Raw genomic sequence first — 72,089 nt, 5'->3', positions numbered from 1 at the left:
CACAGCTAAAATACTTGTAGGAGTTCATTAAAAAGCATCAAGGTAAGAAACAAATGGATTTAAGAAATGCATTTTGCCTGGCTAGAACTTAATCGTACCAGAAACATTCTTTTTATATTAATTTATAACAAAAACAAATTTTGTAATTTTCAGATTTTTTGTGGAATGGAACTTCCATTTCCCAACCACCTCTAAGTGCTTGTATTCAAATTAGGAGCTTACTAAAATGTGACTATAATTATTCATTTGCCCTGTTGTTCACATTGTGATATCTCCAAATTGGCTAATTCACTCAAACTCATTTCAGCCCTATTTATCATTCCTCTCTCTGTCTTTTTTGGCTATTAAACTGTATCTCAATAGTAATTCTTGTACTTTGTGTGAAAATACGCCCCATTAAAATTTGATGGGTCTGAGATTCGAGGCTGAATAGCTGTACTGTCCTGTAGCCAACCAGGCTCAGGTTCCCCAGAGACGAGGCTGCACCCAGAAGGCGAGTGCAATATTTGGTTTATTGAAAGCACGTGACACCCGCCACGGGAGCCCCGGAGACGCCGCAGTCACCCATGGGGGAAAACCCGACACGTCGGAGCTTCGCTCTGGGAGAGGCTCAGTAACAGGCCTCCTAACACTAGCTGATAAAACTGAATTCGTTAACATAAGATTGCCTAAAATTACCTATGCATTCCTTATCACTATTTTTAGCGGCCTACTGCCAGCGTAGCCTTGGAGTCTTGGCAAGCGCAGCTTGTTCTGCAGCTGTTCCCATGGCAGGGTTAGTTATTTTGCAGCTTTCACCTTGCACAGACTGGTCTGTTTAGATTCTCCGGAGGATTCACAGAGGGGTCGATCTGCTCTCATGAGACCGTTACAAACTCTTCTCGCACCTTACATGTCCTTTTCACCCCTGTACAAATATGTTAGCTGCTTTTGAGAGCCATGCAGTTGACTGAAACCTTTCGGTTTGTGAGCTAAGCAGATAACTATTTAGTACAGTGGTTCTGTCTTGCTATGATATTGAATAATCCCTTCTTGTCTTTCATTATCCAGAGGTAGTCAGAAAATAGAGGGGTTTTCAACAGAAAATTTGAAAATTAAAAAAAAATGCAAATTTTGATTTTTTTGTTTAGAAATTGAAAATTCCAAAGTTATTTTTGTTGCTTTGTTTTCAGCAACAGAAAAATAATTTTTGTCTTCTGAAAAAAATTAAAATTCAATGAAAACAGGGGATTCCTTAAATGTTTAATTTGGTCAAAACTCCAATTTCCATTGGAAAAAAAAATGGTGGCCCAATTATATATGCCTCCACTTATGGCCCAGACTATGTTAGACACTGAAGAACACACAGACTTATAATGCCTTCTCACAGACTGCCTAACCCCATCTTAGAGAAATTCCTATTTCACAAGCTATGCAAGCCTTCTGGTAGAAGATGCTTGTTTGAAACAATCATAATAATATAATGGTAAAGACTAATACCAATTATGAGGAAGTTTTTCCAAAACAACTAGTCCTGCAGAATGGCACTGTGCCTTATACTTTGAAATCCATTAGTTTTCAAATTTTTCCCCTGGTAAGGTGGCAGTGGGGCTCAGTGGATTACACTCTATACTAGACAGCTGGGTTCTATTCCAGACTTGGCCACAGATATGCTGCCTGACTTTGGGCAAATTGTTCTTTGTCTCAGTTTTCACAGCTGTAAAATGGTCCCCTCCTTTGACATCTACTAATGAAAAGGGCTATGTAAGAATATTATTTCTACATCTACAGCATTTGCTTTAACAATAGATATTTTTTAAAATGTTGCTTAAAGTATAATTAACAGAGTTCCTGTGGGAATTACAAAAGAAAAGTCACTTTAAAGATTATATTTTTACACCTGATGCTATAAAATTTGCACAATTTAAATAAAAAAATAAACTTTTTCAACTGTGTCAATCAAAGGGGTATGTAAGTACTAATGCTATGCCATAGGGAAGGTGAAAACAGCCTTTTATTCTGTACTGTCCATTAGAGTAATTTGTTTCAAATTGTACCATACACATTAAATTCATGCATTCCTTCCATTATGACATAGGCACCTTTTTGTTTTAGTAATAGTATCACCATATATTTCTTTGCAGGGTATAATTCAGGCTGCTAATTTAAAGGTTGCCACAAAATGCCCTTTTTTTTGTAGCACTTTTTTCAAAAATTACTGCGAACTAGCATACAGCACGCTCTTTGGTGTGTATTCAATCAATATAAAATAAGATGTTATAAGAAAAGATTCAGAACTACTCACTCGTTCTGATTACATTTTGGTTTAACTACAAAACACGTTCTCCACATTGTCCTTGGTGTCACTCAGACCCACAATATCAACTTTCAGATAAAGTTTAGGGATAGCAAGATGCTAGATGTGTGCCTGGGCATCATAGAGTTGAAACTGAAATATGTTCTTGCAGACAACTAGTCTGCTGTGCATGTGAGCTAAGGAAAGGTGCCTTCTGCAGATTCAAGAGGGAAGTTTCAATAGCACCTGAGGGCCAGAAATTTTAAGAGAAAAGTAGGTATTGATCATTCTGACACTTCAAAGTCCAAGAGTTGGAATTTTTAAAGGTGTCTGAAGACACAGGTAGATATCAACTAAGAGTTTTCAAAGTGCATATGCACTACAGGCTTACTAGCACTTTAAAAAATATATGTACCTAATTCTTCTCATCAGGGTAAATTGCAAGTGTGTACTGGAGAGCAATCTCCAGTTGATTTGGCAGGTCTTCACTAGCTGAGATCAGGCTTGGAGCATTGATCCCTGCTGTAGTGTAGATGTAGCTTAAGTGTCCGGCAGACGATTTGACCCTCTCTCTCTCTCTCCGTGATATAACAGAGCTAATTTAGACTCACCTGAGTGTCTTGTTACATGCTGCAGAGGTGAAATCACTAATATCCATGTCCAAGTGTTAGTCCTAGTTTTGGACAGCATTTATGATGCAAGAAAATTTCCCTTTGTGCATCAGCAGTGAGGTTCCTCCACTAACTGTTGTAAGCACTAGGGCCTGTGCTAGGCCCTAAAGTCATCTTGGAGAATGGCCAACTGAGCAGCTGCTGGAGACATGGGGCCAGCAGGGTGGCTGGCAGAGAGGTGTGGCCAGCAGGATGGCTGGTAGAGAGGGGATCAAGCAGTTGGAATGGAAACTCTAGATACTAAACCTGACCATTCATGCTGCCAGCTTTAACTGGTAGAAGTGTTTAAGAGGTATAAGCCGTGTCTACACGTGCACGCTACTTTGAAGTAGCGGCACTAACTTCGAAATAGCGCCCGTCACGGCTACACGTGTCGGGCGCTATTTCGAAGTGAACTTTGACGTTAGGCAGCGAGACGTCGAAGCTGCTATCCTCATCAGGAGATAGGAATAGCGCCTTACTTCGACGTTCAACGTCGAAGTAGGGACCGTGTAGTCGTTGCGCGTCCCACATCGTTGAAATTGCGGGGTCCTCCATGGTGGCCATCAGCTGAGGGGTTGAGAGACGCTCTCTCCAGTCCCTCAGCTCAATGGTGGCCGTGTGGAGCGGCCCCTTAAAGGTCCCCTCCCCCTCCGTTCCTGTGCAGGAAGCTGGGGGAACGTGCAGGTGGCAGCCTAGACACACGGCCAGCCTGCATGTCCCTCAGCCACCCAGAACAGGGCCAGCACCTGCCATGGCTGCCCGGCAGCCCCCCCAGCGCCCCCAGGGGAGCCTCCCCCAGGGGAGCCAGAGCAGCCAGGCCAGCCAGCCCAGCAGCCAGGCTGGGAAGCGGCAGCGGGGCCCCTTCTGGACGGAGGCCAAGCTGCGGGACCTGCTGGGGCTCTGGAGCGAGGAGGAGGTGCTCCAGGTAATGGGGGGCAAGAGGCGGAATGCAGATGCATTTGCTCGGCTGGCCGCGGGCCTGGCTGCCGGGGGTCACCCTGCCCGCACTCTTGACCATGTCAGGAGTAAGGTTAAGGAGCTGCAGCAGGGTTACGCCCGGGCCCGGGATGCGGCCAGCCGATCTGGGGCCGCCCCTGTCACTTGCCCCTTTTACAGGGAGCTCAGGGACATCCTGGGACCCCAGCACACCTCTTCCCCTCCAGCTACCCTTGATACCTCGGCCGACGAGCCCCAGCAAGCCCTGCAGCCGGAGTCCGTCCCGGAGGTAAGCCCCGCACCCCGGGCCCCCCCCCTGGAGCCCACCCCCGGGCCATCATGGCAGGAGGAGGAGGAGGAGGAGGAGGAGGGGGGCTCCTCCTCTGCAGAATCCGGGCTGCAGATCCTCCTCTCGCCCTCCCGGAGCAGCAGCCGGACGTCCGCCCCCTGGGGATCTCCGGACCATGGGAGTGGACCGACAGGTATGTACCCCCCTCTGGTGTACACCCCCGGGATTGAGGGGCGGGGGTAATAGATATGTGCCCAGGGCCCCCCACATGCCCACATGGCCATGGCCCCAAGGACAGCAGGGCCATGTCCCTCACAGCAATGCATCAGCCCCCCCCACGACAGTGCCATGGCCCATCCCTGGGGCAGGGGGAAGCGGAACCTCGAGGGTCCCCTGGGAGGAGGGGGTGGGACACCCCGCAGCAGCAGCATGTGATGGAGTGGGGGGGAGTGCAAAAGGGAGACTCAGGCTAGATATGAGCAACAAGCTGAATAGCTCCCAGGGGCAAAGGATGATCCTGGGGCTACAGCTGGCAGGTGACACCTCTGCCCTGAACAAAGAGGAGGGAGGAGCTGAGCTGGCTTTGAATCAGGGCGGGGGCCGCAGGTAGAGGCTAGGGGAAGGGAGAGCTGGAAGGCAGCCAGTCTGAGGAGGAGGAAAGCCACACCCCAGAGGGGCACCCCTTGGGGTCTTCTCTCCAGGATGGGTTGGAAGGACTGTCTCTGACTGCTGTGTGGTCACTCCTGAGAGAAACTGGGCATCTGTGGCCTAAGAAACCTCTCCTGTCAGACCCTGCTGAGTGAAGCGAGAGTCACTCCCGCAAGGGGACGGGGTGCAGTGCAGGGGAAACCCTGAACCCCATCCATCCCAGTAGCATCTCCCGGGGATGGGGATGGGGAACCTGCAGCACAGGGGTGGGGGGACAAGGGTCACGGCTCGGGGCCCACACTAACGCCTGTCTCCATTCTTCTTCCCCCCCTCCTCCTGTGTTCCGCAGCTGCACCATCGGAAGGACCGGAAGAGAGCACCGGCAAGGCATCAGTGGTCCCGGAATCCCCTCCGGGGCCATTGCTCCAGGCAAGCCCCTCCGCGGAGGACCGACCGGCCCCACGGCGGGCTAGACAGTGGATCCCGCAACAGCACCCGACGGTGATGGACCCCCAGCTGCTGGCCATCCATCGTTGGCAGCTGGAGGTGGCGGAGCAGCGCCTGCGGGTGGACCAAAGCCGCCTGGACCTGCAGGAGCGGGTGCTGGCCTGGCGCCAAGAGGCATGGGGGGCCTACATGGAGACATTCAACTGTCTGGTGGACTACCTGGCCCCCCATGCTGCGCTGGCCGCCACAGCGCCCGCCCTGCCTGCTCCACCCGCCGCACCACCTGCTGCTCCGCACGTCGCCGTCCCATCCGCCGTCGTCCCGCCACCCACCACCGAGGGCCGGACTGCCGAGGGACACCTGGGGCCAGCTGAGACTTGCCAGTCATATCTTCCGGTCCGCCCAGCCCCCAGCCAGCCCCGGACAGGGCTGCGGCCGAGGCGGGGCTCCCGGCCGCCCACCCCCAGTGCTGGACTATAGGGACGTGGGGCCCGGGACGTGCCCCCCCCTTGTATATAGTTTATAAGACTGTTGCGACATTTATTTGTGCCCCCCTTTGCCCCATCCCCCCCGCCCATGTAAATAGTTCTCCCCTTCCTTATAATCCCTGGTTTTTTTTTTATTGAAGAACATATCCATTCTATGCAATCTTTTTTATTATTGTTTTATTTGTACAGAATACTTTTGTTAGAAGAGGTCTTGTATATAGTTTGTTCTTGTTTTAATTATAGTTTAAAAAAAAAGTTCTAAAAGAAAAACCAATTTAAGTTCACCCACACGTGCGTGCTGTCATTTGTCCAGGAAAAGTGTGGAGGGGGACGGTTGGGTGCTCCGTGGTGTGGGCGTAGGGGCAGGGAGTGTTGTGGAGGAAGGGGTGGGCAGTGGGGGGCCTGGCAGAGTTCACCCCGTGACCTCATCATCGAAGTGGGCCCGCTGGGCCTCCCGGACCCGGGTCCCTTCGGGGTCCACCTGGCGACTGGGGGCAGCAGGTGGCTTCAGGTTGGCCCTGCCGGCCTCCACAGCCCAGCCCTGATAAAAGGTCTCCCCCTTGCTCTCCACCAAATTGTGCAGGGCGCAGCAGGCACCCACAGTCTGGGGCATGTTGTTGGGTCCCGCATCCAGGAGGGTCAGGAGACATCTCCAGCATCCTTTCAGGCAGCCAAATGAGTGCTCCACCACCTGGCGTGCATGGTTCAGGCACTGGTTGAAGTGCTCCTGGCTGGCGGAGAGATGGCCCGTGTACGGGTGCATGAGCCAGGGCCGGAGTGGGTACGCTGCATCTGCGATGATGCAGAGGGGCATGGTGGTGTCCCCCAGAGGGATCTCCCGCTGGGGGATGTAGGTCCCCACCTCCAGCCGGCGACACAGGCCCAAGTTCCGGAAAACCTGGGCGTCGTGGGTGCTGCCAGGCCAGCCCACATAAATGTCCTGGAAACGGCCCCGGCTGTCCACCAAGGCCTGGAGGACCACAGAATGGTAGCCCTTGCGACTGATGTAGCGTCCTCCACTGTGTTGGGGGGCGCGGATGGGGATGTGAGTCCCATCCAGAGCCCCGAAGCAACTGGGGAAGCCCAGTATGGCAAAGGCCGCGATGGTGGCATCTGGGTCCCCCAGCCTCACGAGCCTGTGCAGGAGCATGGCGTTGATGTCATGCACAACCTGCAGGGAAAGCACATGGGAGAGCACCAATGAGGGGTGAGCAGGGTGTGCGTGGCCGTGCCCTGCCCTGCCCTGCCCTCCTCTGCCCTGCCCTCCCCTACCCCGCCCTCCCCCACCCTGTCCTGCTCTCCCCTCCCCCACCCTGCCCCCGTGGGTCCTCTTACCTCCATGAGGACAGCCCCGACGGTGGCCTTGCCGACACCAAACTGCTGTCCCACGGATCAGTAGCTGTCTGGAGTGGCCAGCTTCCAGACAGCGATGCCGACCCGTTTCTCCACAGGGAGGGCACACCGCATGGCAGTGTCCTGGTGACTGAGTGCAGGGGTGAGCCACTGGCACAGCTCCATAAATGTCTGCCGGGTCATCCTGAAGTTCCTGAGCCAGCGGTCGTCGTCCCACTCTTCAAGCACCAGCTGCTCCCACCAGTCGGTGCTGGTGGGGTAGCTCCACAGGCGGCGGCGTGTGAGGCGGGGGGGGGCGGGGTGCTGCAGGGTTGGAGGTTGAGCCCTGCTGCCCTGGGGGCAGCTCCTCCTCCGGTGTAGCAAGGAGGTGCTCAGCTGCCTCCCACATGGCATGGATCAGGGCGAGCCCTGCTCCTGCCGGGAGGGCTGGGTTGACCTCTGGCTGCTGCTGCTGCTGCTGCTGCTGCTGCTGCTGGGGGTCCATGCCTGCGTTGCCCGGGGTCTGTGTGCCTATGGCTCCTCAGACCGCGTGCTGTGCAGGCTGAGTGTGTCTGGGAGGGGCCCTTTAAGGGAGCGGCTAGCTGTTGCCCCGGAAGCGCTAGTCCGCCCTGTGACCCTGTCTGCAGCTGTGCCTGGCATCCCTATTTTGATGTGTGCTACTTTGGCGTGTAGACGTTCCCTCACAGCGCCTATTTCGACGTGGTGCTGCGCAACGTCGATGTTGAACATCGATGTTGCCAGCCCTGGAGGACGTGTAGACGTTATTCATCGAAATAGCCTATTTCGATGTCGTTACATAGAAATAAGCTACTTCGATGTAGGCTTCACGTGTAGACGTAGCCATAGACTGTTCTACACTCATGTTATAGAAGACAGTGTTGAAGGAGTGCATCTTGTGGTTCAAGTGGAAGGTGATGAGGGTTTTTTTTTTGTGATTCGCTTCCTTCTACAGTCTCACACTGGCACTAATAATGCTGTCTCCATTCGCTGGGGCTTTACCCATATGATAGAAAGTTTTGTTGTGTTAGAGGACTAGAGCTGTCTATGATAGCCTTTGCCCAAAAGCTTTAGGTGACTATTGATCTATGCAATCCATTAAGTGCCTTAGCAACAGGGACTAAGGCCTTGAACTTGATTTGCTGTTGTATGAGAAACCAATGCAGAAAATGGAGAGCTGGTGTGGTTTGTGCATGATAATCCCTACTAGTGAGATGTGCTACAGCATTTTGTGTCCAGATGAAAGGTGACAAACATATGTGTAATTGAAGTGAGGCCAGAATCTTCAAGGATGGGATGGGATTTCCTAGTCAACTTGAGACAAGAGAAATTGTTAGTCATGGATATTTCTGCATGAGAACTTAGCCTCAGGAAGAAGTTTAAAAGCTCCCTTTAATTATGGGCTGAATTGACCAATGGTGGATATTTGCCTGCAGCCAAAGGCGCAGCTGTATGGCTACAAAATTTGCACTGGAATAGGCTTTCCTTTTCAATTTATACTCTTTTGTTTAGATTTTGTTTCTCTTTACTTCATGACTGGCTATGTCTACACTAGCCAAAAACTTCGAAATGGCCATGCAAATGGTCATTTCAAAGTTTACGAATGAAGCGCTGAAATACATATTCAGCGCCTCATGAGCATGCGGGCGGCCGTGGCACTTCGAAATTGACGCGGCTCATCCAGATGGGTCTCCTTTTCTAAAGGACCCCAGCTACTTCAAAGTCCCCTTATTCTTATGAGCAGATGGGAATAAGGGGACTTCAGACGGGGCTCCTTTTCAAAAGGACCCCGCCTACTTCAAACGAGCCACACGGCGGCAAGCTGCGTTAATTTTGAAGTGCCACAGCCACCCGCATGCTAATGAGGGTCTGAATATGTATTTCAGCACTTCATTCGTAAACTTTGAAATGGCCATTTGCATGGCCATTTTGAAGTTTTTGGCTAGTGTAGACATGACAACTATGAGCCATTTGGAGACAGTGAAGTACGCATTTGTGAGCAAAAATAAACTGAGCTGGTGCAGCATCCCTGATTTCATTGGTTATTCCTGATATGCATTTTAACACAAGAAGAATCAGGCCAATATTGCTGTTTTCAGTGATACATCCATGTATCTAAAGTCTTTATTTCTCAGAATAGTTTCGCTATATTGTTCCCAAGTAGCTAAAAATGTTACTGAAGTGCTTTCCGCAGCCTGTTGACATGTTCACCCTAAATTGGTATAAACCACAAAACATTGTGGCCTTCAGCATGTATATTTTGGGCAACTGCTAGTGTGGAACAGAGGCATTTTATATGGATATAGATGATGGGTTTCTTCCTTCGACGCTACCACATTTTTAAGTAGGTTCAGTAAATACAATAGAATCAAAGACAATTTACATCTCACACCTGGGCTAGAAAAACTTACCGTGCTCTGAAGAAGAAATCTTTTCTGGAAATAACCTTCCAACTTGCCACTTACAATATATCCCATGTGTTCTTCACATATAATCTGCTAAAAGATTAATAAGCCTTTGAAATGACAGTCTACTTCACCATGTCTTCAGAAGCATAACTATCTTCCTTGTGTCCAATCATCATTAGGAGTTCATTATCCTTTTTAAATGATGCTGCCTACATTTCAATCAGATACTGAAGGTGAAAAATAGTTCAGCAAAATAACAAGAGTAAAGTAAGCTTTTTTAGGGACCAACCTCAACGTTTCTCCCAAACGGTAGCCCAGAGACGCACATAGTAAGTAGCTACTGAAAAAAAAATCCCAACTTGGAGTGCAGGAGCATCCATGGAAGGATAATTTCTTTTGACATAGGCACTGTACACTCTCATTTTTTACCAATGAGCTCAGCTACAGACATGGTAGGAGTCACAGTAACTTACTACAGGTTAAACCTCTTTAGACCAACACCCTTGGGACCTGACTGGTGCCAAACAAGGGAACTGGCCAGACCACATCAGGTCAATATTGTCTAGCAGTATTACCAACAATTCCACTGCTTACTGAGAAGTTAGAAGACATTTACGGGTAAATTAGAGCTAAAAACAGAATACCTTTGAGCCAGGGCCGATGGCTGTAAACACACTTTATGGGACCACAGGAAATTTAGCCACACTCATGATCATTCATCCCAGCTTACAGATGTAGCTGGATGGGAGAGTGCCAGTTGAGAGAGGCTCAACCTGTACCAATCTATTCTTGCTATAGTTATAATTATGTTGGTAGACCAATGAAACACATTTCTTTTATTGAGTGATTTTTGTTAAAGATCTACAACTGTTGCATAAAATTAGAGTCCTTGCAAATATGAAATGGAAATACATGACTAACAAATGCATAAAAATAAACCAGCAAGTGTTCTGTGAGAAACAACTTGTAATGTAGCTGAACACAGAGAACTAAGCTGAAGAAGTGTTTTCTCTGACTTCTTTATTTCCGCTGGCTGTTATAGGGCTACCTACAGCAGGCATTTGATTCACATTCAGTTTCTTTGAATCATAATGGCAGACTATTGAACTAAAAGTGGCAATGACTTTCAAAGAGACCAGTTCAAAATACACTGGTAAACTTTAGCTGGGCATTGGCCATGGTGTAGCACATGAGAAGTTCCTGTGGTTATGTATAATTGGTTTTGTTCAGCATGCTATTTGTCCTGAATGCACTTGGACATAAAAATCTCTCAAATTTGGATTTTTACCCAGTTGGTAGTTTTTTGTAGGTTCCATATCTACTTAATGACCTGTGGTTCAAGCATGTTTTCATTGCTTGGTGGTAACTAAGGCTTTGCTAACGCCTGCTATGTATTTGTTTTTGATTCAAAGGCCTTCTTTGTGATTCGCCCTCCTATTCTGAATCATGTTCTACAGGGGGTATTTTAACAAAACTCTCCATATGCATTCAGGTGGGAGTTTATCTTGCAGTTGACTGAACCTTATTTCTTGAACACAAAATGTTTTTAGCCCATGGTTCCCTTTTTATTCCTCTTACATATTATTCTAATACCTCCATAATATAGATGGAAGTCATCTTGTGACAACTGCATAGTTTAAACGATCTGTTGCTCTTGGGACAATATTACCAATAATCTTATATAATCATTTTGGCTCTGGTTTACCAATGGGGTTTGTTCTTGTGCTAGTGGTGTTTTTGTGCAGTACAGTCTCTCTCTCTGTTATGACTTTCAAACATCTGCCTTCTGTTGTTTTCACAGCCAACGGTGCCTGAGTGCTATTTATAATTATCTACATTGGGTTACTGGCCTATCAAAAATAGGTATACATGAAATAAGAACAAAATCAGATGTGTAATTGGATTTTCAGATGTATCAACTTAGGAAAAATAACAAATAAAATGAGCAAAGTCAATGGGGGTTCAGAACCATAGAAAATCTTTGCATAAAACCAGAAACAGAGGTTTATTTACCTCATGAATGTTGCACTTTAAGATTGAATGACACATATAGGGTGGTCTGAATGTGGGTTGATATTTTTTTAATTGATTTTGATGGCATAGCGTCAGACCCTCATTTTTCTTCATGAAGAAAGGTGTTTTCAAAAGGGGGGCTTCCTTTTGAAGGAACCCCATCTACATGGCTATTTTGCATTTCTAAAACAGGGCTGCCAGAACAGTGAATGGCGTCCATTATGCAAATGAGGATCTGAATATACAAGTGCCTCATTTGCATATTCAATCAGCTATATTTGCATGCCCCTTTCAAAAGGGAAGGGCAGCATGGAAGTGGCCTGGATGTAATGGTGGAAAATGTGGTTGATTTAGCTTGGAGTGCCTGCTTCAAAAAACCAGAGTACCTGAATGTAGTGTGTTTTGTTTTAAAACAACATAAACATGCCAAGAACATTTTGATGGGCACATAACATAGTAAATAAACAGAAGTGGTTCATATGGGAAGAAATAAAGAAAACTTTCCCTAAAATAAAACCCAAGATATTATCTTGTGTGATTAAACACACAAATAATACCTCTAATTATTAATATCCATATCCCTGTGTATATTCTGGATTCAGCTGGGATCAGAGACAAACACCAAAATATCATAAAAATGCTATTTTCCTAATATTTCTAGTTTGATAAAATTCAAAGCAAGTACTCATATTTCCAATCTAGTTTCAGAAAGAAATTTTTCATTTACAAACAAACACTTTTCACCAGCATCCTAAGCTTTTCTATAGTGACACATTAACTCTATTTCACATATAGGGAAACTGTCAAAATGTGTTATTAAATGACTTTTCCAAGGGTACACTACAGGTCAGAGTCAGGAATTGAATTTAGGACTAGAATCTGCAGAACAAAATGTGTCCCTCTTTCTCTATTCCAAACAAAGAATAACCCCCTGCCCCAATATATTGTGACACTGTCCCTATCAGGCCTCTAGATGGGGGGCTTGTTGGTGGTCTTGTGTGTGCCTCAAACTCACACTAGCCCCTTAGCTGCCAAGGTCCTTCCAAAGGCAAGTGTTTCTGCTTACCAAGCCATTCTCCTAATAGGAAAGTACTATGTTCAGGGCAAGCAAACTCCCTTGAACAGTCCTTGTGCTGCTCTCTTCAGACTAGCAAGACAGCCCTCCAGGGGGAACAGTGGTGGGAGCCCAGACTCACCCACTCCTCTGGGTTCCAGCCCAGGGACCCGAGTAAAGAGGCAGCTAGAGGGGCTTTTGCCCCTGCCCCAACCTAGAAATCTTTCCTTGGGCCATTTCACTTACTGCTTCCCTCTGGAACTACCCCCTGTACCTTGCTGATGGTCTGGTCCTAAAGCTCTCAAACAACCTATCATTCTTCCACATGCATCGCTCACTCCTTCTGCCTGGGGAGAAGCCTTGTTTATGGTGAGCCATCAGACCTTTTGCTGGCAACAGGTGTCTAATGGGCCCTTCCCTACAGGCTGGGCCTTAATGAGTCACAGCTGCCTCAGCTGGCTGCTGGGCTGTACTCTGAGAACCCATCTGGGAAACAAGAAGGCTTAATCTGGTCCCCACAACACCTTCCTTCAACCAGGCTCTTGCAGCCCATCGGCTGTGGTCTGCCACAATATGTATTGTCAGCTTTGCATTGCTCTAACCGCACACATTGAAACGGTCTGAGTTCTTCTGAATGGATGATTCCCTGGGATGCATTAGTAACTAATTTTATATATGGTGACCTTCCATCCTGTTTTCACTGCCTGTATTTTAGGCAGGCATTCAGCCTCTTTTTTTAGAAAAAAGTTGATTGTTCCATATATTCACTGCCCTGTGAGCTGCATGTTCCCAAGTCAGGGCAGCAGCAGCTGCAGGTAAAATCAATCAGGAGCTGTCCAGACAGCAGAAACTGACAGCACAGTACAGGCAGCAGCAGCTCCATTCCCAGCACTGAGAGGATTGAGGTAGCTGGAAATGCTGCTGCTCAAGCAGGGCAGCAGCCCCCACAGGGCAGTGACCACTGGAGCCTAGGACTATCCCTGCAGCGTTCCTGGAGTCTGGCAGCATGAGGCAGCTAGAGAATCCATCCCCCTTTCCCAGGGGGCTCAGTGAAGTTCTCTCTTGGATGTTCGTAAGTGCCAACTTTATGGGGCAGAGTGTACGTGGGGATGGATTGGAGAACCCCCAAGGCAAACTAGAAATCAAGTGCTATGAAGGTTCTTCATATAGGCATGGTCAGTACAGAAAAGAAATTTGGTCAGGGCAAAAAGCCTGGCATATGCCATAGAAATCTCCTGTATCTCCATAATGTTGTGATGATAAAGAACCCTGAGCTTGGATGGTGCAGGCGCTTACCCAGTCAGGAGTCACCTCAGAAAGTAGCCACGGGGTTTTTACTTGTATTAGCTTGGAGGGAAATAACAAATAAAACAAGCTGCATCAGGATGAATTCAGAACAAGAAGACACTTAATAGTCCACAACACAGAACAGAAGCAAGTTTATTTGTCTTGTGAGCATTTCATTAAAAGAATGAATGACAATAAATATTAGGATTGTATCAGCGCATGAATGTGATGGCATGATATATACACTTACCTCATAGAGCTGGAAGGGGCTTTGAAAGATCAAGCCCATTCCCATGCACTCACAGCAAAATCCCTGACAAAGCTTTTTTTAAGTCTATTTACCCCAGACCACTGAATATCCCACTCAAGCATTGAGCTCATAACCCTGAATTTTAGCAGGCCAATGCTCTAACCACAGAGATATCCTTTCCCCATACAGGTTAAAAGACACACTGCTTTCCATTTTGGCTTATGGCCACAATTGTGAATTCCTTCTCTGCTTGCTGCTGGGAGCAGAAGGGAAATAACTTAATACAGGACTGCAGCACACCTGGAAATTATTCCTCACTCCACAGGCTCATCAACTCCAGCAAACCACAACCACACTCACTCCCTGGCTACTTGCTCCAGAGAAGGACTAAGGAGTTGAGTACCCTAGGTTACTAGTATAGGCTTGGATCCAGTTTCCAGGTAGCCCACATTAAGACAGAAAGGCCATTTTGACACATCACTTTCTCTGAAAGTGGCATGCTAATAAACAGCCTGAAAAATGCTAATGAGGTGCAGATGTAAATTTCCAGTGCCTCATTAGCATAGGGTCACATGATTTGGAGTCCAGAAGAAGCTCTTCCAGACCCCAAAACAGTGTGTAGAGGTGTGGCTCCTGGGGGATCTCCAGAAGGAAATCTTCCATCTGGAAGCCCCTTCCTTCTGAAAATAAGACATCATATTTGGTAGCTAGGTGTTACTTCCCTGGGATTCAGTTACAAAGTTACAGAGCACAAGGGTAATACATCAACCAGCCTAAACAGTCCCACACCAAACACAAAATAAACATAACCTGATGACATCTAAGTGAACATTTCCTTCCTGTTAGACTTTGGTTAGAAAATGAAAAACTAATATCCTTGTATTTTAAAAGTAATCTTTTAAGACTATTTACAACATGAACACTTAGGCTAGTGCTACACTCACCCCTAGTGCCAGCAGCTTGATGCAAATGAGTGGTCTTGAAAATGCAAAATGGCCATTCATTTGCATATTCACAGCAGAAAACAAGCAATGAAGATGTGGTTCTTCTGGCAAAAACTCCCTTTGTCGGCAGCAGCCCCTTATCCATTATGTTTTCCAGGGATAAGAAGCTGGCAACAGAGAGAAGTTTTGCTGGCAGAACCACATCTTCATTGCTTGTTTTCTGCAATGAATATGCAAAGAAGGAACTTAAATATGCAAATCAGTGGCCATTTTGCATTTTCAAGACTGCTCATTTGCATCAAGCTGCTGGCACTAGAGGTGAGTGTAGGACTAGCCTTAGTCTATAGTGTACCTATTCCTATTAATGGTATTCAACCTTTCCTAGAAAAACAAATGATGAATACATGTATCCTCAGTGCACATATCAATGCAAATACAGAAAAGAACACTAACAAATACTACTGCTGTAAGCGGACAATAATTTTATTTTCAGTTTTGACAGATTGATGTAGTTTACCAGAAATATGTCAAAGCGAACATTTTTCTATGATATGTGTTAGCGTTCCCTTAGGACAAAGCAGTAGGAGTTATAAAGCGAATAAAAACATAGCTATACATACTAGCTATGTCTACACTAGCAAGTTTTTTGAAAAAAGCCAAGACCCTTCTGAAATATTCTGCAGAGTGTCTACACACAAAAGCCGTTTCTACACAGGCCACTTTCTTCAAAAGTGGCATCATAATACTTGTCCCAAAATATGCTAATGAGGTGCAGATGCAAATTCCCCACACCTCAGTAGCATAAGGCCACGTGATTTGGAGTCCGGAAGACCGTTCTTCCAGACTCCAAAATGCCATTTAGAAGCATGGCTGCCAGGGGGTCTTCCGGAAGGAAGTCCTTCTTCCAGAGGCCCCTTCTTCCCAAAAATTTTTGGGAAGAAAGGGCCTCCGGAAGAAGGACTTCCTTCTGGAAGCTCCCTGGGGGCTGCGCTTCTACACTGCATTGTGGAGTCTGGAAGAAGGGTCTTCCGGACTCCAAATGATGTGACCATATGCTAATGAGGTGTGGGGAATTTGCATCCATGCCTAATTAGCATATTTCATGCCGTGTATTACCATGCCACTTTCAAAGAAAGTGGCCCGTGTAGAAACGGCCAAAAGCCATATCTACATTACAGTGATCTTTCGAAAGCTGATCTTCTGGAAGATCTTTATTCAAAAGAGCACGTCCACACACAAAAAAAGGATCAAAAGAACAATCTGTTCTTTTGAAAGAGAGTGTCCACACAGCCCCCACTTTTTCAAAAGAAGGGGACAGGGGATCAAAAAGTCCAGCACCATGAGAACCGCTCTTTTGAACAAAGGGCCCCTGGAGCTTCTACACTTGATTTTTATTGAGACAATCTTTTGGAAAAAGGCACTCTTCCTCATTTGGGAAAGGAAGAGGGCCTCTGGAAGAAGGACCAAGTTCTTTTGAAAGGAATTCAAAAGAGTGCATTTTGTGTGTGGACGCTCTGGTTGTTCTTTCGGAAGAGGGCCTGATTTTCCGAATGAACTTGCTAGTGTAGACACGGCCTTTAAAATGTGTTCTTTCAATATTAAATCAGAAGAGTGCAGCAATTTTTACAGAGACCCTAACCTCTGTCTTAACAGCATCTATTTCAAAATAGCAATTTCGAAATTGGCGCTATTCCTCAGAGAATGAGGTTTAGAATTTTGAAATAAGCCACCCACTGTTTCACAATTATTTCAAAAGAGTGGTTGAGTTGTAAAGACACAAAGAAAGTTGTTCCAAAATAATGGGTGTTTATTTCAAAATAACTTTGCTGTGTGGACCTACCTTTAAGCAGCTAGCCAAAGACACTGCCTAAATGTCCATGTTTTCAGCATAGGGAAGACATCCAGTGATGAGATATATGGTGTGATAAAGGACTTAAAAGGAGGTGCTGGATAAATGAACAGTATTGTGAGGGGGGCGGGGAGCAGGCGTTCTATGAGTAGTACAGCAGAAAGGCAAACCTACCTGTCTTGGAGGAGAAGATGATGACCAGGAACAGTTGGATTCGCCAAGGGCATATTTTGCTTCATACGTAGGAGCATTGCCACTGGATCGAGAGAAGTGACTATCTCATCTATTCGGCACTGGTGAGGCCACAGTTGGAGTAATGCCTCCAGTTTTGGGTGTCCTACTATAGAAAGGATGTGATTAAATTGGAGTGAGTTCAGCGTCTGTCAAAGAAAATGATTAGGGGCCTGGGGCATATGATTTAAGAGCAGAGGTGAGGGATTTGGGTGTATGTAGTCTTCAGAAGAGTGGGAGGGGATTTAAGGGCAGCCTTCAATTACTTGTGGTGGCAGATGACAGAATAAGGAGCAATGGTCTCATATTGCAGTGAGGGAGATCTAGGTTGGGTATTTCACTAGGAGGGTGGTGAAACACTGGAATGGGTTGCCTAAGGGGATGGTGGAATCTCCATCCTTACGGGTTTTAAGGCCAGGCTAGACAAAGCCCTGGATGGAATGATTTCGCTGGGGTTGGGCCTGCTTTGAGCAGGGGTTTGGACTAGATGACCTCCAGACATCTCTTCCAACCCTACTGATCCTATGAAGCTATTCCTGTGTCTGGGGAACACATCCGTGAAGCAAAGAACCATCTTTTGCTTTTATTCCTACTTGTCACATCTTTATTACAATACTCATTTTAACTATACATTATTATTTCTGGGACATGTGCCTTGACTTCTGTTTCAGAACACTTTTTTTTTTTAGTGCTATAAAATCCCTGTGCATGTCTATGTTGCAGCATTAATAATAATAATAGAGTAAATTCTGAAGTCAGTGGGAGTTTTAGCTGAGTAATGAATTCAGGATTTAGTATAACAATAATAATGATTAATATGTCATAAAAATGTCCATTAAAACCCATAAGTATTTTGAAACTATTAGTTATTTAATAATGGGGAAAACAAATAATAACTCCACATCATCAAAGTGTTGTTCCAAATAGCTTAGAGACCTAACAGCCAATTTGTTATGTACCTAGCTGTTTGTGTTACATGAAAGTTAAAATTAAACAAAAATCCACTCCAAAATGGCTAATTTGCTAGCTACAGGTTCTGAAGTAATATGTCTTTAAATAGATGAATGCTTAATTCACCAGCAATATAATTTTAATCTGGTCTATGTTGCACATCAATGGTTATACAGTGAAGACATGGTCTCAGTGTTGGTAATTGTAGCCAGCTCTTTAGATTGTTTTCTATAGGATAAATTTTGTAATAGTCAAAAGTACTGAGGCTAGGTCTACGCTACCAGAGAAAATCCAGCTGTCAGTTTGTTAGTCAAATTTCTGCGGCATCCCCACTACAGGTGGTTGATAGAAGAAACTCTCCCATCAACTTCCTTACTCCTCACAAGATGGTGGAGTACCTGGAGTTGAAGGGGTGCCATCAGCAGTTGATTTAGTCAGCCCTTACTAGACCATTAAATCAACCCTAGAAGACCAAACTCTCAAGCACTGATCTCCCTGTAAAAGAAGACAAGCCCTGAGACTGACTCATGGCTGAGCTTTTAGTTCTGAAGGATGGTTTCTTTTAGAGTTACCCAAGAAGATAATAAATTTTCATCAGAGAGAGCACAAATGAGAATTTGCCACCATTAAGACTTTGATGAAAATGACATTTGTAATTTGTTTCTAACTCTGAAAACATTCTTAATACCTCTAGGTTACGTCTACACAGCATGCTGCTGCTGGCAGGGTCATGCAAATGAGGGCACTCGACAATGCAAATGAGGCTCTCGATTTGTAAATGAGAGCTGTCTGGCAGAGGCTTCAGTTACCACTAAACAAGCTGTGTAGATGGGAGCCTGTAGACCAAAACCCCGCTTTTCGGTAGCCCCTTATCCCTGACAAAAATGAGGGACGAAGACTGCTTTTGAACTTGGGGTTCCTTTCAAGGGAAACCCTGCTACATAGCTGTTTGCATTTCAAAAGCAGCCTCTTTGGAAAGTGAGATCCAGTGGGAGCATGCTAATGAGATGCAAGATATTTAAATCTGCACCTCATTGTCCTTTCAAATGGCTGCATTTACATGCCCCTTCTGAAATGGCGGGGCAGTGTACCCACAGCCCTAGACTCTCCACGACGCAACTACTATTTCAAAATAAATTCAAAATAGCAGTTGACTTATTTTGAAATTGGAAAACTTCATTTCTGAGGAATAGCACCTGTTTGGAAATAGCTATTTCAAAATAGGGGTTGTTTAGACAGGGAATAGGGCTATTTTGAAATAAGCCATAGTGATACAATAGCTCTATTTTGAAATAGACTCTATGGCTGCATCTACACTATGAGATAAATTTGAATTTAAGGCAGTTAGCTCAATATTACCACATGACCTTCTTCACTTTAAATACCGTTAGTTTGATTCAGGGAGCACTAATATCGAGAATACAATATTGTCGCTACCTGCTGGGTATAGCATCAGGCTCAAATTGAGAAGTTTGATTAAAGGCTAGTGAGGAATCAAATTTATTACCCTCCAGAGGTGTCCCATGTATAACCCACAATGCCCCATAGTGCTCCACTCTGGCCACTGCTCTCCAGAGCTACGTCTACACGTGTATGCTACATCGAAATACCTTATTTCGATGTAGCAAAATCGAAATAAGCTATTTCGATGAATAGCGTCTACATGTCCTCCAGGGCTGGTGCTGTCGACGTTCAACTTCAACGTTGGGCAGCACCACATCGAAGTAGGCGCTGCAGGGGAGCGTCTACACACCAAAGCGGCCCACATCGAAATAAGGGTGCCAGGAACAGCTTCAGACAGGGTCACAGGGAGGACTAGCACTTCCCGGGCAACAGCAATCCGCTCCCTTAAAGGGCCCCTCCCAGACACACTTGCACTAAACAACACAAGATCCACAGAGCCGACAACTGGTTGAAGACCGTATGCCTGAAGCATGGATCCCCAGCTGCAGCAGCAGCAGCCAGAAGCCCTGGGCTAAGGGCTGCTGCACATGGTGACCATAGAGCCCCGCAGGGACTGGACAGAGCATCTCTCAACCCCTCAGCTGATGGCCGCCATGGCGGATCCCGCTATTTCGATGTTGCGTGACGTGGATCGGCTACATTTGCCCTACTTCGACGTTCAGCATTGAAGTAGGGCGCTATTCCCATCTCCTGATGGGGATAGCGACTTCGACATCTCGCCTCCTTACGTCGATTTCAACTTCGAAATAGCACTCGCCACATGTAGATGTGGCGGGCGCTATTTCGAAGTTGGCACGGCTACTTTGAAGTAGCTGGCACATGTAGACGCGGCTCAGGTGTGCAGGAATTAAGTAACAGGAAGACTGTGAATTTCAAATGGGGACCAGGAAGCCTGTGACTGTAGGGTCATGTTTATAGGAGAGCCTGAGAAATGTCTTTCTTTCTGTGCTATTAGATCTGTGAGTGCATCTACTCATTACAAATAGCCCCAGCATGGAGTCTGTACTTCTGTGTCTACACTTTTTTTTTTTCAGTCCTGTGCTGCCTGGTGCCAGCTGCTGCCCCACTACACCACAAGGCAGTAGGGCTGTTGTGGAGTTCATGCTTGCATAACAGGCCGTGAAACATTTGTGTGCACCCTTGCTCCCCCACCAGTGCCACACAGCCAGGGTTGTTCCCCAGCTCAGCCACATCACCTGGGTAGACCCCAGCCACTTGTCCGTGGTTAGGGCTACAAGGGTGGGAAAGAATTTCAAGGGCTTGCAGCTGCCAGGAGGAAGTCTCCCACAGTGGCTAAGATATTTAGGGGGATTACTTCAACTTGCCCCCCCACTGACCGCCCCCCACATCCCACATCCCAAGAAGGACCCAGGAGACTAGCCACGAGGGAGAAAAGACTGACCTAACACATATTAAGCCAGGAAATGACCAACGGTGGCTCACCCAGACTTTGAAAGGGACAGAGTCTTTCCATAGACTTCACTGGGTTTTAGTTCACACTTAAACAGCAGAAAGCCCTATTTCTCTTGACCACAGCCTCATCTTTTCCCCTCCATGTTGTACATCCTGGCTAGTCAGTGCATGCACGTAAGGGTACGTAGACAACAAATGCAATATTTCTTATTATCTGATGTATAGTAGAGCAATCTTTATTTTTAACATTGCCCCATGGTCTGTATTATCTGTTGCAGTGCCAGATGTTAGGCCATAAGGGTGTCATTTCTGGAAGTTCTGAGTACTTTCAGTTCCCATTGACTTCCACAGAAGTGGTGACTGCTCAGCACCTTAGAAAATCAGGATTTAAATGTTCTAGGTTTCTAGAAATCAGAGCAGGACAATAGATTTCTCTTAGGCTATGCTTACACTAGGTAAAGTTAGTCAACTGCAGATACATAATTCTAGCTACAGCAATTGCATAGCTAGAATCAACGTATTTGTGCTCAGCTTACTGGGCTGTCCCTACCGAAGAAGGTCAGTGGGAGAGTTTCTCTTGTCAACATCCCTTGCTCCTCACATCTCACAGGGTTGACTGTAACCTCTAAGAGGTCATTTTTGTGTGACCCTACCAGACTTATTAAATTAAATCCTGGAAGACTGACTCTACGCAAGTCAATGTGCCAGGCTAGTGTAGACTTAACTGTAGTGGTACTACCTTCATTCCTGTTCTCGTGTGTCAATAAGTAATGAGTAGACTAATTTAAAACATGCCCTGAGATGGACTAGCAACAAACCAACATCAAAAGATTAAGACCAACAAATGTCTCCCTTATTGGCCATCTTTCCTTTAACTGACCCCTCCAGACTAATTTCTGAAGGAAGAAATTGTTTACTGGTTGCTTGCCTCTTGCAGTAAGTGGACAGATTTTGTAAGTGGGATAAAACCTTCTAGACCATGAATTAATCTGGGGTTATCGCAGCAATGGATGAACTATTTGGTCTGCAATAATGACAGTACCAATTCCTTTGGCATTACATTGCCTTTCTTTTCTTTATGGAGATGAATAGCCTTTTAAGTACTGACAGGTATCTTTCCACATTGACCACATCAAAAAGTTCTCCTATTGCTCCCGGTTGTTCCAATCCAGGCTCAAGTACTAATCCATACTGTTAAAAAGGTACATATCATCATGTCAAACCTCCATCTGTAACAAACCCAACAGGAAATCAGTGCTCAAAGAATATGGTTTCTCTTAATTGCCCATTTCCTCCCATACCCCAGCAATGGCAGACTATATTTCCTGAAATAAGGTTAACACCCCCACTGGAGAACAAAATGAAAAAAAGAGTCTTTTTGGAACCCAGCACAGGTAGGCAATTAATTTTATCTCTTAGATTCTTAATGATTGTGTGGCCCTGGGAGGGATCTGAAAGACAACAGCTGGAGTCATTCTGCCATCTCATATTGGCAAGATATTAAATAGCAGAGAGTAGCAGCATAGAAGAGGAATAACATGCATGAATTGGGAACAGAGTATGATCTGGTGAAAGAGCCCCATCAATGGACAGAAAGGTACAGATTTTTAATTTTCTGAAATCAACTAAAAAAGAGGAAGAACATTTTCGGATAGTCTGGGCCTCCGCTTGACCGCAGCTTTGAAGGGCACATGCTAATCAGGGCAATGGGAGATTACGAATGAAGTGCTGTGGTGCATACGCAACACTTCATTAGGCTAATTCTTCCCCGCAGCAAATCCGAAGTGTCAAACTCTGGGGAGTAAAGGCACTTCGAAGTAGCGCAGGCACTTCAAAGTTGCCACAGGGAGAGAATTAGCCTTATGAAGTGCTGTGTATTCACTGCAGCACTTTGAATAGTAACAGAGAGGAAGCTGTGCTAGTCTATACACTATCAAAACAAAAAGCAGTCAAGTAGCACTTTAAAGACTAGCAAAATGGTTTATTAGGTGAGCTTTCGTGGGACAGACCCACTTCTTCAGACCATATCCAGACCAGAACAGACTCAATATTTAAGACAGAGAGAACCAAAAACAGTAAGCAAGGAGGACAAATCAGAAAAAGATAATCAAGGTGAGCAAATCAGAGAGTGGAGGGGTGGGGGGGAAGATCAAGAATTAGATTGAGTCAAGTATGCAGACGAGCCCCTATAGTGACTCAGAAAGTTCCCATCACGATTTAAACCATGTGTTAATGTGCCAAATTTGAATATAAATGTCAGCTCGTCCACTTCTCTTTCTAAAACGGAGTGATAATTTCTCTTCAGTAACACACATACCTTGAGGTCATTGACTGTATGCCCCATTCCATTAAAATGTTGACTAACTGGTTTGTGGATCTGGAGTGTTTTGATGTCTGTTTTGTGCCCGTTGACCCTTTGTCCAAGGGAGTTAGAAGTCTGTCCAATATACAAAGCATCTGGGCATTGTTGGCACATGACGGCATATATGATGTTAGTAGAGGAGCATGAGAAAGTGCCCGTGATTCTGTGAGTAACCTGGTTAGGTCCAGTGATGGTATTTCCAGAGAAGATACGTGGACAAAGCTGGCAGCGGGCTTTGTTGCAGGGAAAGGTTCCAGGACTGGTGTTCCTGGGGTATAGACTGTGGCTGTTAGTAAGGATCCTCATGAAGTTGGGAGGTTGTCTGTAGGACAGAACAGGCATGTCACCCAGGGCCTTCTGGAGTGTAGCATCCTGATTAAGAATAGGTTGTAGGTCTTTAATAATTTGTTGCAGTGGTCTGAGTTGGGGGCTGTAGGTGATGACCAGTGGTGTTCTGTTCTTGGCTTTTTTGGGCCGATCTTGGAGTAGCTGGTCTCTGGGTATGCGTCTGGCCCTGTCAATTTGTTTTTTTACTTCTCCTGGTGGGTAATTCAGGTTTATGAATATTTGGTAAAGTTCCTGTAGTTTTTGGTCTCTGTCAATGGGATCAGAGCAAATGCGATTGTACCTAAGAGCTTGACTGTAAACAATGGATCTAGTCACGTGTGCAGGATGGAGACTAGAAGGGTGTAGATAAGTATAGCGATCAGTAGGTTTTCGGTACAGTGTGGTACTGATCAGGCCATCCTTGATTAGTACTGTAGTGTCCAGGAAATGTATCTCTTGCATGTGTAATTGAGGCATAAGTTGATGGTGGGGTGTAGATTGTTAAAGTCTCTGTGGAATTCTTCTAGTGCCTCTGTACCACGGGTCCAAATCATAAAGATATCATCAATGTATCTTAAGCAGAGGAGGGCTAATAGGGGATGAGAGCTGAGGAATCGTTGTTCCAGGTCAGCCATAAATATATTAGCATATTGTGGGGCCATGCGGGTGCCCATAGCAGTTCCACTAATCTGGAGGTATAAATTGTCCCCAAAACGGAAATTATTGTGTGTGAGAACAAAGTTACAGAGGTCAGACACCAGATTGGCTGTGGTGGCATCAGGGATGGTGTTCCTGATTGCTTGTAATCTGTCTTTATGTGGAATATTAGTGTATAGAGCCTCTACATCCATTGTGGCAAGGATGGCGTTATCAGGAACTTTTCTGATGTTTTGTAATTTCCTCAGGAAGTCGGTGGTATCTCGGATATAGCTGGGAGTGTTGGTGGCATAAGGTTTGAAGAGGTAGTCCACGTAACGGGATAGTCCGGTGGTAAGGGTGCCAATACCTGAAATGATAGGGCGTCCAGGGTTTCCAGGTTTGTGGATTTTGGGAAGTAAATAGAATAATCCAGGCTGCGGCTCAGATGGTGTGTCTGAGTTAATGAGGTCCCGAGTAGCAGCAGGGAGTTCCTTCAGTAGTTGTAATTTCCTTTGGAATTCCAAAGTGGGATCAGTGGAGAGAGGTCTGTAAAATGTGGTGTTGGAGAGTTGTCTGGCTGCCTCCTGTTCATCATCTGACTTATTCAGGATGACAACAGCACCCCCTTTGTCAGCTGGTTTGATTATGATGTCTTGGTTATTTTTGAGACTCTGGACAGCAGTCTGTTCTGGTCTGGCTATGGTCTGAAGAAGTGGGTCTGTCCCACGAAAGCTCACCTAATAAACTATTTTGCTAGTCTTTAAAGTGCTACTTGACTGCTTTTTGTTTTGATACTGCAGTACTTTGTTAGTAATCTCCTATCGCCCTGATTAACATGCCCCCTTCGAAGATGGGGGCAAGCGTAGACAAGCCCATAGTGTTTTATGCTCCCTATTTCATTTCTTAAAAAGCAGTTGAACTGACCTCTCCCCAACACACAGACCCATAATGTGTTAAATACTGTTTGGCTTAATATTCCATTTACGGAAGGGAAAGTGGAATGAACATTACGTAGGGAGCTGTGTTAAAATCACTTTGGATATAATCACAATTGGAGGCATTTTTCTAGTTTCTTTAAAAAGGAAAACTTGAAAAGTTCAGTTTCCAACCATGCAACTTCATCATTTTTGCTATAAAAATGAAAATAAAACAATCACACCACAATGAAAGGGTTAAATAAAGATCAAGAGGTCAATGGGAGAAAGGATCATCCCATGGTTAAATCACTGGACTGGAACTCTGGTGGTTTGAGTTTCATTTCCACTCCTGAATTTTTGTCTGACCTTGGACAAATTCTTTTAGCTCCTGGCTTGGTGTATCTTGTCAAAGGTGAGAATATATATTGATTCTCACAGATCAGCTGCCTTTGAAACAACTGCCACTCAAGGTTTGTTGACTCTTCCTTATTCAAGAATGTTTCTGCCTGTGGGCAGAGCAACAAATACAGTATCCACACTCTTATTTCTCCCTAGGACCACACATAAAATACATCCTCACACTGCTGCAGATGAAGTACAGAGTTGGAGCACACATGGACACCATCAGACTTCATTGCCTCTGCTACTTGTCGGGCCTTATATTTGCACTTTCTGGAGAGATATTGCTGGAATAATATTTCAGAACATACAGTTCTGTTGAAAAAGAAATAGTTCAGGAAAGTATGTAGGTTTCATTTCAGAGAGAAGAAGGGGAAAAGAAAATTTTGACAGTGTCAAAACATATAATGAGCCTAACGTGAATAAGAATGAAATGTTTTTGTATTCCCTTTTGACATGACTTTTTATTTCAAATCTAATTCCAAATGAAACACTTCAATATTTTGAAGTGAGAATTATAGCTCTATCTGAACTTTTTTTCCATGTAGAATCATAAAATTTTGGGAGCTTCTTCTGAAATGGTATGTAAATAAATGTTGAAATTTTGAAATCCTCTCTGAAATGGAATTACTGTGCTCTCAGTTCTGTATTATATGGCTATTGGGGATTGATGGCAGACACACAGGAGACATTATTTTTCCCCTCTATATTTTTTAAGTACATATTTCACAGTTATAGGCTTAAAACTAACAAACGCACACCACCTAGGGCACTGAAGATAAATGCTTTTTATAAAATTTTGTTTTACAAAGGTGGCTTTCTAGAGGACACAAATACAAGTGATGCTTTTATAAAAATATTCCAACCTATTATTTTTTTTAAATACATGCTTAACATTCGCACATATTCCCCTGGAGGGTCGCAGTTTGGGTAAGATTACATCTGATGAAAATGAGCTCTCATGTTCACTATCTGGAGTTAGACTGGATAGGAGATCATTAATATTCCTGATTTCACATGAGTTTTTAATCTCGGTGTCAGTAAAACAGCAAGAACAGCCAGTTAGAAATTGGAATGTGAAGTGAAGAGTGACTCGGCTACCTCTCTGATACTGGTCTGCTTTCTACATAACTCTGCAGCTCATTCTAACCAGTGCACAACAAAAATATCAGCTGGCACAGTCTGGCAGTCATCCTTTTATGTTTTTAAACAGATAGGATCCAGCAGCTTTTTTTTTTTTCCTTCAGATTCCGTATCTAAATTTCTGGCTGGTATACGACAATGAGTAAAAAAGATGTACAACTTACAGAAAAAAGGTACTGTTATCAAAAGAACAATTCTCCCATGCACCCTCTTAATCCTCTTCTTAAAAGAGTTGTTGCAGAGTTCTGAAAATATGAACTTCCCCACAACCAAATGGAATGAGATTTTCTCATTCAGCATTTATCAAAATTGTTCTTGTAAATATTTCACAAGAGCTGACAGCTGGATGACATGGAACTGAGCACACTGTCAGCTTCCACATAAAAAGCTCACCAGTTTACCACACATGACGCAATTCTCTTTATCAGGTGAGCAACAGAGCAAATACAGTTGGCATTTTTCTCCCACACCAATAGAAACAAAATTAAAGCTGAAATAAAAGGGGTTGCACCACCGAAAATTGGCACTCTCTCATGTGGCAAGCCCTCACAGGCTCTTGGACCAGAGATCCCAGAAGCAGAAGGGCAGGCTGCCAGATACAATGAGGTGAGTAGCCCAGGGATCTTGAGGGAGCCAACAGCTGCAAGGGCCCAGAGCCAGAGCTCCCACAGTGGAAGTGTAGGCCTGGAGCTGGAGTTCCACAATGGCTAGGGAGGAGGCCAGAGCCTGCCAGAGGCTGAAGTTGAACCCTGGAGGATCCAGGAACCAAAGCTGTGAGATGCCTGAATATTAGCCCCACAGCAGCCAGGGGCTGGAGTCCTGCAGCAACTCAGAGGAGTCCAGTCCAGGGAGCATGGGACAAACTGGAGCCCTGGAAGCACAGGACAGACTGGAACATGGGGAACACAGTGCCAGGGCCGGAGTCCCATGCACAGGGTGGATCAGAACATGCTTTTAGTCTCACAGAGCCCCGGGCTGGGGCTGGGGCTGGGGCTGGAGCCCTGTGCATCAGGCATACCAGAGCCCCATGGCAGCAGTGCAGGGGCTGCGGCCAGTGCCAGGGCTGGTGTCCCATGCACAGGGTGGATGAGAACATGCTTTTAGTCTCACAGAGCTCTGGGCTGGGGCTGGGGCTGGAGCCCTGTGCATTGGGCGTACCAGAGCCCCATGGCAGCAGTGAAGGGGCTGGGGCCAGTGCCAGAACTGTGCAGAGCTTGGAGCAAAAGCCTCCCAGCATCACAAAGTCAGGGCCACCTGGCAGCCCTGTGGCAGTGTAGGCCAAAACAGCAGGGAGCCACACTGCAGGTGGGCAAGGGGGGAGGGGGTGTGCGGAGCCAAAGCAGGCCCTTGGAGGCCATGGCAGGGGATCTCACCTGGTCTGAAAAATTCTCTTATTCAAGACCGGAACAGGGAGGTGCAACCTGTATTTTAGCTCACCTTTTGTTTAACGTAGAGTAAGACAGATTGGATTTTAAAGGCCAATCCTGCAATCAGCTTCTGTGAGGCTCTGGATGAACAGCTGGCATCACTGGGATAGGCCAGCCATGACCCACAAAGTGCCTGGAGGTAGGAATAAGGTCAGGGGTTGGCAATGCACTGGAACCAGACACTGGGGCAGGAGCATTCTCCTGGCCACATGCATACAAGACTCTATTACACAGGGATGAATCCTGTTTGCCTGGGCCAAATTCAGAGTTGCCTTCAGCTGATAAGTTGCCACAGACTTTTAAAAAGCTTTGTTCATGCCGCTTACCTGTACTGGGGAATGTGAAGCTATTCAAGGCTTGCAGCAAATGAATGGAATAGATGTTTAAAGTCACTTCCAAACTGTTTGCCTGAGCAGGCTTATTAACAAAAGGACAGTAAGACTGTTCCATTTCACAGCCTGTGCCTAGGAGAAAGAGATGGCGACTGAGTGGGTCACTTGAAGAAGCTGATTTATATGGTCCCCATATGGCTGGCACATATTGTCTAATGACCCTAATCAGAGAAGACAACATAGTGTGACACTGCATTATCTTACCAAGGATGCCTCTAATCTTGGAAGTCCCTGAGCAGCTGCACCTGGGGATGGAACTCTGATGACGTAGTGTAGGACCTGATGGCCCCCAGATGGACTGTAGAAGCATATGTGTGTTACACTCCAGAGATTCACATAGATTCACCAGTTGTGACTGTGGCCTGTTTCATGATGAAGTGGGGAATATGAGGACAATCTTTGCCCTCCCCTGGCCTTCTTAATGAATGGGGTGGTATGTCGTATGGACATCTGCACATCGATTTCTTTCCCAAAACCCTTTCCAATGGGCTTTCTCATGGGAGAACCATGACGTGTCATTGAGATTTAATGGTCAAATTCTTCAGTCTGTAATGATGGCAGCTTTTCATGGGTAAAGTCTGCAAATTGGTCATAAATATCTACGTACTGGTTATCCACTTACTTTAATGAGAAACAGGACTAAGTTTACTGAAATCAATGGAAATCAGTGGAATTTAATGGCCAGTGGAAAATTGTGTAGGGAAGGGTATTTGATTCCTAGTTTTTCTTAAAGACTAGTAAATTGATTTGAACAAGGTTTTTATGGAATGGAGCCCTATTAAGCTTATGCCCAAATAAATGGGTTAGTCTTCTGGGTGCCACAGGACCCCTTTTTGTTTTTGCTGAAACAGACTAACATGGCACCTACCCCTCTGATACTAGGCTTTCTTGTATTCACATAGTTCACAATTGCCACAGCTGTTTGGGGATTGTGTGTGGGGGGGCTGGGGGGAAATAGTTTGCCTCAAGATCCCTATTTCAGAGGCCTCCAAAGATGTTGGAGAGGTCCTCAAATCAAATTTGAGGGACGCACATTATGAGCTAGTATACAGGGCTGCAGTGCCACTCAGGTTTGGCACTTGGCTTCAGTACTACTTGCCTGTCCCAGCCAGGCCCAGATCTGATCACTGTGCAACTTCTCATAAGGTGAGGGTGTGGCCCATTCTATTTTAGAAAGTTATGTAGCTCAATATCAGCTCCAGCTTGAAAATCCTTGAATTTATTTAACCCTTTTTCTTTCTTTCTTTCTTTCTCTTTAGCTGTGTCTACACTACACTTCCCTTTCGAAAGGGAAATGCAAATGAGGCAAATCAGAAATGCAAACGAAGCACTGATTTTCATATCTCACACTTAATTTCCATAATCACATTTTCAAAAGAGAGTCTTTCAAAAGAAAAACAGTAGTGTAGATGTGGTTCTTTTGAGCTAAAACCCCATTTTTGAAATCACTTGCTTCCTAATTTTTTTTCAGGAAGAAGAGGGCTTTTGAAAACAGGGGTTTATTTCAAAAGACCCCCATCTACACTGTTGTTTCTCTTTCAAAAGTTTCCTTTCAAAAAAGTGATTATGGAAATGAAGCATGTGATATGTAAATTGGTACTTTATTTGCATTTCTGATTTGCCTCATTTGCATTCGCCTTTCAAAAGAGGACTGTAGTGTAGATGCAGTCTCTCTCTTTCTCTTTCTCTTTCTAAGATAATGCTAAGTCCTTCTCCTGTGAGATGCGTATCTATACCCTTGACTTGAATCTTTGACTCTGAGGCTACGTCTACACTGCATTCAACTTTTGGAAGCAGAATGTAAATGAGTGAGATCAAAAATGCAAATGAAAAATGGATTTACTTATCATGTACCTCATTTGCATATTCTCATGTGATCATACTTCTGGAAGAAGCTTTTCTGGAAGCAAAAACAGCTGTGTAGATGGGGTTCTTTTGAAAACAAGCCTCGATTTCAAAAGAACCCTTCTTCCTAATTTGTTTCAAAAGGAAGGACTCTTTCAAAGAATGGGGTTTGTTTTCAAAGGAACTGCATCTACATGGCTGTTTTCACTTCTGGAGAAGCCCTTTCCAGAAGCGCTGTTGCAGGAGAATATATAAAAGGATGTGAGATATGTAAATCCATGCTTCATTTGCATTTTCGCTCTCTTTCATTTGTGTTCTGCTTCCTAAAGTGGAATGCAGTGTAGACATAGCCTGATTGTGTATAATATCTTAACCCACTTTCAAAGTAATGTTAAAGCTCTACAAATATTTACTGCATATCCTCCACTAAATACTAACTTAGGTCTTAATTCTACTATTTACTTACATTTCTCTCACACTTTACAGGTGGGCAACAAAGATCAAAGAACCCCTAAAGTCATGGTTTGATTTTAAGTAACACACTTGCTGACAATTTCACATGCAGTAAATCTCTACGCGCTATCTTCTGCATGCTCCTGGAAGGGAGTTCATTTTCAAAATGATGTCATGCTTCTCCAGTATGGTGCTTGCTTGTGTTCTGGCTGTGTTTGATTTTGGCTGCTTAGTTTTGCAGGGACATCTGCAGGGAGGAACCTGTATCTTTCTCCTTCTCTGAAGCTGGTGCTTATGAAATCCACCCTGGAGTCTATAGCAAAACTATTTAACTCAAGTAGGTGACCAGGTAGGTCTGTAGGAAAGACCCATCATTCTTCTAGCAGACAGTTGCTAAATTTTATCTGTTATATAAGTTCCTGTTTGCTGTGCATTCTGAGAACCCACATGCTAACTCCAGGACTCAAAGAGTTTGGATTCCAACAGTTACAGCAGTGCTGTCATATTGCTCCACATTCTTCTCTGAAGTCTTCTTTAAAAAAAAAAAAACCTCTCATTGCTTGAATTGGTGTTCATGTATTAGATTTTGGCTAAATATCTAATGTCCTTCAAGGATCTGTTATCTGACAAAGAGTCTGTTAGGATGAAAAACACTGATTTTAGTGCCTGTGTTGTTTTCTTTTTCTCTTAGATCATTTCAACGAGAGAGTGGTTGCATTGATTGCGTTAAAAATAGAACATTTAGAATAAGGGTAGGTAGGATCGGGCTTTAGTGAAATGCAGTAAAAATTTTGGAGACTTAAGATGTCATCATGTTAGTGGAAGTGGCTCAAATTCATGTTGCTGTTGTTTTAAATTGAACAAATGTTTGAAGAATGTTCTGAATTCAGACTTTGACTGTAATTCATTTAGGTGGCTTTTTCATTTACTCCATTTTGTGTCCATCCTCCAGCCCATAGTATCTTGTAATTCACAAATGCATAGTGGATTCAAGAACATTCATAATCCCTAAAATTCATGCAATAGTCTCCATTGCACATCTAAAAACTCATTTCATTATGACACTTTCCATCCTAATTTTGCATGACTACCAAAATTAACTTTGTTTCACATACAGGTGCAAAGGACAAAATACAGCACATTTTAATACAACAGATTGGACCCCTCTTGTCTGGCACCCTTGGGACCAGACTGGTCCCAAGTGAGGGAATTTGCTAGACAGGGGTGGTCCCCTGTTTCCAGCACCTCTGTGCTTCCTGCTGCAGCTGTCTGCCTGCCACTGGCCCCTACCAAGCTGCCCTAGCCCTGGCTCCCAGCCCTGCCATGGCTGCTATTCCTACTCATGCCTCTGCTAGAACAACACTCATTCGCATCTCATGAAAACCCATCCACTTATTTTCTTACCAGCTTTGCTTGTGGCTTGTATTTTGCACAGTGGCTCCTATTTTTACAGCCATTTTATTCCAAAAGGTATTTGACTGTTCTTTTATCCTGAATGAAGTGTGTCACCAGCTTCAATCATGTTCTTAGCCAATGCTACTATTTTCAGTGCAAATCAGGTGTTCACTTGTACATGTATTAGGCTACGTCTACACTAGCCCAAAACTTTGAAATGGCCACGCAAATGCATATTCTGTGCTTCATTAGCATGCGGGCGGCTGTGGCGCTTCGAAATTGACGTGACTCGCTGCCGCGTGGCTCGTCCCGAGGGGGCTCCTTTTTGAAAGGACCCCACCTACTTCAAAGTCCCCTTATTCCTATCTGCTCATAGGAATAATGGGAGTTCGAAGTAGGCGGGGTCCTTTTGAAAAGGAGCCCCATTGGGACGAGCCGCATGGCAGCGAGCCGTGTCAATTTCGAAGCGCTGCGGCCGCCCGCATGTTAATGAAGCGCTGAATATGCATTTCAGCGCTTCTTTAGTAAACTTCGAAATGGCCATTTGCGTGGCCATTTCGAAGTTTGGGGCTAGTGTAGACATGGCCGTAGTGAGTCAGCTGGGAAAATAGTAATGAACACCTTGCATGCATACCCAGTTGGTCCACACTCCTCTGGGATATCAGGCACTGCTTGCTTAGACCCAACCCAGAATCTGAATATAAAGAATATAAAAATAAGATCACTTAAAATTATATTTAAGTAACATTAAGGTTGAAGTTTATGAAAGCAAAAGGAATGCAACTCACAGGGAATAGTTGTATAAAAATATTGCATGTACTTGGGATGCCACTGTGGTATCAACTGTGTCTGAATATATTAGTACATTAAAAAACCCCAAGTTTTATCGTTTTTCTAATCTATGCTTTCATGTTTAATAGTTCCTTGATTTCAATGGTCTGTCTACTTACTCCCAGTTTCCTTGTGTATTTGTAAAATGAAAATGATTGTCTCAACATAGTCTCAACCCATGTACTTTTAACATGGAAGTGTAATGGGGAAGGGTTTTGACTTGTTGCTAAAGAACCAAAACTTGCTTTAATAATTTTCACTTTAATTTGCATATTTTTACATCTGTGTATGCACTTGTGCCAAGTTTATGCAATATATGATCTGAAATAACGAGGATCGTATTTTTCAGGTTGCCAGGGACTACATATAACAGAACACTGCAAAAAAAAAAAAGAAATAAAGAGGAACAGGCACAGCAATTGTAAATGCAGATGTCTGAAAACGATGAGGGAAGGGTATTAACTTATTTCACATACAGGGCATTGTTCTCTAATCTCAGTTTTATAATTCTGTATTTTGGATATAATATTTTACAATAATAAAAGCGAAAGAACGCCAGGTCTGAGAGAATGGAGATAACTTTGTGTCCCAAATGAGGGACTGTTGAGAGATATGACTCAGATAGTCAGCAGCTCTAAATAGGGTTTTATAATGAAAATCCTGACAGAATGTTTGCACTGGATACATGAACTGACACCATTGTAACAGCCCACAATCACAAAGCCTTGGTAACAATGAAGTAATTTGTTGATGATAAAAGCTTTTTGAAATGTAGCTTTAGTGCATGCCAGATTGCTGTTTGGCAAAGTGAAATAATCCATGTCAGCCACTACAAAATTCTCTTTTTTTTTTTAAATAAGCCACTTGGAAATAGTACATGCCCATGTTCGTACATATTCTCTTCTGTCACTTTTATGGAAAAACCCCATAGAACAGGGGCATCCAACCAGTAAGGGACAAAGAGCCACAGACAGAGTGCAAGGAGCTACATGGATAGAGTGCAAAGAGCCATGCAATGTCTATCTATCTATCTATCTAGGTTGATCAATCGATCGATCGATAAATAGATCAATGCAGAGCCAGGCATCTCCAGCCACTTCCCCCACTCTAACACAATGCCAGTGACTCACCAGAGCTTCTACCACCACTGCTGCCATCCCAGAGCTGCTGTCACTGCTGCTGCCGACATGCACTTCTCCCATCAGCCAGTGGAGCAGTGTGCAGAGTGGTCGGTGACACTTCAAGTCTCTGGATCTGAGGAGGAGACACATTTAATGGCTCAAAGAGCCACGGTTTGGCCATTCCTGCCACAGACTTTACCAGAAATGAAATCAGCAGTGTTCTCTAAAAGCATGATAAGATTGTCTATAAATGACTATGAAAACATCTACAGACCCTAAGATGAAAATCTTCCTGCATAGGTATCAATAGATTTAGCTTTCAAAAGTCCTATAAAATTCTGTGGTGGGATTGTGATTTTCCATGATAATCTATAGGATAATCCCAAAAGTGCAAATAATCTCAGTAGAGATTACTGGTCAATCACACTGTCAGTGTTGTCCCAGCTCCCTGCCACTCTCCTTCCCTCTCTTTCTTTGGACTAGTGCTCAGCCCCCATCCCTATGCCTTCTTATTGCCTTCATCATCTGCTAAACCACAGCCAGAAACAAAAGAGAAAGGAGCAAAAGATTTGAAGGGACTGAACCAGGCTCCAAAAGAGTTTAAAATAAAATTCTACTTTCCAAATTTAAATACTAAAAAGGTGTTATTGGGGGAAAAAGAAAGTATACTAAAAATTGCAGCATCAAAGCTCATCAACATAGCTCCTACTGGGATAATTATAGAATGTATCTTGGTCAGATTTGTATCAGGACGTACCTTGGCCTTTAAGTGCAGAACTAAAAAAACAGAATGCACATGCAAATTGAGTCCTTTCCTCTTTCATTTGACCTCTTAAACTTTTCATAAGTATTACATGGAGCTCACAGCACAGCTTGGAAGGGTGAAGGAGGGGCTTGAATGGAAAGTTTTCTTTGAGCCATCTTCTCTCTCCTTTGGTCCTCAGCCAGCTGCGTGTTGCTCAGCATTGGTCAGTGGAGTCTGAAGGCTGCTCTAACTTACACAAATAAGCAGCAGTCCAATGTCAACAGAACATTCCTTTATCACTGAAGTAAATGGATGTCCTGGCCACATCCCTTTTTAATCAATCACTTCTGATATGTGGGAAGATAATGTGGACTTACCTGACCAGTGCAGGACTGGGTTCTTTGACCTGTGGCTCCTCAAAGGCAAAGTCAACTTCAATTACATCCCTGAGTCACCAGTACTTCTGCCCTTCTTGTCATGTAAACTCATCATAGACTCCATAGTGGCTATGCACAACTTGTAGGCTATAAGGGAAATTGCAACCGTTACACGTTCCTCTTTCTTGCAAACTGCTGCCGTTATAACAGTATCTAATTTTTTATTGATTCGGCTCAAAAAAGAACAGGCAACACTGGAGCCAATTTCCTTAAGTGACAGGTAATCTGCATTTTATAAAGAACATTATTCCAGACAGAAATAGAAAAGGCTATTTCAGCCATCATAGCTTCTCTGGGGACAGGTTAAAGAAACTGAAATATCATAACAGATGCTCTCAGCTATCCACTTTGCTACATTTATGATGCAAATAATTATTACTGCCACTATCTTTGAAACCAGATGTCTTACGTCCCCATGAGACACAGCAAAATAAATAATAATAATAATAATAGTAGTAGTAATAACAAAGCTGATTTTTAAATCTTGTTGCTGAATTACAGCTCCATACATATTTTTGGCACAGCTGCTGCCAGTCGGTGAGTTGAAATGCTGAGGGAGAAAAAAACTTTGCTATAAATACCACGAAGCAATCTTTTACGGTTAATAACTAATTTATTAATAATGGCCTGTAGCATCAGGATGTGCTAATAAGAATGCATAAGGATGGAAACAAATGATGAATTATCCCAGCAATGTTCTGACAAGTGAACCTGGTATGAAAAACTATTAATCACATGGCATGTTTATCCAAAACAAATTCTCTGTGGAGGTAGCCCAGTAGCTTGGCAGCTGTTTTATTACACTGATAAATAGAAGACCAGATTAGGGGGAAGAATGCAGCTTTCAGCTAATCTGTCTTCAGAGGCTGAGGTTATTCTGAATGTGGCATGTTGCATGAGCTTTTGGTGTGCCAGCATTCCATACCAGGGCAATGTTTACCAGCCAGACAAAGGACAGTGGAAATTTTTGGAGTATGACATCAGAAACAGACTTGTTGGAATGCAGAGGAAAACAGACAGGTGAAAAACACATCAAGGGCAAAAGAAAAGCTACCTCTACCCCAATGCACACATTCACTATACAAGTTGAATAGTAACAGAGAAGGAGCCATGTTAGTCTGTATATTATCAAAACAAAAAAGCAGTCAAGTAGCACTTTAAAGACTAACAACATAATTTATTAGGTGAGCTTTCGTGGGACGGACCCACTTCTTTAGACCATAGCCAAGACTTGACTTCCCCCACACCGGCCCTTCTGCTCTCTGATTTGCTTACCTTGATAACTTTTTTTTTGATTTGTCAACTTCGATTACTGTTTTGTTTCTCTATGCCTTAAATATTGAGTCTGTTCTGGTCTGGATATGGTCTGAAGAAGTGGGTCTGTCCCACAAAAGATCACCGAATAAACTATTTTGTTAGTCTTTAAAGTGCTACCTGACTGCTTTTTTGTCATGATTCACTATACAGAATGAGAATACAATGGCTGTTTTTGTAAAGAATTTCCCATTCTCTATCAAAGTGCTCATGGCATCACCTTGCTGCAGCAGTTTCACAGCATCTATCACCTGGGCATTTCAAAGTGTTTTAAACATATAGGAGATGGAGGTTACAAAGGAGCCCAAAGGGTCGTGGTACCAAATTTGATTGAAATTCAGTTGGAGCTGGGCAACAAATTCCGTAAGTCCTTTAAAAATCCCAACCTCAGTCCCCAATGACATTGTGGGGTAACCAAGCAAATAGTGGCCTCACTGCACAGCTAAGAAAACTAGAGCAGAGGGCAATTATGGACTCAATTTTCAGAAGCATTCACTAACTTTACATGCCTCATTGTTGGATCCTTGGATCTGGCGGTGGGGCTGAACACCAAGGGCCCACAAGCCTTTCACTACAGGTATGCCTGCTCCGCACATTTAACCTTCAGGCCTAAGGCATGTGAGGCGGTTACCACACAAATGGAGCCTGTTAAAACTTGAGGATCCTTTTGAAAATGGTGACCTAAGTCACTGACTTACCACCATGGAACCAGTCAGTGGCTGATCCAAGGACAGAACTACAGGCTGAACCTCTCTCATCCAGCAACATCCATTATTTTAGTTAGCCAGACAATTGCATATCATGGATATGGCCAAGTTTCCTGCAGTCCCATAAAGTCTATTTACAGCCAGCAGTCCTGGTTCTCTGTGGTTTCTGCTGTTATTTAACTGAAATTTACCCCTAAATGTCTTCTAAGAGCCTAGTAAGCAGTGGAAGTGGTGCTGATACTGGTAGACAATATTGATCTCATGTGGTTCATCAAATTGCCTCATTCAGCACCGATTAGGTCCCAAGGTTGCTGGATTAGAGGGGTTCAACCTGTATTAGACACTACTGCTATGCAGAGAATTCAGATATTATCAGAATAATTAATGTATAAATACATACAGATAGAAGTTAAACCAAGTACTAAACAAGGAGTACAGTTGTCCTGCAAAGAGAGGGATTATTAAAGATAAGTAGTTAGTTAGGAATATATTTTTTCTTGGGTGGAACCAAGTATGTCTCAGTTGTTACCTGAAATTACAGAACCTAAATCTAGATTTCCTCCTTCCAAAACTATTATCTTTCCTTCCCGGCTGTGGCTGCTTTTTGGGATCTAGCACTCTGACTGCATTTCTTCTGGATTGTTCCCTGCTGCCTACAGCTTGGCTCCATAACCAACCTTACTTATTAATTTTCAAGTCCACATCCAACTACACCCACAAATACATTAACACCAGCTCCTGTTTCACCCTTACAACAACATATTCCTGATTTTCATTGCTTGCCACCCATCAGCTAGAACCAAACTCCTAGCAACTTTGGATCGTGCCATAATTATTGCACCTGTGGCCTAGAAGTGAAGTCATTAATGGGGGGCAAGGGGGCACAAAGAAGGCATTATCAAGCAACACAGATTATAGTCTTGTAACTGCAGCAGCAGCTATCCATTGAGGCTGCAGCTAGCTCCTTTTGTCTCATTGCAGGGAAGGATGTGTCTGGGGCTCATTCTCAAGTACTATGTGGAGGATGAGATAATGTCCCTTTTTGAGTCTTGACCTTTCAGGCTTCACTGAGCCTCACTGCAAACACAGAAATGGAAGAACTGTGCATGGGGCACGTCATTCCCTATGTAGGGTCACAAAGAATCTGTCTGAAGGAGATAATGATGCGTTATGTAATGACTAGTAGTGTGGCGAGTGCTGAGACAAAGTGAGGAAGCTGGATTTGGACTGTTTCATGAAATCTTCTCATACTGGGCCTAATGCCATGAGAATCTCTCCATTGACTTCTCAGGGCACTGGATTGGGCCCATTTGTTCATCTCTGACTTGTGAGAAATCAATGTTTTAAGGGAAAAAATAGTCTGTGATTAGTTAACTTTAGTGTATTTAAAAGTCTTTCAAGTGCTATCATGTCATTTGTGACTTATGTGCTTTTGATGAGGCTCTAAGAAACTAAACAGTTCATTTGATGGAATCTGTTCTTTAAAAATTTAATATATTTATAGATCTAAAATTAACTGTTGCACCACAGAGAAAAAATAACATGTTTTATTCCCTTTTTAGGAACTGCACACTTGCCATTTTTAAGATTTATGGCACTTTTATAGCTTTTATAGTCAGAAAGCTTCTTTGAGTCTAATAAGTTTTAGGGAAGAAATGTACTGGCTATTTTCCAAACTCATCACTACTAAATTAAAAAAAATGTAATTCTTAATCTAAAACAGAAACATTCAGTGCTGTAATTAAGGCTGGATGCACAGTTAAGGGCAACAAAATCAACCCTAAGCCCTGCTGGAAATTTGGACACAGAGTTTGGTTATCAGTTGCTGAAAGGAAGTGCTAGCAGTCTGATGCGTAATTGCCTTGCCATGTACGTTGTCATTTACATCTATGCAGTCAGCATACAATGTTTGAAAAGCATAATGGAAGATGGCTTTATTCTGATGATGACTGGGTTTGATTTTAACAAAACGCATGAGCATGTGTCTAATTTAAGCCTAGTAGTAGTCTCTCCCAGGATTGGTGAAACTTCCAATGTTACAATCATCTGTAAGTGCCGTCCCTAATTGAAAATCTGAAAATTCATGACATGTTTTGCCTTCTAGTTCAGAAGCAAAGCAAGAGTAGCATGTTGTCCTTGAGCATGATTTCCCATGTGCCTGCAAGGACTATATTTCCAGCTTGGTATTTTGAATCTGTGTATTGGATTCCAATTTGCACATAAATTTATCATAGGCACATTGCAAAAGTAGCATTACAATGACTTTCTGTACACTTTCAGAGGACCATTTTGCTGAATGGTAGGGGTTGTCTACGCTTAACCAGAGATCGATGCTCTGGAGAGTGATCTCCCAGGGGGTCAATTTAAAGAGTTTAATACGGATGTGCTAAATTGAACACACATTGCTCTCCCAGTGGCCTTGGCACTCCACAAAGTCATGCAGAGTAAAAGAAGTTGACAGGAGAGCTTTTCCCATTGCCCTCCTGTTGTGGGGACATCACAGAAATTTGTCTTAAGGTATATCAACCCAGCTATGCTATTCACATATCTGGAGTAGCATATCTTAAGTCAACTTTCTCACTAAGTGTAGTCCTGCCAATATTTATACCTGTAATGATTCAATGGTAGGTGTGTCTCAACTGGGGCACAGTTAAGGCTATTCTTCTTATTGGCATATGAGTCAGTTCCTCATGTGGGAAGTACAATCTTAATGCTACATTACTTGTTCCCTCTAATTTATTTTCTGTTCTGAAAGGTACTGTACACTGAAACTATTGATATGTGCTTGAATTCTAAAGATTTTTTTCTGAATATATTGTTTTCTGGATTTTTTTTCCAGGGTTCTTCATTCTCAGATTTATTTTTCATTGGCAGCTTTAATCTTACTTATATAAGTGACATTTTTAACTATAAGAAAGGAAATGTGAAGCACATAGAAACCATTTTAAAATTAACTATCAGACAACTGTGCAATCCCTGATTCATCATTTTTATATTAAAAATTCATAGCACACCATCACTATAGCGTGTATTGTATTATAGCATTACAATTTGCTAAAGATTGGTTCATAATACACGTAAAATTGCATTTCCTTATTTCAAAAGATTTATTTCTTTATTTGTTTATAATGCTTGTGACTGGGATTTTCTGACACACATTACCTGATTCAAAGCCCACTGAAGGCAATGGAAGTCTTTCCATGGACTGTAGTGAGCTTGGATCATGTCCTTAGTACCAAGCCTGTTACTGCAAGCAAACTTGCACAAAAGGGTAAGGTTCCTATCTTGCTCTGAAAACAGTTGGGCGAGCTCATTCTAATCTCCTCAGTTTGGAACTTGGACTGTGAGGCACCCTTCTTCATGACAGTTTCACCTGTGGATCCTTACCATGGGCATATATCACACCTGATCAGCTACAGCTAGGTTTGGAAATGGAGACCTGGTTTCAGAGTAACTTTAGGATCAGGCTCTCAATGGGACTTGGGCACAAAGACTATACAGGTTGAACTCCTCTACTATGGCACTGTCTTGTCTGGAACTACCTGTAATCCAGCATGATTTTAGTTAGCCGGACAACTACAAACAACCAAGTTTCCCATGGTCCCGTGAAGTGTGTTTACAGCCACCAGACCTGGCCCTCAGTGTTCTGTGATGTTATTTGGCTGTATCTTACCCCTAAATGTCTTCCAAGAGCCCAGTGAGCAGTGGAAGTACTGGTAATCCTGCTAGAAAACATTAACTTCCTGTGGTCTAGCAAATTCCCTCATGAGGCACTGGTCAGGTCTCAAATTTGACAGACTACAGAGGTTCAACCCATACAAGAAGAATGTATATGCCTGAAGTGGTTTGAGTAGTCATTTTCTGATTGCAGACATCTCTGGTGCAGTAGCTGAGGTTTTGCCAGGCATCAGCTTCTGTTATGAGTAGGTCACAAAATCATCAGATATCTCCTTTTAAAAAAGTGAAAGGCTGTCCTTAACAGCAGTCCTATGAGTATTCATCTGCCTGAAAATACCAGAAGTGCATTTACTATTCATTGTTTCTCTTATTTCAAGTGGTTCAGTCATCTGATACCACCGTAGAAATGTCTTGTGACTAACTTAGCTGGCTCATGACATAGCGAATGCAATGAATAGAAAAAGCAAACAAACAAAAAAACAGCTCATGGACAAGTCTGACAATTATTCATTGAAACCTTATGACAAATATTTGCAAAATTCAAATACATTTGAGAAAAAGCTGAATCAGCTCATGGACAAGTCACTAAACAAAAAAAGGGAGTAAATTCATAAAGAATGTAGGAACAGATCTTCAGTTATCATAAACAGAAGAGATTCCTCAATATGTTCTCTTATTGGACTGATTTCAGTAGAGCTATGTCAAAATATGCCCTGTGAAGGTCTGCCTCCAAATTTACAACCAATTTTATTTCTACCATTTTCTTGTATCACCCAAGCTGAATCCAGGTGACATGAAGAATTAAAAGGAAGAATCTTGAAGCAAGGTATTAATTGTTAAGATCCCCAAGCTATGCTATTGTTTCACTATCTTGTCACTGTGTGGTTCTGTTTTACCAAGATTCTTTTCCCTCACTTTCTAGTTGTATTATGCAAAAACTAGACACATATCTGTTTAATTTTAATATATTATTGAATATACATTTTCAGTCAGGCATGATGATTGGCACGATTATGGGACACCAATACTCAGAAGCCTAAGATGCCAGTAGAGCTTAGGCAAGCATTAAAAGATGGAGTGTGATCCAAAAATCGAAGCTGTGTTGTTTCTTCTGTTTGTCAACAGCAAACCACAACCAACTTTTAACAATAAGGAAAAGGCAATCTCCTGGAAACTGACATTTGTGCATTATACCGGGATCAATACTGTGGAGAATAGCCTTTTTAGGTTTATTCCCAAGTTATTTTCTCTGACCTCCTAAAGCCAATTGTTAGTAGTTTGTGATCACCTTCGATTAACTTCTCTCTCCTGGCTTGAGTGGCTGTGTTTCAATTTTGGGTTATCCTCCATAAAATTACAGCAGTAGTGGGCAATCCTTATCTTTGCAAAATCTACATTGGAAGGTGTCAAGGCTCTTCTAGCAATGGAAATATTTGGTCAATAACACTTTCCCCCAGACATCTGGTATTGTCACTTGTGATTTTCACTGAAGATTCCCCCTCATTTAGCACAGATTTGCTTTTAATTGGCTTGCAATGCACCTGCCACATTTGGATTCACTGTCCTTGGAAACATTAGGTGGATATTGGGGGCGGGGTGTGTGTGTTAATCTTAAAGCACGACAGGAAGGGCATGCACAGCAACAATTAATGTTTAAAAGACAAGACTAATGAGCACTGGCATGAAGTGATGAGGAAAAGGCATGGAATCTGGGGAGTAACTAATGAAGAGTATTAATTAGCCATAGCAGAAAGATCATTAGGGGGCCTACTCCAAAGGCCACTGAACTCAATGGAAAAACTCCTGTGGACTTCAGTGAGCTCTGAATGAAGCTGAAAGTTTTCAGACATGAAAAAGTCGAGGATGAGACTATTTGAAGAGGGCTTATTTGTGCCTGATGCTCACAATGGTGTAGCTTGGAGTTAAATTGTAAACAGGTGGATATGGCAGCTGGGGGGCAGCACCAGTCAAATGGCTGACAAGATAGCAGGATGGCAACAGCAATTAGTCAGCAGATGTGGAGGGAGCCTGGTCCTGTAGAGTGCCCCTGTATCATTTGACCTTAACTCAGCAGCTTGGTTTTCCACTTTTATTTTGTTAGAGAAAAGAAACGGAGCTGAGCAGTCTATTCATTCTCCTCTGATATTTACATCTGAAAAGTATTATTTATTCTTTATAAGACAATAGTTTGTACTTGCCCCAACTAAGGTCAGGTTCCCATTGTGCTAGGCACTATACAAACATGTAGCAAGAGACAGTCCCTGCCCTAAAGAGCTTACAGTTGAGTAAATAGAAAAACAAGGGAACTCGAGGCACAGGAAAGAAAAATGCCTTATCTAACAGCACACAGCAAGAGTCTCCACGTTACCCTGGTCTCCAGACTCCTGGCCCAGTACCTTAGCTAACACCATCGATGTGCTTAGCATTAATCTGCATTCTTATTAGCTTTTGCAAATTATATACAACACCTAGTGATGTCAGACTTATCCTAAGTTCTAATAATTCATCTACACACAAGGAAATGAAACTTTAAAGTGTCTAAAACTAACATTGATGTATCTTAAGACTAATATCTTTTACCCATTTTACAGATGGGCAAATTGCATGATTTTTTTTTCTGAGGGCTAAAGATAGAAATAAGTTCACAGAAGAGCCAGGAATGGAAACCAAATACATGACCTAACAACTGTAAAACACATGTCCTATATGCCCTTTATTAGAGGGCCATCATTAAAAATTAATATGTCTAAGATTTGCTTTAACTACCACTGACCGGGTAAACACCTCAGGCTTGTTTCTACATCTAAAAGTTTGGGCTTGTATCGTACCTTATCCTATTGCTCAAACCCTCCCCTCTTTAGCCTCACTATCCTTTCACCACACTCTACCCAAAAAGGCACAGTTAAAATTCTCTTCCTGTCATGTGATAGTATCCCTGGCAACACTAGCCGAGTACTCCTATAGGCCTTTCTGTTTCTGCATTAAATCTCTACTTTTGTCCCTCACCACCTTACTGCAACCCCATCCATTTATATTTCAGTTACTTCTTCATTCCCCCTTACCCTATTCACAGCCCACTTCTCTCCTTCTGGTGTTTGCCATTTACCTAACTACACCTGTTCAAATCGATAAATGCAAGAAAATCAGAACCACAGACTTTTATGCCCTGCTGTAATGACCACATGGGCTGGAAGGCAGAGAAGAATCAGGCCTTACCTTTTTCTTTTTCCACCCTTGCGTCATGGATGTCAGTAAGTCATCATTCATGCTTAAAACAATTTCTCTCCTCCATGCATCCAGTGGCCTGCTTCATCTATTTCAAAATCTGAACCAATTATTTTCCTTTAACTTTCCAGTATGAATTTCCTCTGCAGTACTGTGTTCTTCTCATCTAGCATATAATCCAAAATTATTTATTTCCCCCTACCTGAAAGCGAAAGGTGGTGGGATAGATAGATAGCCTTGTATAAATCTTTGCTTTATTTGAAAACAATCAAACAAACATATCTTGGTCAGAGTGGGGAGACTTTCCATTGTTACTTTTGAAAGAATGGCTATTTTGTGCCACTGAGTTTGTGATAAATTGCTATTCTTTTTATATTAAAACAGACTGTCTTTTGAATGCCTTAAATTTTGGACATGATTTCCAAACTGGCAGACAGAGGATATTTTGAGTGTTAAATTGTGTTTGACATGTTAACAAATGCCACTGAAAATGTATTAACATCACTTACTTAAACATACTCCAATGTTCCTGTTAAGTTAGCACGTAAGAGAGGTACTTGACTCAAAATGAAGTTTTGAACTCCTCATGGTACTTCCATAGCAGCATGGTGACTGAATTGAGCAGATATCCATTGGAAAATCTGGCAGTCATGGGAAACATGTCTTGTTGGCAGTGTAGCATTGGACAACAATGGAGCCCATGCATCTTATTTTTAGCAGAAATTAATTGTACATGCTTACATGTTCACCTTTCTTTGCTAGAAAACGTTCAGAAACTGCTGTGCTAGCGAATACTATTGCTCCATCTCAAATGCTAGACCCTGTACCTTTCATTTGTGCTTTGATATTTCCTGCATATTTCTATTTTATAAATATGAAAAAGCCTGTTATGTAAATGTATTAAAATATGTGGGCATATTATTTCAAATTGAGAGGAAATGTGACCTAGAGTGTAGAGCAAGGGAATATGAGGCAGGAGATTTGGATTCAAATCCCTATTCTGTCCCCTACCTGGATCAACATCTCAATTTGTTCCCCTTCCAGGCTTTTTTTTTAATTCTTCTTCAGCTTTTGGGATAGGGAGTGCCTATTATAATGTGTTTGTACAATATCTAGTATGATCAGGCTTTGATCTCAGCTGGGTAAAGCAACAGGAAAATTATTTTCTTTTCACTTTTTAAAAAAATCGAGCTGATGCTGTCCTTTAAAAATAACAACTTACCTTGGAATTAATTAGGTATCGTCTCTTTAGAAATTGTATTGTCCCAGTTTGTCTTCACACTTAACTCAGGTGAAATAGGCTCTCTAATGTTAATTACCTTTCATGGGGGTGAATCACATAACATCAGTCTAAAAAAAAGCTGCTATTAATACTAACTATTCATTTTATATTTGTGGATTAGAGAAGATTCAGAATCATAAAGGCTAAAAAGCAACAATTAAAAACCCTAAATAAATAAATAAATACATAAATAAAAGCCCTTTTGACTCAATCTTTCTTATACTTGTCTAATAGGGTGTAGTGCAACAGTGACCTTTGGAAATACTTGAACTTTATCGTGCTAGGTTATGGAGCAATTACTGCATATATCATGGTCTGATTAAAATCTCATACGAGTCATCACTTCATCAGAAGGTTCAAATTTCCCTCCAGGTCCTGACTGTGTGCGCAGTGGTGCAACTGTAGAAGAGCACTAAAGATTTGCTGTTGCCCTTCATATGAGGCACTTGAACTGATATCCTTCTGCCTCTTTTTTACTTACCTTTCAATTAAACAAGTGATAATACTAAAAGCCATATACATGATGCTGCTGAAATCATAATTGCAGCCAAATACAACTATTGTCCATAATGACTCAAGACATTTTGTTGTCCTTTGGGGTACCTTGAAAGAAGTTATGTTAAACTACATTCAGTTCTTATTTTAAGTCTATCATTACATTAAGGGCTAAATAGTCTGCTTATTAAACCAATGTAACTTAATTGAAGCAAACATTCTGTAATTTACACCAGTTGAGCATCTGACCCTGTTATACATTCAAAATACAGCTTTTGAAGTACGTCTTGCAAACACACACAAAAATAGTGAACTATTCAGACCTATTCAAACCTATTTTCAAGGATTGTAAAATCTCATCTTGAGTCAGAAATATTTTAAAGATGTTCAGCATGAAAATCCTCAGTTCTTACTCTGTATCAGGCAATAAAACAAATCTGCAAAGCGCTTTTAATAATTCCTCCCTGTAGATTGCACATGAGTTTTGAATGGGTAGGTTTTGATTGCACAAAACCATTGAGAATAGGAATGTTAATTCCTGAGGAGTGTGATCACAATGGGAATGGAAATCTACACTGAAAAGATGATTAAAGAAATAAAGAGAAAGCATAAAGCAAAAGATGTAATGAATATAAAGTAGTGTGAATTATATCTACCTAGGTTTTTTTTCTGATTCCAGAGAAATACCACATAACCCCAATATGTGTAACAGAGCAATATTTTAAATCTATAATTCACTGAAAACAACAAAATCTTGACAATACCTAAAAGCTGATTATTTCTTCCAGTAGAGATTGCATCCTCTTCAGTATTTTGTACAGAGTAGAAAACACCATGAATAGTGCACAAATGAATGTTCTAGTGAAAGAAGTGAACTTATGAAGAAACCATTTTGCAGACCGTAAAAGAAGAGAGGAAGGGCATTGTGTACACAGGTATGTATTGGAGTGGAGATTAGGGAAGAGAGATATAGTGGCTTAACAAAGAAGATGGTGGAGCTGAAGCAGAAAAGAACCAGGGCCAGATCCTAGAGTACCGAGTCCAGTTCTGGGACCTCCAGCATAGAAAGGATGTGAATGCATTGGAGAGGGTTCAGTGGAGTGCAATCAAAATGATTATGGGGATAGAGCAAAGGACCTATGAGGAGAGTCTTTCAAGTGCTATTGGAGAGGAGAGGATTTGGGCTTATTTAGTTGCAGAAGAGAAAAGTGATTGGTGATTTGAAAGCTGACTTCAACTCCCTGAAGGGGGACTCTAAACTGTCTCTTCTCCCTAATAACAGAGAGACAGCTGTGTTAGTCTATATTCTATCAAAACAAAAAAGCAGTCCAGTAGCACTTTAAAGACTAACAAAATAATTTAGTAGGTGATGAGCTTTTGTGGGACAGACCCACCTCTTCATATGGCTGTGGTCTGAAGAAGTGGGTCTGTCCCAAGAAAGCTTACCACCTAATAAATTATTTTGTTAGTCTTTAAAGTGCTACTGGACTGTTTTTTGTTTGTTTGTTTGTTTGTTTTGTTCTCACTAGTAATTGATAACACAACAAGCAACTATGGTCTCAAATTACAGAGCAGGAGGCCTAGGTTGGCTATTAGGAAAAAACTGTTTCAGTAGAGAGTGGTGAAGCATTGGAATGAATAACTTAGAGAGGTGGTGGAATCAGTGGAAGTTTTTGAGCTGGGATGATTTAGGTGGAGTTAATCCTGCTTTGGGCAGGGGGCTGGACTCAATGACATCCTGAGGTTTCTTCCAGCCCTACGCTTCTGTGATTCTATGATCCTCAACTAGGGTAATTTGGCATAGCACCATAGACTTTCAATGAAGCTCTGTCCCAAAATGTGTGGTATAAGAAGTCTCATAATCCCTGGAATTGTCCACCTTCCGGAATGCGATGATGCATGAGGTGAACCAGAGCCTGCAACTGGTGAGCTGTCAGGCAGAGCGGCGAGAGAGGGAAGTAGAAGACAGGCATCATGCGGTCAATTGAGAAAAGGGAGATACAGGGAGAAGGTTTCTGAAAGCAGTAGCACAGTCGTAGCACTATCAAATGTATTCCAGGAGAACACTTTCATTTGTTTTCCCCTGCTATTTCAGTCTTGTCTGAATTGAGCTTCCTGCAGTATAGCCTCATTGTAACAGCACTCTGTAAATGGTGTCACTGAGCTGAAACTACTTTTCCACCAAGGAAACTCAGTTGTACTGTGCTTTTTCAGGAGCACCTCTTCTATCTGTACCAGTCAGAAAGGGTGTGTTGAGTTGTGCAGTGGGTGAGTGTGTGTGTGGGGAGATTTATCTTTCATATGCAATTCAGAGGGAATGCCAAATCATAGTCAAATGAATCTCACATGAAAGTTAATCAAAACATTCACCCAGTTGTGCCTCTTGCTGAGTAAATCCATAGTCTGGCATTTTAATTCAACAAAGGATTTTTCCTATCTGAACATTTGGCTTCCATCTTTTGTTGGATGGAAGTGACAGAGAACTATGAGAAAAAAAATCCACTCATTCCACACATTCTAACATCTTGTCCATGTTTTAGGCTTCTATGCACCTTCAGAAGAACAAATGGGGCTACTTTCACTACAGTCATTAGTGTGCTCCATTTTATACTTGTCAACTTTGTCTCCAGATCAGAGGCTTGACTTTGTGAAATTCCTTAAAAATACCCTCGTGTTACTTTAAACAATGATTCAGTCCAAATTTGCTTCATATAACTTGTAACTGTGGAGCTTGTGCAAATTTAAGATCTTTTTCTTTGTTCATTTCCCATCATTACTATTGCCATAACTTCACAATGCTCCCAGGATTCAGAGGATGAGTCCAAGGCAGGGTCATTAGTTCAATTGTTTGCTTCTCTTTCAATGGCATATAATGAGAAACTATTTTTATGGCTGCACCAGGAACCTCTGTTACTTGTAACACTGAATGTAAAGATTCTTCCTCATACTATGTATAAAAACATAATTAAACCATCTGACCAACACTGTGATACCAATGTTGCATGCCCCGGTGATTATATATGTTACAGCTACAAGGCCAGGGCACTTAGCTTTCAACGATCTTAAGAATACAATTGTTCTGATACTCTAAAAGTAGAGGTTTAAGACATCTTATCTGTCCTGTAGTACTCACAAGCTGTGACTAGGATCCTGGCTGTCAGAGACATAAGAAAAGATAGGCAATGCCCCAAGGAGCTTAAGGTACATTTGAAAGCTTGCAACTTTAAAAAAAAATCAACTGTCAATATAAATCTGGAGAAATCCCCAGGATCTTGATATGGACTTACTGTACATCACTTCCATTTTTCAAGGATGTGGAGTATTTGGTATTCTCCAAAAAAGTGACTCAGGTGGCTAACTCAATATTTTTAAAAACAATGAGGAACACTGTGACACCTTAGTTAATATCTGTTAGTACCATGACTAACACATTTATTTCATGTATCTGATGGATGGGTTTTACCCATGAAAGCTTATGCCCAAATAAATATCTTACCCTGTGTCTACACATGCCCCTTCCTTTCGAAAGGGGCATGTTAATGAGCAGGTTCAAAAGATGCTAATGAGGTGCTGCAATCAATATGCAGCACCTCATTAGCATAATGGTGGACGCGGCGATTTGAAAGTGCGGCTTTTCAAATTGCAAGCCGCCCGTGGAGATGGGACCCTCCAAAAGGAGCCCCCCAGTTTTCGAAAACCCTTCTTCCGATCACCAGATAGGAAAAAGGGCTTTCAAAAACTGTAGGGGGTTCCTTTCGGAAGGTCCCGTCTTCACAGGTGGCATGCAATTCGAAAAGCTGCACTTTCAAATTGCTGCAGCCACCATTATGCTAATGAGGTGCTGCATATTCATTGCAGCGCCTCATTAGCATCTTTTGAACCCGCTTATTAACATGCCCCTTTTGAAAGGAAGGGGCACATGTAGACCGAGCCCCAGTTTTTAAGGTGCTGCAGTTGTCTTCATAATTTTTTGCAGGTACAGACTAACATGGCTAACCCTCTGGTCAATATTTTCAATTATTTTCTTTTTTTTCTTGTCTTTCTTTTCCCTCTCCTGTAAATAATGCTGTACCAGATGTTCTTTAACTGTAGCTTTCATATTCTGTATCCACTGCAGCCCATAGATTCTGTAAGGAAAATGTGTGTCAGCATCTCTTGTGCTGTGTATAATACATTTGTGTGAAACACTCAAATAAAAAAAACAGGTCGCGTGTTTTTAAAACACTAAAAAGGAGAAATTAGAGAGTTTTGTTTAGAAACAAATAAAATAAATAGTGAATACCATGAGGTTAGTTAATTTTATTTATTTATATTTCATTTGCATGTGTTTAGAGCATAAGCTCTATGGAACAGAGAAAATGTGTTTGTCCATAGCAAGGGATCATATGTGCTACCACAACATATATTGATACATAATAACAATAATAATTTATAGTCCTTGTTAAAATATTAATAAGATCAACAGCAAAGCAAATGAAAAATTAAGTTTGTGACAAGTATTTCTATGGAGGGGAATAAAGAGAGATTTTCCCTCTTTTAATGGTTCTTTCTTTGTAAGGGATAAGAAAGAGTAAACTCTCATTTCAACTTGAAGCTGGAATTGGTCCTGCCTTTAGCAGGGGGTTGGACTCAATGGCCTTCTGAGGGCTCTTCCCGCCCTAGGATTCTATGAAGCCACTGCTCCACTTACACTGTTCTTTACCTTTTTCTCATAAGTGACACTGAATGAGATGCTACCAGAAAGGATTGTAGTACAAAAACATCGTCATATTCCCAAGAAAGAATAAATTTAGGCACCGAGCTATTGCCACTTGCTTCTGAACTGTCAGAGCAGGTCTCATTCTGCTAATGCTGTGCCTCAGGCTGAGGGAGAGCAATTGGCAAAGTTCCCTTAAAGTGGCCTTACCCATGTGAAAGTTTGTAGCCACTGTTGACTGTCCTACAGCTGCAGAACAATCTGGGCCCACCAATCTGAGATTGTTTCGCAAGACAAGAACCAGTGCTCTACTTTGTAAGCAGCATCAAATGGAGCCAGCATCTGCCAGTTGCTCCACTCCAGTGTTTCAAATTTGTCTATGTCTGTGTCTTCCTCAGCAGGGAAGACTCTGAGGAAGCTTCTCTCTAGGCTCGGCCCATAAGGCAACACAATGTGTGAGATATTCAGACTGATGGCCATAAAAGTTTCAAGCTGAATAGGGTCCATGCTAGCCTTGTTATAGCGTCTGCATGGGTGAAAAAAGGGCACAAAAATGTTGTTTAACCTTGCTTTCCTGAGGGAGTGGGAAGAGGGGTGCAGAAGATAAGTGCACTATGGGAGGCTGGTGACATGTACCCAGAACCACCCATTTTTGTCCTGTCAGATACTAGGGGCATAACCCAGAATGCAAAGGGGCAGCAGGAGATGTGAGATTGGTAACCACAGTGCATTGCTCTCAAACTCAAAGCTGCCCACCCAACTGGGGATGCATGTCATGCACACAGTGGGGACCTGCACCTTCAGCTTTATAAATTTAGTTGCTAAAAATTGACCTCAATAAAATCCACCTAATCTCCTAGTATAGGAGGATAGGCTGTACAATGTATGGATGGTAGGCTATACAATATATGTATGATGAATTAGAAGGGTAGGCTGTACAACATACACATAAGCAATTGAAAATATTTCAGTTGAAATCAAGGGGTCTGCTCATATAAATAATTGTTCCACAATCTCCCCTTTGAGTTAAATACATATTTTACAGTAAATAGGAATATTCTTCAAAACACAATTCACACACTTTTTTTTCCCTTTTCTTTTTTTTCCTGCATGTAGTTGAATAACACAGAGTAAGTAAGATCTTTAGCAAGAAAATCTGGAGGAAAAATGAGTGTGAAGTGGCAGAGTAAATCTTTGGAAAAGTGGCTAATCAAACCAATACCATGTGTGAGTCAATATAACAGCTGTCATGACACAAAGAAAATGGCCTTGCTGTCTAGTCTAAATCAAGTGTCTTTTCAATCAGGGAAGCTGTGAGTAGCTATAGCAGTCAAAAAACTATGGGGTAAGTCGTCAGCTTAAAGTAACTGATAGTTACGAATATCTGGCTGGCACTTGAAAGCGGAGTGACAGATTGCTGAGAGATCACAGGTCTTCTTTAAAAACTAATTTATTTCCACATAATGTAATACAACAGAGAGTAGGAAGCCATAAATTCTTGAGAACATGCTTTATTTGATGGAAAACCTAATTTTTGGCAGAAGTTTAAACTTCTCAATGAACTTTACCCAGTATGGATTCTGGTTACCTAATGGCTACGTCTACACGTGCAGCCAACATCGAAATAGTCTATTTCGATGAATAACATCTACACGTCCTCCAGGGCCGGCAACGTCGATGTTCAACTTCGACGTTGCTCAGCCCAACATCTAAATAGGCGCAGCAAGGGAACGTCTACACGTCAAAGTAGCACACATCGAAATAGGGATGCCAGGCACAGCTGCAGACAGGGTCACGGGGCGGACTCAACAGCCAGCCGCTCCCTTAAAGGGCCCCTCCCAGACACAGTTGCACTAAACAACACAAGATACACAGAGCTGACAACTGGTTGCAGACCCTGTGCCTGCAGCATAGATCCCCAGCTGCCGCAGAAGCAGCCAGAAGCCCTGGGCTAAGGGCTGCTGCCCACGGTGACCATAGAGCCCCGCAGGGGCTGGAGAGAGAGCATCTCTCAACCCCCCCAGCTGATGGCCGCCATGGAGGACCCAGCAATTTCGACGCTGCGGGACGCGGATCGTCTACACAGTCCCTACTTCGACGTTGAATGTCTAAGTAGGGCGCTATTCCTATCTCCTCATGAGGTTAGCGACTTCGACGTCTCGCCGCCTAACGTCGAAGTTAACTTCGAAATAGCGCCCGACGCGTGTAGACGCGACGGGTGCTATTTCGAAGTTGGTGCCGCTACTTCAAAGTAGCGTGCACGTGTAGAAGCAGCTAATGGGCATAGGATGCTTTGAATGGTACCTTGTATACTCTGTAGTACAAGTTGTTCTGTATAACCTTTTTTACTCAGACTAAGGTATAATCTTGCCCATTTTTCTTCTGCTTTTTCTCTGTTTTTGGGCTTTGGGCATATCATTCTTTGTTGTTGTTGTTGTCTGTTTGTGCTTTAATATCATTGGGATATATATGTCTATCTTACAAACATACAAATATCAACTGCAACATACTGTGATGCACAAATGGACCAAAGAACCACAGAGTATTCTGCCCCACCAACCTGTGATATCCCTCTCACTGTGTAATGCTGTGATGAGCTGCAAACTTCTAGCAGGTATTGCAGTTACACACACATTTACAGAAGGGACACACCCAGCTGAGTTGCATGAGTGCTTCTCCCTGTCACTAATGGGCTACGTCTACACTAGCCAAAAACTGTGAAATGGCCATAGGAATAAGGGGGCTTCAAAGTAGCTGGGGTCCTTTCGAAAAGGAGCCCCATCTGGACGAGCCACGTGGCAGTGAGCCGCATCAATTTTGAAGTGCCACGGCTGCCCGCATGCTAATGAGGCGCTGAATATGAATAGTTGCATGGCCATTTTGAAGTTTTTGGCTAGTGTAGACACGGCCATGGAAGCAAAAATAAAGAGGATCCAGCCAACTGACATTGAAATCAAGAGAAGAAAGTGGAGATGGCTAGGTCACTCTCTCAGAAAACCATCATCCAGCACAGTCCGTTAAGCTCTCACATGGAACCCGCAAGGAAAAGGTGAAAGAGGAAGACCTCGGACAACCTAGAGAAGATCTACTGAGATTGAAGGACAACAGTTGGGGTATTCCTGGGGTCAGCTAGAAGTTTTGTCCCAAGACAGAGTGAAGTGGAGACTTGCAGATGACCTACGCACCATGCAGAGTACAAGGGTTTAGTATTAGTATAGTGGTAGCTGATTCCCGTAGCTCCTCAGCCTCCCACCCTTTCACTATATTGTGTTGCCCAGATGAGAAACATGACCAGCCTATTATCCCTGGTTATTTATTATTCAGTCCACCCTGCCCTCCATGCGGAGAGGACACACACACAGCCTTTGTGACCTGAGCTGAGATTCCCCAAGCACTTCAACCAAGGCATACTGTTTTAGATAACACAGTACGTATAAAAAAGAAGAAAAAAAAAGATAATAAGTGATGAGTGTGGAGATCAAAGTTTGTTATCTAAGAACAAAAAGTAATTTTGCACTCTCAGTTCTATAAACTCAATAGGGTTTAAATCTTGCATACAGCTGATCCCTGTGACTGCTGAGGGTGGAGAGCTTCCAGTTGCACCCCTGCGGAGTTCCCATTGAGCAAAATATAGGAACCCCAACCCCCTGCCCAAGGTCACAACCCCCTCCTCCCAAATTCCCTCTCACCCCCCACAACTTATCCTACACCCCAGACCTCTACCCTAAGCTCCCTTCTGTACTCAACCTCCATCCCAGACCCCACCACCCCTCCAAAGAGAAGTGCAGACCTTGGAAAATCACAAAAATAATTGGAATCATCTTCAAAATTATTTCCCATCACTGCTCTACAGCCAGGTGCACCCTCCCCGGTTGGAAGCCTTTGTCCTCCAGACATGTTTCCAAGTGTTGAGTTGTGGGGGGAGTGAGGCCAAGTCATGATGCCTCTTCCCTCTTTTTTGTCCCCATAGTTTTTTTCCATTGCCCACTTCTCCACTCCATTGTTTCACCTGAAAGGCTTGTTGTCGTTGTTCCCAACCTCACAGCATATGTCAGTCATGCACACAACTGCATATATGGCAAACAAAACACATACAGTCCAACAGAATATTGATGTTCAACAGATCAAGACTTTTAAAAAGACAGCTCACAAGGCATACTTTGTACAACACAGATCTTAATTAAATTGCAGTGGTGAATGTGGGGATTCCAAGGTGCAGCTTTGAGGTAAAAAGTGCCACATATATATCGAGGATGTGAGTGACGTAAGAATAAATTTGAATATTGATTAGGCTAAGTCAGTCACACCAGAGCAATGGACTGGACTAAAATTAAGTCCTTTCCAATGCTCCCAGGATTTTACCCCGCGACCCTGCTCGCCGTCTACGGTGGGTCTAGTCACAACGGGGTTTCAGGGTGTGTGAACTGCGCTGCTGCGGTGTGTTTACCCAAGGAAGAAATACGGACAAGGTGTTAGGTTTAAACAGGGAGAAAGGGTTTATTTAACAAAGTAAAAGTGTGGATTATGATAAGCTAGGTGACACAAAATATGTGGACCCTTGTTTTTCTGAAATAAGCACAGGATTTGAATACTAATTGGCTTATAGCCTTAAACAATAGGTAACTGCTATAACAGCACTGCCATCTAACCCCTTAGCTACTTACTGCGCTTCCGGGACGGGCCATGCAGCCTTCGATGCGTGCTGTAAAATGGAAAGGATAACTTCAGAGCTGAATATTGTATTTATTTATTCCTGGATCTTCCTGAGGTTCACCAGGTCGCTCGACCCTTGGCCGACTACCGTGGGGAGCAGATCTTACTTAGAATAAGAATTTGCCCGCGCTAAGCTAGGTCAATTCTCTAGTTAAGTGGGTTGCCCTGCTGGCCAAGCAGGGGAGAGCCCAGTATATGCGGGGTTTCCTTCTGAGAGGTTATCCCCTTAGTTAAATGGTGGGGTTTTCCTAGTTAAAGGTTATCCCCTCAAAAAGGTACTGCCTATTTCGACCACCTTGTTATGATAGCCCTTTATTGCAGACCTTCATTACCCTTAAAGGGTTACTAAGAACACCAGGGTTTTCCCTATATAGGATTATCCCTGACCGCTCTACCCTCCTAAATAGGGGGGAGCTTATAGCTCTGGATTTTAATTATAAAGCAGTTTGCCTAACTATTCTTCTGTGTGCATGTAATAGTTTTAGGCTAGACCAATAGCATTGGCCTCCTGTGCCTTTACAAAGAGACAAGGGATACAAAATTTAAGACGCAGATCATGGACTTGGGGAAGTCTCAATCCACTTTCTGTTACAAAACTATATAAAAACATTAACTGCTCACCTAATTACTTATATTAGCCTTAAACCCAGACCACAAATACCTCCTTATTCCTGCTCTGTAATCCAGGCGCTGGGCCTGTAGTTCTCTTCGAGCTAGGAAGTTATGACCCTCACGGCGCGTTTGTACGGCAGCCGCGTCAGGTCAGATAGTAAAGGAGGAAGGAAGAAAAAGAGAGCCAGGAGGAAAAACCGGCTTGGTTAACAAAACCTCCTGTGTCTTTTCAGGAACGACCGTGATATTTCAGACACCGGCCCGAGCTAAGGTCGGTGACTGGAAGGGCAGGGTTGCTGCTGTGGTTTCCCCGTGCAGGGCACCGTTGTTTAGGCGGTGCGGTCTGCCGGGCAAACCCTCCGGATAAAAGAACCGGAGCCTTACTAGTGATTTTTGCTCTGTATAGGCTGGAGCTCTTCTGGTCTTCTGTCTGGAACTCTTCTGTTCTTCGTCGGCCCACGGTGGCTAGCGAGCGATGACTGACACGCAGGTCAGCTTCGGCTCTTCTGCCAGCGATGTACGGCTACAGGCTCAGTCCAGCTCTTAGCTCAGTCCTTCTGTAGTCTTCTTTCTTCTTCGTCTGCTCTCCTCCGAGGTCTGGTCCGGAATGCCCCAAGCAGGGCTGCTCTGCTGAATATATGCAGCCTGGGTGGACCTGTTTGACAACCTCTGCCTGCTAGGTCCTCCTTAGTGCCACAATGTATCAAAGGGGCATTTGACTACTACATATGTATAAGGATTCTAAATTAACCAATCAGTTTGAAACCTTTCAAACCATAACTTCATACATATTCATAGCCCGCCGAATATTAATTGCAACTGTCATTTTCCAGCGGCCATTTTGTGTATCTAAACACCATTTTGACAGTAAATATACTTTACAATTTATCTAATTTTGATGTGGTTTGTGAGGGAAATATGTCACCACTGCTGGTAAAGCAGATTATAAATTTTAAATGCTCAGCTTAAAGGCTGTTTGGTCAGGATGCAGGGCAACCACACAGACACCACGGCTCATGGACAGGGACATATAAATCACCTCAGAAGAGGATTTTTCTACAATATATATTTTCCACTTCCTCCACTATGCGTCAGTTCTGAGCAGGACAGTTTGCTTCTGCGAATAATATAGTTTCAACTCTAACGGGATGGCAGTATTGCAAGTTGTAACCTGAATAGCTATCCGGTAGACTGAAGCTACTCACTTGTGCTGTAAAACAGCCTTCTCAAGTGATTTTCAGTAACTACTCATCTGGTTTATCCTGTCTGCCTCTGTAAATCTAGGCCATCCATTCGCAGGTCTGATGCCTCTGTCATATCCTGGTATTCCTGTTTTTGCCATATCTGTGTGACCTGTTTCACAAATGCTTTTGTAAACTTGGTGAAGACCTTGAAGGATTTTCTTTTCCTACTTGCTTCTCCTTGAATGACCTCTTGGGGAGTGGGGCTATTATTTTTGTTCCTGAATATTAATTTGTTCTGCTTTTAAATCTTGGGTAGGATGATATTGCTCACAAATCCCATTATGTTCCTGGGTTTTCTGTAAGAGGCTGTCAGTCTGCAGTCTCTTGTCTTATTAGTCTTCCTGTTCTTTTAGTGTCAAACTGTCCTTTGTGTATTATGACACTTAATTCATGGAATAAGACTTTGATATTAAAAAAAATCAGTTGTCTCTAGTTTCAGACATTTACAGGGAAAAGACAGAAACAAGGGATTTAAACTAAGATTGGCAAATGCAAGTTGCTATACAGTATTAAAAATCCTTCCAGATGAAAACCTCAATAACAGGCAATTATATTTCCAAATGAGCAATCATTGTTTAGCTTTGAAGAATATAATTAATTTTATCACATTCTATAGTATTGTAGTCGATACAGATAATAGATATAGATATTAGCTGTCCAAACAAATTCAACTAATATTAAAGAATCTTATTGTACAGACCCTAACTGTGGAGTCAACAGTAATAAAACCTTCCTCTATCACTCCAGTAAACTGAGATATGCCAACAAGTGAATTTTGTTTTAAGAAATTCACACAGTTTAGAGGACATGTTTAGGTTTGCTTCACTGGGGGGCATTCAGTCTGGTCTTCGCCTTCACTCATGACATTCTTGAATATGCAAGTACAGTACTGTCCAGTATATATTGGGTACCTAATGAGGTTTCACAGGGATGTCTTATATCCAGTCTTATTCAGCTTTCTAATGACAGAGACAGAATGGAAAGCATGCTTATAAAATTTGTGAACTGCACTCTGCTGGAAGAAGGCACTAGCATTTTAGAAGGCAGAGTTAGAACTCAAAATGAGGTTGATATGTTGGAGAATTGGTCTGAAAACAATGAGATGAAATTCCTCAAAGACAAAGGCAAAACAAGGCACTGGAGAAGGAAAAATCAAATGCACAAATTCAAAATGAAGAAGAACTAGTTTGGCAGCTGTACCGCAGAAGAGGATCTGGGGCCTACAGTGGATCACAAATTGAGTACGAGCCAACATACTAATACAGTTGTGGGGAAAAAATAAAAAAAAAATAAAAGCTATTTGTCTACTTTACAGTCTACTAACATATTACACTTCAAGAGCGGTGTGGATGAACTGGCAAAAGAGACGAGCACATCAATGATAATGACAGAAGACTTTGAACACCATACCTTTGAGGACAGCTTAAAAAAATGGGTATGTTTAGTCCTGAGAAAAGAAGAGTGATAGAAAACGTGATAACAGTCTCCAAATCAATTAGGGGCTATTAAAAAGATCAATTGTTTTCCTTAGTCACTGAAAGTAGGATGTAAAGTGATCTGTTTAATCTGCAGCAAGGGAAATTAAGGTTAGATATTGATAATGTTTTTTTAACAGTAAGGATTGTGAAGCACTGGAATAGGCTTACAAGTTTGGGTTGTAGAATACCCATCATTGGAGGATTTTAATGTACAGTTAGACAAACAGCTGTTAACAGTGATTTTAGTATATTTGGCTTTGCCTTAGGGTATTGGTCTAGGACAGGGGTCAGCAACCCCCCAGAAGAGGGGCCAAGAGTGGCACAGAAGGCAATTTTCATTGGCACTTAAAGTAGGAGCTCAGCCTCATTTCTCCTCCCCGATGAAGTCAGGAGGTTGCTCAAAGCCATGCTGTCTGTAGATTAATAAAAGACCAGCTAATGTTAACAACCACCACCTAAATGATAAAATTCTGCATATTTATTTATTTGTTGGTGAAGCTATTGTAAGTACGACTATTAGTGACTTTAGAATGTCACTAAGGCCATGTCTACACTAGCCCAAATCTTTCAAATGGCCATGCAAATGGCCATTTTGAAGATTACTAATGAGGCACTGAAATACATATTCAGTGCCTCATTAGCATGCCGTCAGCTACGGCACTTCGAAATTGCCGTGGCTTGCTGCCACATGGCTCGTCCAGAGGTGCTCCTTTTCGAAATGACCCCACCAACTTCAAAATCCCCTTAGTCCTATGAGCAGATAGGAATAAGGGGATTTTGAAGTTGGCCGCGTCCTTTCAAAAAGCAGTCTGGACAAGCCGCGCAACAGCAAGCCATAGCAATTTTGAAGTGTCGCGGCCAGTGGCATGCTAATGAGGCCCTGAATATGTATTTCAGCATCTCATTAGTAATCTTCAAAATGGCCATTTGCATGGCCATTTCGAAAATTTAGCCTAGTGTAGATGTTGCCTAATAGTGTGATCACTTGGACTGTACATAGAGATCAAAAGGTCAAATTTTTGCACTCCACCTCACAAAAGTTGCTGATTCTTGGTCTAAATGCCCTTTCAAAATCCCTTCCAGTCCTACAGTTCTGTAATGCTATGCTTCCAGAAATCTGCAGGATGCTATTTGTTTTTTTAAAAATGTTTTCTAGTCATTATAAATGAGAAATCATCAAAAATAAGCTATTTGAAGATCATTTCTGAACAGAAAAAAAGGTCCAAATATGAAGAAGAAATTATTTATTATTCTTCCACCCCCATGCAGTGTTCTTTTTTGTAGTTCTTCTTTGCCTTCAATTCCAACTGAAACAAAGGATGGTCAAAAGATTATCAGAAATCACCAAAATGCTCTTAATCGTGTGATTTTATTCCAATAGGTGACTGGGGTTTCAGCTCCTTAATGTCAATATTGGTTGATACTATTTGCTTTTCAGGGAAAAACAGAACATAAAATATCTGATCAGCTTAGGAAAACAGAGCAACACCCCAAAAAAGTGTCACCTATAGCTGTAAGGATCAGCCTAACACACTATTAGTGTGAAAGCAAATTGTGAGGAACCGAAAACAATAGAAATCTCACAACATTAGCATATATTTTTCAGAACACAGAACTCTCATGCATAATTATTTTATGCACACATTGCTCAGCGGATGCAGGGTATGGAAATGATAATCTTAACTTCAAACATATGTAAGTTTGCTGGTTTTGATCTTAATATATTATTGAAATAAGTCCTTGAATACTATATGAAAGTGATTCATTTCCTAGCAAAATGAGGTTTCACTTGGTTACATTAAAGACTGCACATAAACAGTACATCAATATTAGGGTTAAAACTTACAAATGGGTTTAGATCAATATCAGCATTCAAATGCAACAACAACAAAAGAGAAATCTAGCATTTTTTCCCCAAAACATTCCATCTTGTTTCATATTTTGCTAATTCATTTTTGTTCTCAAGTAATGCTAGTCTGATTTCCTGGGAAGTGACAAGCAAGGCTATTTGAAGCTATATTGAAGAGGAAGACCTCATATAAAGTGGAGAAGATCTACTGAGACTGAAAAAAAAAAAGCGGGATGCTCTTGGGGTGAGTTAGAAGTTTTGTCCTGAGATAGAGTGAAGTGGAGGAGGCTTGTAGATGACTGATGCTTCACCTGGAGTATGAGGGTTAAAAAACATGTGTGTGTACATATATATATGAAAAACCAGATGCAGAATGATTGGCCACAACACAGGTCTCGCTGAAATCAATGGACTTCTTTCTATTGATTTTTAAGGGTGCTGAATCAATCTAGAGGTCTGTTTGGGCCTTAACTATCCCAACCTGAACCTGACTAAATCAGAAGTCCATCTGAGCCTTACCTGAGCATGTAGGTTGTTTTCAAACCTGACTCGAACTTGCCCCTTGTAGTTCAGACTTGTCATTTTTGGTTGGCTTTCACGACCTAGCTGCCTGCCTATATTCCATTTTCTTAATATTTTTGTCCACCATAAAGCTGCCAAGGCCCCAAACCACAGTCCCTCTGCATCCAGTCCTACTTGTCATTACCTGCTACAGCCCAGTATCTCATTAACAAAAGTGGCCTATTTACTTCTCCTCCCAGGGAAATCCCGCTAAACCTATGTCAGCACTACTATCACTTCATTCCTGGTGCTCAACTTGAGGAGGGGCTTTTCATCCCTCAGAATTCATGCCCTGAAGGGTTCATGCGTTGACAGCTGTGTGCCCTGCTCCTGCCAGCCTCTGCTGCATTGCTGTGCTGGATGCACTGTGATGTCAGAGGCACTGCAACTCCTGGCATACTCAATGCCTGGAATCCTATATCTTTACAATGCCATTTTATATCTCAATTGGGTTGCCCGACATCTTATATCCTGTTGATACCAATGAATATCAGGTGCGTACTAGCTAGGATGGCCCCTCACAGCTTGACTTCATGTTTTCAGGATGTTTTGCCAGATGATAGGAAGGAGGCAATTCAAAAGAGTAACCAGGTGAAAAATGAGATGGAGGGAAATCAGGGTAACTTTGGAGTTTACAAAGCCAGGCAGAGGGAAACATAAACTTACTGATACCCCTGACTCATGCAAGGTCTGGGAAATGTGTGAAGAATAGTATAATGCACAAGTAAATATGGGAGCACTTGAAGGCAAAAGCAATCAAAAAACATTTGTTTTGCTCTTTTGGCAGTGATGAAGTATATTGCCATGGCCTTGGCCTGAACTCTGCCATGAAATAGCATGTAATAATAGCCGTGGGAGGGGAACGCAATGTTACCTGCCCCAAAACACATATTGCGAGTGAGTGGTAGTGTATGTAGCTAAGGGTTTTGCCTGTCAGCAGACGCAGCTGTAGTTTTCTGAGGCCAGCTGAAGCAGCATATTCCCGTCAACAACCCTATAGCTTGTTCAGAAAATATTGGAGCTGTAAAATTTTATTCTACACAGCACTGCCTTCAGCCCTGCTCATCTGGTTTGCGAGCACCACAGACAAATGACAGATGTGAAATACAAATAGTATCTGGCAAACTGAACAAACCTCATCGTTAAAACCCAGCTACAGAGAACACACATTTCAGGTCTCTAGTGCCTCAACAGCACACTCCTTTATAGATGTCAGTGATCAGTGGTGATCCATGCAGTGAGAGTCACAAGATTCAAGGGGGAGTCTGTAGAAAAGTCATTCCACTTAAGTTATCAAACCAGTATACTTTATACAGGACTGGTTTTAAATTTTGAAAAACCTGCCAGTCTTGGGATAAAGCAGAATCTTAGGCTACACCTACATGAGAGGCTTTTCCCTGAAAAACTAGGCTTTCGTAGGGAAAAGCCGTGGAGCATCTGCATGCAAAATGGACTTTGTCGATAGCCTATCAACAAAACACAGCACATCCACTGACAGCATTATACCTCTCCCCATTCAGGTATAATGCCTCTCTCGACAGTGTCCTCTCAACAAAACAGTTGTGTAGACCCTTTTGTCGACAGACAGGGCTTCTGGTTCACCGGACAGCCCTACTTCCAGAGCTTCCATTCAGCTGTTCTGTCGAGAGAGGGCCAGGCTGTATGGCGGCTTTCTGTTGACAGAGCAGATTGCTTTTTCAATCTGCTTTTATGAGTAGACACCATCTGTCAACAGAAATTTTGCCAGAAAATCCCTTCCGACAGTTGACAGAGGCTTCTCGTGTAGACGTAGCCTGACACAGCTGTGTACAAATTGAACCCCTCTAATCCAGAACTCTTTTATCTGGCAACATCTGTAATCCAGCATGGTGTTAGTTATCGGAATGACCACTTATCATGGATGTAGCCAATCTTCCCCTGGTCCCATAGAGTTTGTTTCCAGTCATCGGTCCTGGCTCTTGTGTTCTGTGCTGTTATTTAGCTGTTATTTACCCCTAAAAGGCAAGTAAGCAAATGAACTGTTGGTAAATACTGCTAGAAAATACAGACCACCCATAATTCAGCAAATTCTCTTGTCTGGCACTGGTCAGGTACTGAGGGTGCCAGATTAGAGAGGTTCAACTTGCATGAGATTTTATATCACTGTAACAGTACCTTGATATTTCCTATATTTGCTCTGCACTTTACCTGCATTTCATTGGGGAAATGTTCTATTAGCCTCTATTAGAGTCCACCTCTCCCTCACTGCACTTTATCAATACTCCCTGATATGCAGAGGTCCATTCCAGGTTAGATTATTACCTATCAATCAGGGGTTTCCTCCATAGTCTTATCACAAATGCATCTGTCTCCTGCTAATTTGTACAATCTCAGGGTTGATATACTGAATATAGTTTGGTAAAATAAATAGAATAATATAGAAAAACTTGGGGCCTTGTATAATATCCTTCACAATTAGATGATGAGTAGAATGAAGTAGAATAACACTAGCAATTTATCCTTCTTCACTGTGGAGTGTGAAGAAAATTAATGTACAATATTACATATAGGCCGTGTCTACACGTGTTCCAAACTTCAAAATGGCCACACAAATGGCCATTTTGAAGTTTATTAATGAAGTGCTGAAATGCATATTCAGCACTTCATTAGCATATGGGTGGCCGCAGCACTTCGAAATTGCCGCGGATTGCCGCCACGCGTCTTGTCCAGACGGGGCTCCTTTTCGAAAGGACCCCGCCTACTTCGAAGTCCCATGAGCTCATGGGAATAAGGGGACTTCGAAGTAGGCGGGGTCCTTTCGAAAAGGAGCCCCGTCAGGAAGAGATGCACAGCGGCAAGCCGCGTCAATTTCGAAGTGCCGCGGCCGCCTGCATGCTAATGAAGTGCTGAATATGCATTTCAGTGCTTCATTAGTAAACTTCGAAATGGCCATTTGCGTGGCCATTTCGAAGTTTGGGGCTCGTGTAGATGTAGCCATAGAGAAATGTCATGGATAGGTGATTTTTTAAGAAGGAATATTGAACATCATAATGTAACAAGCAAACAGATAAATCCATATGCAGTACTTTGTTACAGTGTTTGCTTAACCTCTGGTCAACTAGTATTTCAATGAGAATATAATTATTCCAGATATTGAGAGTTACGTGTGACACTTAAACTTCAATATTAGACAAGCAATTAGATCTAAAAAATAAAAGTACTATTATTTTGCTCTGACTTGGACTTTGATTTTGAAGTGTCTGCCAATTCTCTGCTAATTCTTCATAAAATCCTGTGTAACCTATGATTAATAGCTAGATACCTGATTGTATATTTAATGTCAATGTCATTCAGAATCTACTTTATTTCATTAAATGTAGCACTTTGGGTGGTTGGAGTAGAGGGGAGAAGGTTGGTGTTAAAAATAGAAATTGTAAGGACATTATAGTGCATCTTTCCTGCTTTTCTGGAAGCATTTATCATATTCTCATTGAATTTCTTTAGCTGTAATATAATCAGTCAGGATTTGCACAAATCCTGTCTTTTGGGGACCTGACAAACACTCTGCTTTTTCTGTATCCACTGATAGGAGCTCAGAGCCTCATTTATATGTGTTAGGAAACTTTTCTGAAGAAACCTTGTAACAGTTTTCCATTCAGAATCTTTAGTGACACCAGCTGTTCAAAGGCTAATTCTTCTGAATCTGTTCATTCAGGGAACCTTACTTCTTTGTATGCATAGTAGTTCAGTTATTCACTGAGGGTATGTCTACACAGCAAAATTATCTTGAAATAGATTCACGAGCATCTACACCACACAACCACTATTTTGAAATAATTTTGAAACAGCAGTTGGCTTCTATTGAAATAGATAAACCTCATTCCATGAGGAAGACCTCCTACTTTGAAGTAATTATTTAGAAATTGGCCTGTGTAAACAGTGAATAGAGTCTATTTCAAAATAAGCCATAGTGTATCCAATGGCTCTATTTCAAAATAGACTCCACTGTATGCAGACACTTTATAGCTGAGGGCTATTTTGAAATGCATTTGCAAAAGACCTGGAATACCTTATTGAGTTATAGCTAGTATGTCAGATGTTGTCTCAGCACTATTATGTTTCAAATGGAGCTGAAGCTGTTTCAATTGTCAATAACGAATAAGGTGAGTTGAGACATTTTATATTTACCCCGCCCTGGACTAGTTTAGAGTTTATCCAGAAAGTTAGTTTTAATGACACATTAATTGTTCATGTATCAAGTTAAATCCAATTTCAAGTGAGTTGGTGTATGAGGAATTTGGAGATCTATCTATCTCACAGAACTGGAAGAGATTTTCTGAGGTCATTGAATCCAGTCTCCTGTACTCACAGCAGGACCTATCACCATCCCCAACAGATTTTTTTTTCAATTTATTTGCTCCAAATAGCCCCTTGGAGAATTGAGCTCACAACTGTGGATTTAGCAGACCAATACTCAAAGCACTGAGCTATCCCTTCCTCCGGATAGGGTCAGGGAGGTGGGGGTCTTAAGTCAGGCAGCCATTGTCTTCTCGGGTACAGTCTCACTCCCTCGTTCCCTGCCGTGTTTTTTTCTGGTTGTGGAATAATGATAAAAGGACAAAGAGTTCCACAAAATTTAGGTCATTATTCAATTCAATTTTGGTTTGTAAATACATTTAAACCCTATGAAGGAACCATGTATAGTCTGTTTGTGGTCAGTGTTCATGTTATGTTACACCCAGCTTATCAGATAGTATTTCATCTCTCTTCTCCAATTGGGTGAGTGTGCATCAGGCATACATATTTTGAGGTGTTGGTTGCAAAGGTTGGAGCAGTCCACACTGGAGCCTGGGTACATTTTTAGTGATGTTAATTGCACAAAAACAATACATGTTGCAGGAATCTCATCATGAACACCAGTTTCTGGTTCCAAAGAAACAACTCTGTCCCTAGAATTTACTCTAATTAGAGTTTTACAAAGAGCAGAACTCTTTTGATATTTCCCATCGTTCCATGACATAGGTTCTTTAGGGGAGCTAACAGCAATTCTGAACTTCTTAAAGAATGAACAATGATCACACACTAAGAACTTTGAAAAGTATGCCATCTGGTGACTCCTGCCATAACATCATGTTAAATTAGCCTGTGAAAATAGTTTTCCATGAATACATATTCATGCTACAATGAATTCTCCCGACACCTCCTTAGCCTTTGTGCCAGTAAATTTAATCACGTTAATTTTCATAGCAGATGAACACAAAAAGGGCATAACAATACCTCAAGTTAATTCACTGAAAATACGATATTTTCAAAATATAATCAGAATTTTTGGCAACACCCCCTTTCCTAATGAAAAACAAAACAAAAGTAAAACTGACAATAAAACAATATTCCAAACTGTAGACCAGAAATAGTAGACATCCTTCAGTCTGCACAGACTATGGATCATGCCCTTTAAAGTTTCAATTGAGGACTTCATTTACAGCGTCTGTTGTGACTATAAAGACGCACACGAGAGTGACAGTCCTTGCTGCATCTCTTGCAGACCAGAAATATAAATCACATTTATTATATCAATTATACATGACGGCTGAAATTCTTATGTCACTATTTCTATGTTATGAATAAGGAAAAATCCTTTCTCTATTTCTCTCTTGCATCCAGTTACTGAAACTTTTCTAACCTAATTCTAAATTTCCAAATGATTTGATGGACCATACATAGTTCTTCTTGAACAATAGCTATCCCAAGTCTCCACAGCATTATTTGTTCTTGAGAATCCTGTAATCATACGCTTTCAAGTGTTCTAACTGGATACAACTGTTACCTACCACTGAGCCATTGATTTGGTGAGCAGGTTAAACATATGTCCTGTTAATATCTTGCAGATTGGCACAGCTTCCACTAATAAACGAATGCCACGATTAACAGAGTACAGTATTTTTATAGCGTCATGTACTCTAATGCTAATTACTGATAGATTTTGAATATGTAATTGGCACTCTCTGTGAAAATGGATTGTCAGCTTTTTATCAGATAAATTCTACACCATGAACAGTGTGTTGCATACTCTAATGCAGAATCCATTTCACTTGCAGGGAAAGATGGTAGAACAAGGGGTATATAGTCTACTTACATAAAGCAAACAGATTATTAGAGATATAATATGATCTAACATTCCCTTATTCCTATGAGCAGATGGGAATAAAGAAACTTCGAAGTAGGCGGGGTCCGTTGAAAAAGGAGCCCCATCTGGACGAGCTGCGTGGCGGCGAGCCACGTCAATTTCGAAGTGCTGCGGCCGCCCACATGCTAATGAAGTGCTGAATATGTATTTCAGTGCTTCATTAGTAAACTTCGAAATGGCCATTTGCATGGCCATTTCAAAGGTTTTGACTAGTGTAGACAGGGCCTCTATGTGACAGCAAAGGTAAGGAAGAAAAAACTACTTAGTGTGCTAGTGTTTGGGAATTTGAGAGCAATCACATTTTTCCATACAAATTCAAAGTTGTAAAAATTCTTGTTTGTTTGACACTAGGAAATGATTAAATCTAGGTGAAGAACAGTCCCCACCATGTATCTTGAAGTACGTGTAGTAGCAATGCACATGCAAATGACAGTATTGTCTCAGACACAGCTTCATTTTTTGCAAATAGTCACATAGCTACAGAAACAATATGCTCTGCAAACTGCCCATTGGAATGACCAAGCAACTTCTCATTTATAGAGTAGTAAAAACTGAATCTCCAGAGGTGGACCAAGAAGAGAGCATTCAGGCATAGATCAGGTTTAGAGTACGGTTTTAATTTTGATGCTACTTTAGATTTAATTTCCTGGGCCCAAAATTATAATTTCTATCATGACAGAGACATCACATTTGTTCTTCTGTGAATCCAATTGTGGCCAAATTGAAACAGTATAGGCGTCACCTTTCAAAACCAAGGCAGGCAGACAACACCTGATCTGGAGAAAACTAACAAACAAACAAACAAAAATAAAAGATTTGCATTAATTAGCGAATGCTGTGTATCAAAACTGAACTGAAGTTGAATGTTCTAAATGGTCTAACTCTCATTTTCTCCCATTTGGTTTTGAGAAGAAGGGGCATTCAAAATCAGTGAGTCATTTCAAAAGGCCCCCGGCTACACGGGCGGCATGTGTTTAGAAAGTGGCACTTTTGAACCATGTGCGGCTGCTATTACGCCAATGAGGTGCTGCATACTCATGACAGAGACTCATTAGCATCTGCCAAAATCCCTCATTACCATGCCCCCTCCAAAAGGAGGGGGCTAACATGGCCACAGCCAAAGACAATTACTGTGCCTGAAGGGGAAAGCCAACCTTTGCTATTGTTTTATTCAAGATATTTTCCCCCTCTCTGTTTTATCAATACATTAAACAAATATCCCTGAAGACTGGCAACTCAAACTCTGTCAAATTCACTGGAATGTTCTGGTCTCAGAATGTCATCCTTAGCTCAGTTATCCAGCAGACAGAGCCAAAGGTATCACGGCGCAAGAAGGACAAAAGATGTATAATCCAATTGACTTCACAGACCCACTACGTAAATAGCTCTTTGAGCTCTCTCCACTGTGTCTGGCTGTGTCTACACTTGGCCAAAGTATCGAAAGGGCCATGATAATGGCCAAATCGGAGAATACTAATGAGGCACTGCAATAAATATTAGCATGCTGCCAGCCAATGCACTTCTAAAGGATTTTGATGTTTGTGGGGTCCTTTTGAAATGGGCCCCGTGTAGACAAGCTGCGCACAAATCAAACGTAGCACTTTCGAAGTGCCGCGATTGGCAACATAATAATGAGGCGCTGAATATTCATTCCAGTGCCTCATTAGTATTCCCCAGTTTGGCCATCAGCATGGCCCTTTCGAAATTTTGGCCAAGTGTAGACACAGCCGCTGTGTTTGATGTATTTGCTCAGCCATTCTGTTGGAATACTTCCTTACTATGGGCAGACAAAGCCCCTCTTGTGAACATCTTCTCTCTCAACCTCTGAGTGCACTGCATATTCCACACATTCCCAGTGGCATTATACAGGACTTGCTTTCATGAACATAATTAGAACACAAATAGATAAGACAGGATGAAAATAAACTTGCTATTTTGAATGGATACTGGGTACATCTGCTGTTAGTTTATTATTTTCTTCAATTATAATGGCCTTTTTGAAGGAAAAGACTTTAGACTGTTATAAAATGACAATGTTTTGTGCATCAAACACCTGTTTTTTGGCAGGGGAAAGCTTTGGATTCAAATACCATGAAAAATTAAAACAGTAATAAAAAAAGAAATTAGTGCAACACAGACCACCTTTGATTTTCCATTTTTGATCAGTTTGAATTATATCCTGTAAATGTGAGTGCTAAATTTCTTACCAGTGGGTATAAGACTTCAGGCTCATTAGCATAGAAATACATAAAAGAAAATAATCTCTTCCTTTATTTTAGCTGTTACCCTTCAGCTACTTCAACTGTATTGCAGTTTTTTAATGACAGCTTTTTGTTAGATTATGAGACAAGGAAATGCAAAATATCCCCTCTCTTTAATGAAGAGATGAGGAATTCAATCCATAATCTTTCTACATAATCTCAGAGGGACAGCTGTGTTAATATGTAGCTTCACAAATAATAAGCAGTCCTGTTGCAGCATAGATGCTAACTAATGTATTAGGTATTTGTTAATCTCTAAGGTGCCATCGGACTGTTCCTACATAATATTTTCTTGGGATGCTTTGTCCAGTGGGCGAGAGAGAGAGATAGAGACTGAAGCATTTTCTAGGATCATAATATCTGTAGGCTATGCCTACACTGAGCCATAGTGCCAGCAGCTTGATGTAAATGAGCAGTCTTGAAAATGAAAATGGCCAGTGATTTGCATATATGAATGCCTATTTTGCATATTTATGCAAGATCACCCTACCGACAAAGGCTGCTGCCAGTATTAAAAAGCATAGTGTAGATGTGGTTCTGCTGGCAAAAAAACCCTTTGTCAGCAGAACCACATCACATTGCTTGTTTTCTGGAATCTCACATAGATATGAAAATAAGCCATGCAAATATGTGAATGAGCAGGCATTTGCATTTTCCAGACTGCTCACTTACATCAAGTGGCTGGCACTACAGCTCAGCATACAGACTGCTGTAAAGAAGGAAGCTATTGAGAATTACATGACAGCGGTACATGCAAAGTTGAGTTAACTTTACAAGTTCACTCCATACCGCTGTATATTCCACTTGCACATAAAAGTCCTTTCTGGTAGGTTACAGAAAAAATTATCAGCTCAGTGGATAAGATGCCCAACTGGAGTTCAGCGCTTAAATGTTTTTGAAGAGATCAAACACATGCTAACATGGCCAGTATTTACACAAAAGTTTGTATGTTACACTTGCATGCAGTCCAACAAGGCTACACAAAAGCATTTGGAAACATCAGAGACGATTCTAAATTACTGTGGTAAAGGCTACAACATCTTCTATTCATAATGTCGATAATCGTCTTCTTACTGGAAATCAAGTGCAAAGACAAATCCCAGGGAATGATTGTGCTTTTATTTGCGTGACACTTTTTTTCATTCATTTAATGTAAGATTCAACTGAGGAACTGCAGCTCATATCTAACAATCAGAATATGAGTGATGAAGCAAGTTGTGTAGCTTATACACTTTGGGTACTTTAAGGCATCAGAGAATATACAGAAACTACGCCGCCCTGCACTGAACAAAGATGGAAGGAAATAGTGAAAGAGGCATCAGACACTAACAGGCTCTGAGCCCAGGGTTGTTGTTGATGACGACGATAACACAGGCTATGTCTACACAATATCTCTATTTTGAAATAAGACATTTCAAAATATCTTATTTTGAAATGACACTATCAAACATCAAAATAGGCTACTTCGACGTAGTGTGCTAGTGTAGACGTAGCCAAAATGAATTTACAACTAGAACTTAGCTGTTATGAAACAGCATTTACAATTCAGAACGCTCTTTTGAAATAGTGCCATTGGTATCCATTATGGCCTACTTTGAAATTGGCATTATTCTTCAGGGAATGAGGATTACCACAACGGAAATAATGCATGCGTTATTTTGAATTTATTTCAAATCATCATGGGCATTATTTAGACAATGACAAAGTTATTTCAAAATAACAGCTGTTATTTTGAGATAATTTGGCCATGTAGACATAGCCACAATGTCCATTTAGCTCAGTATCCTGTCTTCCAACAGTGGTCAAAGCTAAGTGCTCCAAAGTGAATGAACAGAACAGGAAATTAAGTGATCCATGCTCAGTCACCCATTCTCATCTTCTGGAAAAATTCCCAGTATCTGGTATTTAGACTCACATGGGAAAGCCCAACCTTAATTCTTAATAAAATAGGCAATTAAACCCAGGAATGAAAACCTTTAAATTGGAAAGCAATGAGTAGTGCTTTAAGATTAGGTTGTATTTAGAAAAAAAGAAAGGAAAAGGGAACCTGGTTCATTCACCATCATCATTGTGTTCAGATGAAGGTCTGGGATGTTCATTGCACATTTTGAAATATCCTGTTAGTAAGCCTCAGGGTATGACTTTCCATAGCACTCACTATTCTCAATGATAATTTTTATAAGTGAGCAGTTTCCATCTCCTGCTGTGCATATGAGTAAAACAACAGTACCACCTGCCATAAGATGGGCTTGCTGCATCCAGCAGAGACATGTTAATTTTTGGTCCCTTTAATAGAACTGCTTCGTCTGCCTTTTTTTTTTTTTTTTTTTTTTTTTTAAAGTTGATGACATTTATATAGAGAGTACTTCAACTTTTAACAGGGCTACTTTATCACAGTGTTTGGTGATAAATACAGCTATACATT

This window comes from Carettochelys insculpta, chromosome 9, assembly GCF_033958435.1.
Source record: "Carettochelys insculpta isolate YL-2023 chromosome 9, ASM3395843v1, whole genome shotgun sequence".
Classification (NCBI taxonomy): Eukaryota; Metazoa; Chordata; order Testudines; family Carettochelyidae; genus Carettochelys; species Carettochelys insculpta.
This window is presented reverse-complemented; position numbering follows the sequence as displayed.